We start from the raw sequence: 72,089 nt of genomic DNA, 5'->3' as shown, positions 1-72,089 counted from the left end.
ACAAAAGTTAACATGAACTAAGTTTTCAAATTAAGTTCCTGGAAATAACCAGGTCATAAAACATAGATGTTAACTTAAATCGATTGATCGTTGTTTTTCTTAAAGAGCACGAGATATTGAAAAAAGTTAACACGAAGTAAGTTTTCAAATTAAGTTTCTAGAAATAACCAGATCATAAAACTTAGAAGTTAACTTAAATCGATTGATTGTTGTTTTTCTTAAAGAGCACGACATATTGATAAAAGTTAACACGAACTAAGTTTTCAAATTAAGTCCCTGGAAATAACCAGGTCATAAAACTTAGAAGTTAACTTAAATCGATTGATCGTTGGTTTTCTTAAAGAGCACGAGATATTGATAAAAGTTAACACGAACTAAGTTTTCAAATTAAGTCCCTGGAAATAACCAGGTCATAAAACTTAGAAGTTGACTTAAATCGATTGATCGTTGTTTTTCTTAAAGTGCACGAGATATTGATAATAGTTAACACGAACTAAGTTTTCAAATTAAGTTCCTGGAAATAACCAGGTCATAAAACTTAGAGGTTAACTTTAATCGATTGATCGTTGTTTTTCTTAAAGAGCACGAGACATTGATAATAGTTAACACGAACTAAGTTTTGAAATTAAGTTCCTGGAAATAACCAGGTCATAATACTTAGAAGTTAACTTAAATCGAATGAACGTTGTTTTTCTTAAAGAGCACGAGATATTGATAAAAGTTAACACGAATTAAGTTTTCAAATTAAGTTCCTAGAAATACCCAGGTCATAAAACTTAGAAGTTAACTTAAATCGATTGATCGTTGTTTTTCTTAAAGAGCACGAGATACTACTTCCTCTTAGTTAGGTTCACCGCAAAATTTGAATTTCAATTCACCAAGGAGCAAAAGAATAGGATTCTCACAAACCTTCCTAGAGGGCATTTTGATGCTCATGATAATGATGACTATGAGGCTATAGATGATGATATGTTAGATGACGGATCAGATGTAGAAGATCCCGATTTTTAGATTAGTAGTTTTTACTTGTTTTATTTACTTTTATGTTATGATTGTAATAAGTGAAATTGTTTTCCAAATGAATAAACATGCTATTTGAATATCATGTGTGAGTTTGAATTTTTTTTCACAATCATAATAAATACTAAATAAAATGAATAATGACTGAGTTCGGTGAGGGTGGATACGAATCAATGAACCTGGTTTCCTTGTTGAGAGTTAGGGGGCCTTAGTAGTGGGAACGATTTTACTGATCCCAGCCCTCCCTCAATATGGTTAACTTTGGAACAAAGATAAGTTTCGAGCCTGAGAATTAAGTCATATAGGATGATTAGAAACACACTTAGAAAATAAATATGACTTGTTTTTCTAAGTATAGAAACCCACTCTAATAATAAATAAAGACCTATATAATTTTTCATAAAAAGTCATAATAAATAGGTCCGAGATATGTTTGTTTTAGAATAAGTTTTTGCCTTAGAGCCTATTAGGAAAAAGTTCTAACATGTTTCTTTTAACTGTTAGAACTCTGCTACGATGTCTCTCCGAAGATCTGCTCGCACCAACGGGAACGCTTCCAACGATGTTCCAGCGACCAATGCGGTCCCTACCGTTCGCCGAAGGAGAGTACGTGTTACTGCTCGCCGCAACGCACCGGCACAGCCAGCTGACAACACTGCAGAGATTTCCAGACTACGACAGCAAGTCGAGGAACTTCTGCAGCAACAACGCCAACAGGCTCAATCTCAGCCTCAGCCTCCGCCACAGCCGCAGCCGCAGCCACAGCCAATGGCCCCAGCACCCCAACAAGTTGGTCCGTATGGGGGATGGCCTATGACGAACTACGCTCCTTATCCTGTTCAGCACATGGAGCCAGTGTACGAGAGGTTCCGCAAGCAGCACGCTCCGAACTTCGAAGGGACTACGGACCCCTTTGAAGCAGAAGAATGGCTAAGGAATGTGGAGCCGATCCTAGCCCACATGAACCTTAGTAATGCAGACCGCATGTCCTGCGTCTCATCTTTGCTCAAGAAAGATGCCAGGATATGGTGGGACTTGGTCCAGCAATCCCACGATGCTGCCACCATGACGTGGACCCGATTTGTGGAGCTCTTCCACAAGAAGTACTACAATTCAGCAGTGCTTGCTACGAGAGTTGAGGAGTTCACCAATCTGAAGCAAGGGAATTTAACAGTGGCGGAATATGCTCGTCAGTTCGATCGCTTAGCGAAGTTCGCAGCAGAGTTGGTTCCAACCGACTATCTAAGGGTGAACAAGTTTGTTAGAGGACTTCGCCCGAAGATCGAGATGGGGGTTAAACTAGCAAACCCGGGAAACACTTCATATGCCGATGTTCTTGAGACGGCAATTGAAGTAGAAAGGTTGCAAGCCAACGTGAGCAAAGAAGAAGCCAGCAAGCCGGAACCTAGGCAGCAGAGCCAACCTCAGGCCAGTCGGAACAACAATCAGTCCAGCAACAGTCAGTCCAACAACAACGGTAACGGACAGAAGAGAAGGCATCCTGACAATAAGCAAGCCGACAACAATAAAAGGGCACGACCAAGTAATGGGGGAAATAGGTCGGGCTACGTGGAATACCCGCCATGTGCCAAATGTCAGAAGAAGCACCCCGGAGAATGCCGTGCCAACACCAAGGAGTGTTTCAACTGTGGTCAAGAAGGGCATCGTAAAAGAGACTGTCCTCAGCAAAAGCCGGAAGGAAAGAAGGACGAAAAGATGGTTCCTGCTCGGGTTTTTGCTTTAACCCAAGGAGAGGCGGATGTTAGCAACAAGGTGGTCACAGGTCAGGTTTCCATCCTCAATAAATTATGTCATGTATTATTTGATTCGGGAGCCACCCATTCGTATATTTTGTTAGGAATGATAGATAAACTAGACAAACCTAGTGAAAGATTTAGAACTAGGTTTGCAACCGAGTTGCCTTCGGGCAAAGTAGTTCTATCATCACGAATTGTACGAGGCGTACCAATCAAGATTGAGGACAAGGAACTAGAAGGAGACCTGATAGAGCTGGTGATCAAAGACTTCGACGTCATACTAGGCATGGATTGGCTAGCACGGCATGGCGCAACGATCGACTGCAGACGCAAGAAGGTGACATTCGATACTCCTGACGGCCAGAAACTGTGCTTCATGGGACAAGCTTCAGGACTACGCACACCGTTAGTATCATCTCTCAAAGCTCAGAGAATGATGGAGAAAGGATGTCAAGCATTCTTAGCCAACATCACGAATGTGGAGAAGGAGACATCACTCAAAGTTGGAGATGTTCGAGTCATACAAGAATTTCCAGAAGTTTTCCCCGATGACTTGCCAGGATTGCCGCCAACTAGAGAAATAGACTTCACGATAGAATTAGTACCGGGCACCGAGCCTATCTCTAAGGCACCATACCGGATGGCACCTACGGAACTCAAGGAGTTAAAGACGCAGCTACAAGAACTCCTAGACTTGGGTTTCATTAGGCCAAGCCATTCACCATGGGGAGCTCCGGTACTATTCGTGAAAAAGAAGGACGGAAGTATGCGCATGTGCATAGACTACCGTGAACTGAATAAAGTAACGATTAAGAACAAATACCCGCTACCTCGGATTGATGATTTGTTTGATCAACTCCGAGGCGCGACTGTATTCTCTAAGATCGATTTACGGTCCGGGTATCATCAGCTCAAGGTAAAGGGGGAAGATATTCCTAAGACAGCCTTTAGGACTCGTTATGGACATTACGAGTTCTTGGTTATGTCTTTTGGTCTTACTAACGCGCCAGCCGCGTTTATGGACTTAATGAATAGGGTCTTCAAGGACTACTTGGATAAATTCGTCGTTGTGTTCATCGACGACATTTTAATTTACTCCAAGGATGAAGTGGAGCACGAGGAACACTTGAGGATAATTTTGACGCGATTGAAGGAGCACCAACTCTACGCGAAGTTCAAGAAATGCGAGTTTTGGCTCTCACAAGTGGCGTTCCTCGGGCACATCATATCGAAAGACGGAGTTGCAGTAGATCCATCGAAGGTAGAGGCCGTGAAGGATTGGCCTAGACCAAAGAACGCGTCGGAAGTAAGAAGCTTCTTAGGGCTAGCAGGTTACTATAGAAAGTTTGTAGAGGGCTTTTCTAAGATAGCCACTCCACTCACCAACCTGACCCGGAAGCAACAAAAGTTTAACTGGAATGATAAGTGTGAGGAAAGCTTCCAGTTGCTTAAGGATAAGCTTTGCTCAACACCAGTACTTAGTGTCCCAACACCCAACGACAAGTTCGTTGTCTACTGTGATGCATCAAAGTTAGGATTGGGATGCGTACTGATGCAAAATGACAAGGTGATAGCCTACGCGTCACGTCAGTTAAAGGAGTATGAACAACGCTATCCAACTCACGATATGGAGTTGGCAGCGGTGGTCTTTGCGTTAAAAATCTGGCGCCATTATCTTTACGGAGAACGGTGCGAGATTTATACGGACCACAAAAGTTTAAAATACTTCTTTACTCAGAAGGAGCTTAACATGAGGCAGCGCCGGTGGTTGGAATTAGTAAAGGATTACGACTGCGAAATCCTATACCACCCGGGGAAGGCAAACGTAGTTGCCGATGCACTTAGCCGAAAAAGTTATGGGAACTTAGCAGCCTTATCCGGAATAGAAAAGCCACTACAGCAGGAGCTTATCAGTGCCGGAATAGAAGTGGTTGTAGGCAAGTTGGCTAACTTGTCTATCCAATCGAATATGCTAGAAGACATACGGAATGGTCAGAGACATGATGATTCACTAGCAACGCACATGGATGCAGTCAGAGAAGGCAAGACTACAGATTTCTCAATATCCAGTCAAGGTTTATTGAGATATAAGGATCGGGTATGCGTGCCAGACGATCAAAGTATTAAGAAGACGATCCTAGAAGAAGCGCACAACACCCCATACTCGGTTCATCCAGGGTCTACCAAGATGACTCATGACATCAAGGCAGTCTATTGGTGGCCAGGGATGAAGAAGGACATAGCAGAGTATGTATCTAAGTGTCTGGTATGCCAGCAAGTGAAGGCGGAGCATCAGCGACCTGCAGGATTATTGCAACCGCTTAGCATACCGGAGTGGAAGTGGGACGATATAGCCATGGACTTCGTGACGGGTCTGCCAAAGACAAATAAGCAGCATGATTCTGCTTGGATAGTCATAGATAGACTAACCAAGTCGGCTCATTTTCTGCCTGTTAAGACTTCTTATACGGCAGACCAATATGCAGACATCTACATCCAAGAGATTGTACGATTGCATGGAATCCCCAAGACGATAGTATCAGATAGAGGATCAGTGTTTACGTCAAGATTTTGGAGAAGCTTACAGCAAGCCATGGGTACTAAGTTAAGTCTTAGTACAGCTTTCCATCCTCAGACAGATGGGCAGTCAGAGCGTACGATTCAGATTTTAGAGGATATGCTACGCGCATGTGTACTTGACTTCGGAGGATCGTGGAACAAGTACTTACCGCTGATCGAGTTCTCGTACAACAATAGCTACCAGTCGATGATCGAGATGGCACCTTATGAGTTGCTATATGGAAGAAGGTGCCGATCACCGTTGCACTGGGACGAGGTAGGAGAAAGGCAGCTTCTAGGGCCCGAAGCTGTTAGACAAGCACAAGAAGCAGTAACGCTTATTAGACAGCGTATGCTTGCTGCTCAAAGCCGACAGAAAAGCTATGCAGATACCAAGAGACGCGATGTGGAGTTCCAAGTTGGAGATCAAGTCTTCCTGAAGATATCTCCTATGAAGGGTGTCAAGCGGTTCGGGAAGAAAGGCAAGCTCAGTCCCCGATTCTTAGGTCCTTTTGAGATATTGGACAAAGTGGGACCAGTTGCGTATAGACTAGCCCTACCGCCAGCACTAGCCGATAGTCACAACGTCTTCCACATCTCGATGTTACGCAAGTATGTGTCAGACCCATCTCACGTCCTCAAGTACGATACCATAGCACTCCAGAAAGACTTAAGTTACGAGGAACGACCGGTTAGCATCCTAGATAGGGGGATGAAGCAGTTACGGTCCAAGAGCTTTCCTATAGTTAAAGTCCTATGGAGCAATAGTTCTGAACGCGAGGCAATGTGGGAGTTGGAAGAGGACATGCAGAGCCGGTAACCGGAGTTATTTGGTAAGTAAATTTCGAGGACGAAATTCTTTTTAGTAGGGGAGAATTGTAGAGTCCAAGAACTTTACTTAGCTAATTGTTTAGTAGTATTATAGTATGTTTAGTGTTATCATTGTTACTTTGGATTTTTGGTTCAGACCGGGAGTTATTTGGACACTCATAGTAGTACTTATAGATTTTCTAAGTTTAACCTATAGTTTAAGAATATTAAGTATAACCTAAGGTTTGATTAATGTGTCTGATATTAAGGAATATATTATTATATTATAAGGTTTAGACATCAACCAATAGGATTTTAAGCACATGTTTTGAATGGTAATTAAGGATTTAGTATTTTTGAGGATTAAATTAAATAAGGGTAAAAGTTTGAATGTATAGGGTCAGACAGCAGCTTTGAGCACGTTGAGGGCTTAGTCAAGGCTGTTTACTCCATTCAAACTCAGCTAAAAATGTGTAAATTCGTGTTTAAATATTCAGCGTATGCCGATATATCGCAGCTATAGGGGGCGATATGTCGCAGCACGTAGATACGGAAAACACGAATCGATGCACGGTCGCCTCGGGAACAAAGGTCCAGGCGATATATCGCCTATAGGGGGCGATATATCGCCTCCACCAGCATGAATTCAAATACATTTGAATTCTTTTCCCTTCAGCCATTCAAACTCCTTCAATAGTCCAGCATCTTCTGAACGAGTCTTCAGCCTCTGCTGAACGATTATTCAAATGATTTTCACCTAAAAAGCCATTATTTTTATTAAAGTAAAATCAAGATATTTTCATTCCCAAACTCTATAAATAGGACCTAGTACCCAGCCATTATTCACCATTTGCTCTAAGTTCAGAGGCTGCTAGTGTTAAGTGAGTGAGAGAGTGTAAACACTTGGTTTGGGGAAAAACTATAAGCTTAAACATCATAAGCTTATCAAACACTTGGGAAGTAAGTGAGTGCTATAGTATTTCGGTGGATGTTAGATTGATCTTGCAATCTTTGAGGTAAACCCAAAACTCTAGTCCTTTCTGTATTCTATGTTATTTCTTTTCTCAAAACCTTCTACTCAGTCCCCTAACCTTATTCTTATTTTTGGTTAGGGAATCCAAGTTCTTAAGCACTTAAGTGGTGGTAAGCATATTTTCGTTTAATGGTTTAGTCTTCCTATTCTCTTTCATTTCATCTCCTTTCTTTAGACTCACCCTTGTTCATTGTGGTTTTAGGAGTGTTCCAAAAGTCCTAACTCAGTCCATTTTATCTCGGTAACTTTGGTAAGGAAAATAGGCTAGAATTAATATGTTATGTGCTTATGTTATCTATATGTTTATGTTATTAAAAGTGTTATGATATGTATATGTGTATGTAGGCTTGGGCATATGACCCATATGACTAACAAGACCCCAAATGGGTTATGGGCATATGACCTACTTAGCTAGTAGGACCCCATTAACCCCATGGGCATATGCTTGTTTAGTCTATGGGACCCCAAGTAATAATGGCCATTATAATAAGTGTATGTTATATGTATTATGTTAAGTCTTTATGTTTTCTTATGAAATTGTGTATATGACTATGTGTTAGGTTTTTCCTTGCTGGGCATTAGGCTCACTCCTTTCTGTTTATGTGCAGGAAAATAAGCTTAGAGGCGGTAAGATTCGTGATGCTTGGGAGGATGTGTATCGATGATGAATGGAGTCAAGGGGCCGAGCGTTACCGATTCGAGGATGTAGTCTCCTTTTATGTTTTTTATGGTTTTACATGTATTTTCCGCATTATTATGTAATGTCTTTTATTTTAAATCTTATTTTGTTTTAAAGACAATGGGATCCCAAAATCCTTCTTAGTATTCTGTTTCTTTGTAAATAACTCTTATTTTCAAGTTACTCAATAAATTATGGTATTTTCGTAAAATGTAAGTATTTATGTATAGTTTCGATAATGGTCCAATTAGTCTAGATTAGTGGGTCATTACATAAAACATAGAAGTTGACTTAAATCGATTGATCGTTGTTTTTCTTAAAGAGCACGAGATATTGATAAAAGTTAACACGAACTAAGTTTTCAAATTAAGTTCCTGGAAATAACCAGGTCATAAAACTTAGAAGTTAACTTAAATCGATTGATCGTTGTTTTTCTTAAAGAGCACGAGATATTGATAAAAGTTAACACGAATTAAGTTTTCAAATTAAGTTCCTAGAAATAACCAGGTCATAAAACTTAGAAGTTAACTTAAATCGATTGATCGTTGTTTTTCTTAAAGAGCACGAGATATTGATAAAAGTTAACACGAACTAATTTTTCAAATTAAGTCCCTGGAAATAACCAGGTCATAAAACTTAGAAGTTGACTTAAATCGATTGATCGTTGTTTTTCTTAAAGAGCACGAGATATTGATAAAAGTTAACACGAACTAAGTTTTCAAATTAAGTTCCTGGAAATAACCAGGTCATAAAACATAGATGTTAACTTAAATCGATTGATCGTTGTTTTTCTTAAAGAGCACGAGATATTGATAAAAGTTAACACGAACTAAGTTTTCAAATTAAGTTCCTAGAAATAACCAGGTCATAAAACATAGAAGTGAACTTAAATCGATTGATCGTTGTTTTTCTTAAAGAGCACGAGATATTGATAAAATTTAACACGAACTAAGTTTTCAAATTAAGTTCCTAGAAATAACTTGGTCATAAAACTTAGAAGTTAACTTAAATCCATTGATCGTTGTTTTTCTTAAAGTGCACGAGATATTGATAAAAGTTAACACGAACTAAGTTTTCAAATTAAGTTCCTGGAAATAACCAGGTCATAAAACTTAGAAGTTAACTTAAATCGATTGATCGTTGTTTTTCTTAAAGAGCACGAGATATTGATAAAAGTTAGCACGAAATAAGTTTTCAAATTAAGTTCCTGGAAATAACCAGGTCATAAAACTTAGAAGTTAACTTAAATCGATTGATCGTTGTTTTTCTTAAAGAGCACGAGATATTGACAAAAGTTAACATGAACTAAGTTTTCAAATTAAGTTCCTTGAAATAACCAGGTCATAAAACATAGATGTTAACTTAAATCGATTGATCGTTGTTTTTCTTAAAGAGCACGAGATATTGATAAAAGTTAACACGAAGTAAGTTTTCAAATTAAGTTCCTAGAAATAACCAGATCATAAAACTTAGAAGTTAACTTAAATCGATTGATTGTTGTTTTTCTTAAAGAGCACGACATATTGATAAAAGTTAACACGAACTAAGTTTTCAAATTAAGTCCCTGGAAATAACAAGGTCATAAAACTTAGAAGTTAACTTAAATCGATTGATCGTTGTTTTTCTTAAAGAGCACGAGATATTGATAAAAGTTAACACGAACTAAGTTTTCAAATCAAGTTCCTGGAAATAACCAGGTCATAAAACTTAGAAGTTAACTTAAATCGATTGATCGTTGTTTTTCTTAAAGAGCACGAGATATTGATAAAAGTTAACACGAACTAAGTTTTCAAATTAAGTTCCTAGAAATAACCAGGTCATAAAACATAGAAGTGAACTTAAATCGATTGATCGTTGTTTTTCTTAAAGAGCACGAGATATTGATAAAATTTAACACGAACTAAGTTTTCAAATTAAGTTCCTAGAAATAACCTGGTCATAAAACTTAGAAGTTAACTTAAATCCATTGATCGTTGTTTTTCTTAATGTGCACGAGATATTGATAAAAGTTAACACGAACTAAGTTTTCAAATTAAGTTCCTGGAAATAACCAGGTCATAAAACTTAGAAGTTAACTTAAATCGATTGATCGCTGTTTTTCTTAAAGAGCACGAGATATTGATAAAAGTTAACACGAACTAAGTTTTCAAATTAAGTTCCTGGAAATAACCAGGTCATAAAACATAGATGTTAACTTAAATCGATTGATCGTTGTTTTTCTTAAAGAGCACGAGATATTGATAAAAGTTAACACGAACTAAGTTTTCAAATTAAGTTCCTAGAAATAACCAGGTCATAAAACATAGAAGTGAACTTAAATCGATTGATCGTTGTTTTTCTTAAAGAGCACGAGATATTGATAAAATTTAACACGAACTAAGTTTTCAAATTAAGTTCCTAGAAATAACTTGGTCATAAAACTTAGAAGTTAACTTAAATCCATTGATCGTTGTTTTTCTTAAAGTGCACGAGATATTGATAAAAGTTAACACGAACTAAGTTTTCAAATTAAGTTCCTGGAAATAACCAGGTCATAAAACTTAGAAGTTAACTTAAATCGATTGATCGTTGTTTTTCTTAAAGAGCACGAGATATTGATAAAAGTTAGCACGAAATAAGTTTTCAAATTAAGTTCCTGGAAATAACCAGGTCATAAAACTTAGAAGTTAACTTAAATCGATTGATCGTTGTTTTTCTTAAAGAGCACGAGATATTGACAAAAGTTAACATGAACTAAGTTTTCAAATTAAGTTCCTTGAAATAACCAGGTCATAAAACATAGATGTTAACTTAAATCGATTGATCGTTGTTTTTCTTAAAGAGCACGAGATATTGATAAAAGTTAACACGAAGTAAGTTTTCAAATTAAGTTCCTAGAAATAACCAGATCATAAAACTTAGAAGTTAACTTAAATCGATTGATTGTTGTTTTTCTTAAAGAGCACGACATATTGATAAAAGTTAACACGAACTAAGTTTTCAAATTAAGTCCCTGGAAATAACAAGGTCATAAAACTTAGAAGTTAACTTAAATCGATTGATCGTTGTTTTTCTTAAAGAGCACGAGATATTGATAAAAGTTAACACGAACTAAGTTTTCAAATCAAGTTCCTGGAAATAACCAGGTCATAAAACTTAGAAGTTAACTTAAATCGATTGATCGTTGTTTTTCTTAAAGAGCACGAGATATTGATAAAAGTTAACACGAACTAAGTTTTCAAATTAAGTTCCTAGAAATAACCAGGTCATAAAACATAGAAGTGAACTTAAATCGATTGATCGTTGTTTTTCTTAAAGAGCACGAGATATTGATAAAATTTAACACGAACTAAGTTTTCAAATCAAGTTCCTAGAAATAACCTGGTCATAAAACTTAGAAGTTAACTTAAATCCATTGATCGTTGTTTTTCTTAATGTGCACGAGATATTGATAAAAGTTAACACGAACTAAGTTTTCAAATTAAGTTCCTGGAAATAACCAGGTCATAAAACTTAGAAGTTAACTTAAATCGATTGATCGCTGTTTTTCTTAAAGAGCACGAGATATTGATAATAGTTAACACGAACTAAGTTTTCAAATTAAGTTCCTGGAAAGAACCAAGTCATAAAACTTAGAAGTCAACTTAAATCGATTGATCGTTGTTTTTCTTAAAGAGCACGAGATATTGATAAAAGTTAACACGAACTAAGTTTTCAAATTAACTTCCTAGAAATAACCAAGGCATAAAACTTAGAAGTTAACTTAAATCGATTGATCGTTGTTTTTCTTAAAGAGCACGAGATATTGATAAAAGTTAACACGAACTAAGTTTTCAAATTAAGTTCCTGGAAATAACAAGGTCATAAAACTTAGAAGTTAACTTAAATCGATTCATCGTTGTTTTTCTTAAAGAGCACGAGATATTGATAAAAGTTAACACGAACTAAGTTTTCAAATTAAGTTCCTGGAAATAACCAGGTCATAAAACTTAGAAGTTAACTTAAATCGATTGATCGTTGTTTTTCTTAAAGAGCACGAGATATTGATAAAAGTTAACACGAACTAAGTTTTCAAATTAAGTTCCTAGAAATAACCAGGTCATAAAACATAGAAGTGAACTTAAATCGATTGATCGTTGTTTTTCTTAAAGAGCACGAGATATTGATAAAATTTAACACGAACTAAGTTTTCAAATTAAGTTCCTAGAAATAACCTGGTCATAAAACTTAGAAGTTAACTTAAATCCATTGATCGTTGTTTTTCTTAATGTGCACGAGATATTGATAAAAGTTAACACGAACTAAGTTTTCAAATTAAGTTCCTGGAAATAACCAGGTCATAAAACTTAGAAGTTAACTTAAATCGATTGATTGTTGTTTTTATTAAAGAGCACGATATATTGATAAAAGTTAACACGAACTAAGTTTTCAAATTAAGTTCCTGGAAATAACCAGGTCATAAAACATAGAAGTTAACTTAAATCGATTGATCGTTGTTTTTCTTAAAGAGCACGAGATATTGATAAAAGTTAACACGAACTAAGTTTTCAAATTAAGTTCCTGGAAATAACCAGGTCATAAAATATAGAAGTGAACTTAAATCAATTGATCGTTGTTTTTCTTAAAGAGCACGAGATATTGATAAAAGTTAACACGAACTAAGTTTTCAAATTAAGTTCCTGGAAATAACCAGGTCATAAAACTTAGAAGTTAACTTAAATCGATTGATCGTTGTTTTTCTTAAAGAGCACGAGATATTGATAAAAGTTAGCACGAAATAAGTTTTCAAATTAAGTTCCTGGAAATAACCAGGTCATAAAACTTAGAAGTTAACTTAAATCGATTGATCGTTGTTTTTCTTAAAGAGCACGAGATATTGACAAAAGTTAACATGAACTAAGTTTTCAAATTAAGTTCCTTGAAATAACCAGGTCATAAAACATAGATGTTAACTTAAATCGATTGATCGTTGTTTTTCTTAAAGAGCACGAGATATTGATAAAAGTTAACACGAAGTAAGTTTTCAAATTAAGTTCCTAGAAATAACCAGATCATAAAACTTAGAAGTTAACTTAAATCGATTGATTGTTGTTTTTCTTAAAGAGCACGACATATTGATAAAAGTTAACACGAACTAAGTTTTCAAATTAAGTCCCTGGAAATAACAAGGTCATAAAACTTAGAAGTTAACTTAAATCGATTGATCGTTGTTTTTCTTAAAGAGCACGAGATATTGATAAAAGTTAACACGAACTAAGTTTTCAAATCAAGTTCCTGGAAATAACCAGGTCATAAAACTTAGAAGTTAACTTAAATCGATTGATCGTTGTTTTTCTTAAAGAGCACGAGATATTGATAAAAGTTAACACGAAGTAAGTTTTCAAATTAAGTTCCTAGAAATAACCAGATCATAAAACTTAGAAGTTAACTTAAATCGATTGATTGTTGTTTTTCTTAAAGAGCACGACATATTGATAAAAGTTAACACGAACTAAGTTTTCAAATTAAGTCCCTGGAAATAACAAGGTCATAAAACTTAGAAGTTAACTTAAATCGATTGATCGTTGTTTTTCTTAAAGAGCACGAGATATTGATAAAAGTTAACACGAACTAAGTTTTCAAATCAAGTTCCTAGAAATAACCTGGTCATAAAACTTAGAAGTTAACTTAAATCCATTGATCGTTGTTTTTCTTAATGTGCACGAGATATTGATAAAAGTTAACACGAACTAAGTTTTCAAATTAAGTTCCTGGAAATAACCAGGTCATAAAACTTAGAAGTTAACTTAAATCGATTGATCGCTGTTTTTCTTAAAGAGCACGAGATATTGATAATAGTTAACACGAACTAAGTTTTCAAATTAAGTTCCTGGAAAGAACCAAGTCATAAAACTTAGAAGTCAACTTAAATCGATTGATCGTTGTTTTTCTTAAAGAGCACGAGATATTGATAAAAGTTAACACGAACTAAGTTTTCAAATTAACTTCCTAGAAATAACCAAGGCATAAAACTTAGAAGTTAACTTAAATCGATTGATCGTTGTTTTTCTTAAAGAGCACGAGATATTGATAAAAGTTAACACGAACTAAGTTTTCAAATTAAGTTCCTGGAAATAACAAGGTCATAAAACTTAGAAGTTAACTTAAATCGATTCATCGTTGTTTTTCATAAAGAGCACGAGATATTGATAAAAGTTAACACGAACTAAGTTTTCAAATTAAGTTCCTGGAAATAACGAGGTCATAAAACTTAGAAGTTAACTTAAATCGATTGATCGTTGTTTTTCTTAAAGAGCACGAGATATTGATAATAGTTAACACGAACTAAGTTTTCAAATTAAGTTCCTTGAAAGAACCAAGTCATAAAATTTAGAAGTTAACTTAAATCGATTGATCGTTGTTTTTCTTAAAGAGCACAAGATATTGATAAAAGTTAACACGAACTAAGTTTTCAAATTAAGTTCCTAGAAATAACCAAGGCATAAAACTTAGAAGTTAACTTAAATCGATTGATCGTTGTTTTTATTAAAGAGCACGATATATTGATAAAAGTTAACACGAACTAAGTTTTCAAATTAAGTTCCTGGAAATAACCAGGTCATAAAACATAGAAGTTAACTTAAATCGATTGATCGTTGTTTTTCTTAAAGAGCACGAGATATTGATAAAAGTTAACACGAACTAAGTTTTCAAATTAAGTTCCTGGAAATAACCAGGTCATAAAATATAGAAGTGAACTTAAATCAATTGATCGTTGTTTTTCTTAAAGAGCACGAGATATTGATAAAAGTTAACACGAACTAAGTTTTCAAATTAAGTTCCTGGAAATAACCAGGTCATAAAACTTAGAAGTTAACTTAAATCGATTGATCGTTGTTTTTCTTAAAGAGCACGAGATATTGATAAAAGTTAGCACGAAATAAGTTTTCAAATTAAGTTCCTGGAAATAACCAGGTCATAAAACTTAGAAGTTAACTTAAATCGATTGATCGTTGTTTTTCTTAAAGAGCACGAGATATTGACAAAAGTTAACATGAACTAAGTTTTCAAATTAAGTTCCTTGAAATAACCAGGTCATAAAACATAGATGTTAACTTAAATCGATTGATCGTTGTTTTTCTTAAAGAGCACGAGATATTGATAAAAGTTAACACGAAGTAAGTTTTCAAATTAAGTTCCTAGAAATAACCAGATCATAAAACTTAGAAGTTAACTTAAATCGATTGATTGTTGTTTTTCTTAAAGAGCACGACATATTGATAAAAGTTAACACGAACTAAGTTTTCAAATTAAGTCCCTGGAAATAACAAGGTCATAAAACTTAGAAGTTAACTTAAATCGATTGATCGTTGTTTTTCTTAAAGAGCACGAGATATTGATAAAAGTTAACACGAACTAAGTTTTCAAATCAAGTTCCTGGAAATAACCAGGTCATAAAACTTAGAAGTTAACTTAAATCGATTGATCGTTGTTTTTCTTAAAGAGCACGAGATATTGATAAAAGTTAACACGAAGTAAGTTTTCAAATTAAGTTCCTAGAAATAACCAGGTCATAAAACATAGAAGTGAACTTAAATCGATTGATCGTTGTTTTTCTTAAAGAGCACGAGATATTGATAAAATTTAACACGAACTAAGTTTTCAAATTAAGTTCCTAGAAATAACCTGGTCATAAAACTTAGAAGTTAACTTAAATCCATTGATCGTTGTTTTTCTTAATGTGCACGAGATATTGATAAAAGTTAACACGAACTAAGTTTTCAAATTAAGTTCCTGGAAATAACCAGGTCATAAAACTTAGAAGTTAACTTAAATCGATTGATCGCTGTTTTTCTTAAAGAGCACGAGATATTGATAATAGTTAACACGAACTAAGTTTTCAAATTAAGTTCCTGGAAAGAACCAAGTCATAAAACTTAGAAGTCAACTTAAATCGATTGATCGTTGTTTTTCTTAAAGAGCACGAGATATTGATAAAAGTTAACACGAACTAAGTTTTCAAATTAACTTCCTAGAAATAACCAAGGCATAAAACTTAGAAGTTAACTTAAATCGATTGATCGTTGTTTTTCTTAAAGAGCACGAGATATTGATAAAAGTTAACACGAACTAAGTTTTCAAATTAAGTTCCTGGAAATAACAAGGTCATAAAACTTAGAAGTTAACTTAAATCGATTCATCGTTGTTTTTCATAAAGAGCACGAGATATTGATAAAAGTTAACACGAACTAAGTTTTCAAATTAAGTTCCTGGAAATAACGAGGTCATAAAACTTAGAAGTTAACTTAAATCGATTGATCGTTGTTTTTCTTAAAGAGCACGAGATATTGATAATAGTTAACACGAACTAAGTTTTCAAATTAAGTTCCTTGAAAGAACCAAGTCATAAAATTTAGAAGTTAACTTAAATCGATTGATCGTTGTTTTTCTTAAAGAGCACAAGATATTGATAAAAGTTAACACGAACTAAGTTTTCAAATTAAGTTCCTAGAAATAACCAAGGCATAAAACTTAGAAGTTAACTTAAATCGATTGATCGTTGTTTTTATTAAAGAGCACGATATATTGATAAAAGTTAACACGAACTAAGTTTTCAAATTAAGTTCCTGGAAATAACCAGGTCATAAAACTTAGAAGTTAACTTAAATCGATTGATCGTTGTTTTTCTTAAAGAGCACGAGATATTGATAAAAGTTAACACGAACTAAGTTTTCAAATTAAGTTCCTGGAAATAACCAGGTCATAAAATATAGAAGTGAACTTAAATCAATTGATCGTTGTTTTTCTTAAAGAGCACGAGATATTGATAAAAGTTAACACGAACTAAGTTTTCAAATAAAGTTCCTGGAAATAACCAGGTCATAAAACTTAGAAGTTAACTTAAATCGATTGATCGTTGTTTTTCTTAAAGAGCACGAGATATTGATAAAAGTTAACACGAACTAAGTTTTCAAATTAAGTTCCTGGAAATAACCAGGTCATAAAACATAGATGTTAACTTAAATCGATTGATCGTTGTTTTTCTTAAAGGGCACGAGATATTGATAAAAGTTAACACGAACTAAGTTTTCAAATGATGTTCCTAGATATAACCAGGTCATAAAACTTAGAAGTTAACTTAAATCGATTGATCGTTGTTTTTCTTAAAGAGCACGAGATATTGATAAAAGTTAACACGAACTAAGTTTTCAAATAAAGTTCCTGGAAATAACCAGGTCATAAAACTTAGAAGTTAACTTAAATCGATTGATCGTTGTTTTTCTTAAAGAGCACGAGATATTGATAATAGTTAACACGAACTAAGTTTTCAAATTAAGTTCCTGGAAATAACCAGGTCATAAAACATAGAAGTTAACTTAAATCGATTGATCGTTGTTTTTCTTAAAGAGCACGAGATATTGATAAAAGTTAACACGAACTAAGTTTTCAAATTAAGATCCTGGAAATAACCAGGTCATAAAACATAGATGTTAACTTAAATCGATTGATCATTTTTTTTCTTAAAGAGCACGAGATATTGATAAAAGTTAACACGAAGTAAGTTTTCAAATTAAGTTCCTAGAAATAACCAGGTCATAAAACTTAGAAGTTAACTTAAATCGATTGATTGTTGTTTTTCTTAGAGAGCACGAGATATTGATAAAAGTTAACACGAACTAAGTTTTAAAATTAAGTTCCTGGAAATAACCAGGTCATAAAACTTAGAAGTTAACTTAAATCGATTGATCGTTGTTTTTCTTAAAGAGCACGATATATTGATAAAAGTTAACACGAACTAAGTTTTCAAATTAAGTTCCTGGAAATAACCAGGTCATAAAACTTAGAAGTTAACTTAAATCGATTGATCGTTGTTTTTCTTAAAGAGCACGAGATATTGATAAAAGTTAACACGAACTAAGTTTTCAAATTAAGTTCCTGGAAATAACCAGGTCATAAAATATAGAAGTGAACTTAAATCAATTGATCGTTGTTTTTCTTAAAGAGCACGAGATATTGATAAAAGTTAACACGAACTAAGTTTTCAAATAAAGTTCCTGGAAATAACCAGGTCATAAAACTTAGAAGTTAACTTAAATCGATTGATCGTTGTTTTTCTTAAAGAGCACGAGATATTGATAAAAGTTAACACGAACTAAGTTTTCAAATTAAGTTCCTGGAAATAACCAGGTCATAAAACATAGATGTTAACTTAAATCGATTGATCGTTGTTTTTTTTAAAGGGCACGAGATATTGATAAAAGTTAACACGAACTAAGTTTTCAAATGATGTTCCTAGATATAACCAGGTCATAAAACTTAGAAGTTAACTTAAATCGATTGATCGTTGTTTTTCTTAAAGAGCACGAGATATTGATAAAAGTTAACACGAACTAAGTTTTCAAATTAAGTTCCTGGAAATAACCAGGTCGTAAAACTTAGAAGTTAACTTAAATCGATTGATCGTTGTTTTTCTTAAAGAGCACGAGATATTGATAAAAGTTAACACGAACTAAGTTTTCAAATTAAGTTCCTGGAAATAACCAGGTCATAAAACTTAGAAGTTAACTTAAATCGATTGATCGTTGTTTTTCTTAAAGAGCACGAGATATTGATAAAAGTTAACACGAACTAAGTTTTCAAATTAAGTTCCTGGAAATAACCAGGTCATAAAATATAGAAGTGAACTTAAATCAATTGATCGTTGTTTTTCTTAAAGAGCACGAGATATTGATAAAAGTTAACACGAACTAAGTTTTCAAATAAAGTTCCTGGAAATAACCAGGTCATAAAACTTAGAAGTTAACTTAAATCGATTGATCGTTGTTTTTCTTAAAGAGCACGAGATATTGATAAAAGTTAACACGAACTAAGTTTTCAAATTAAGTTCCTGGAAATAACCAGGTCATAAAACATAGATGTTAACTTAAATCGATTGATCGTTGTTTTTCTTAAAGGGCACGAGATATTGATAAAAGTTAACACGAACTAAGTTTTCAAATGATGTTCCTAGATATAACCAGGTCATAAAACTTAGAAGTTAACTTAAATCGATTGATCGTTGTTTTTCTTAAAGAGCACGAGATATTGATAAAAGTTAACACGAACTAAGTTTTCAAATAAAGTTCCTGGAAATAACCAGGTCATAAAACTTAGAAGTTAACTTAAATCGATTGATCGTTGTTTTTCTTAAAGAGCACGAGATATTGATAATAGTTAACACGAACTAAGTTTTCAAATTAAGTTCCTGGAAATAACCAGGTCATAAAACATAGAAGTTAACTTAAATCGATTGATCGTTGTTTTTCTTAAAGAGCACGAGATATTGATAAAAGTTAACACGAACTAAGTTTTCAAATTAAGATCCTGGAAATAACCAGGTCATAAAACATAGATGTTAACTTAAATCGATTGATCATTTTTTTTCTTAAAGAGCACGAGATATTGATAAAAGTTAACACGAAGTAAGTTTTCAAATTAAGTTCCTAGAAATAACCAGGTCATAAAACTTAGAAGTTAACTTAAATCGATTGATTGTTGTTTTTCTTAGAGAGCACGAGATATTGATAAAAGTTAACACGAACTAAGTTTTCAAATTAAGTTCCTGGAAATAACCAGGTCATAAAACTTAGAAGTTAACTTAAATCGATTGATCGTTGTTTTTCTTAAAGAGCACGATATATTGATAAAAGTTAACACGAACTAAGTTTTCAAATTAAGTTCCTGGAAATAACCAGGTCATAAAACTTAGAAGTTAACTTAAATCGATTGATCGTTGTTTTTCTTAAAGAGCACGAGATATTGATAAAAGTTAACACGAACTAAGTTTTCAAATAAAGTTCCTGGAAATAACCAGGTCATAAAACTTAGAAGTTAACTTAAATCGATTGATCGTTGTTTTTCTTAAAGAGCACGAGATATTGATAAAAGTTAACACGAACTAAGTTTTCAAATTAAGTTCCTGGAAATAACCAGGTCATAAAACATAGATGTTAACTTAAATCGATTGATCGTTGTTTTTTTTAAAGGGCACGAGATATTGATAAAAGTTAACACGAACTAAGTTTTCAAATGATGTTCCTAGATATAACCAGGTCATAAAACTTAGAAGTTAACTTAAATCGATTGATCGTTGTTTTTCTTAAAGAGCACGAGATATTGATAAAAGTTAACACGAACTAAGTTTTCAAATTAAGTTCCTGGAAATAACCAGGTCATAAAACTTAGAAGTTAACTTAAATCGATTGATCGTTGTTTTTCTTAAAGAGCACGAGATATTGATAATAGTTAACACGAACTAAGTTTTCAAATTAAGTTCCTGGAAATAACCAGGTCATAAAACATAGAAGTTAACTTAAATCGATTGATCGTTGTTTTTCTTAAAGAGCACGAGATATTGATAAAAGTTAACACGAACTAAGTTTTCAAATTAAGTTCCTGGAAATAACCAGGTCATAAAACATAGATGTTAACTTAAATCGATTGATCATTTTTTTTCTTAAAGAGCACGAGATATTGATAAAAGTTAACACGAAGTAAGTTTTCAAATTAAGTTCCTAGAAATAACCAGGTCATAAAACTTAGAAGTTAACTTAAATCGATTGATTGTTGTTTTTCTTAGAGAGCACGAGATATTGATAAAAGTTAACACGAACTAAGTTTTCAAATTAAGTTCCTGGAAATAACCAGGTCATAAAACTTAGAAGTTAACTTAAATCGATTGATCGTTGTTTTTCTTAAAGAGCACGATATATTGATAAAAGTTAACACGAACTAAGTTTTCAAATTAAGTTCCTGGAAATAACCAGGTCATAAAACTTAGAAGTTAACTTAAATCGATTGATCTTTGTTTTTCTTAAAGAGCACGAGATATTGATAAAAGTTAACACGAACTAAGTTTTCAAATTAAGTTCCTGGAAATAACCAGGTCATAAAATATAGAAGTGAACTTAAATCAATTGATCGTTGTTTTTCTTAAAGAGCACGAGATATTGATAAAAGTTAACACGAACTAAGTTTTCAAATAAAGTTCCTGGAAATAACCAGGTCATAAAACTTAGAAGTTAACTTAAATCGATTGATCGTTGTTTTTCTTAAAGAGCACGAGATATTGATAAAAGTTAACACGAACTAAGTTTTCAAATTAAGTTCCTGGAAATAACCAGGTCATAAAACTTAGAAGTTAACTTAAATCGATTGATCGTTGTTTTTCTTAAAGAGCACGAGATATTGATAATAGTTAACACGAACTAAGTTTTCAAATTAAGTTCCTGGAAATAACCAGGTCATAAAACATAGAAGTTAACTTAAATCGATTGATCGTTGTTTTTCTTAAAGAGCACGAGATATTGATAAAAGTTAACACGAACTAAGTTTTCAAATTAAGTTCCTGGAAATAACCAGGTCATAAAACATAGATGTTAACTTAAATCGATTGTTCATTTTTTTTCTTAAAGAGCACGAGATATTGATAAAAGTTAACACGAAGTAAGTTTTCAAATTAAGTTCCTAGAAATAACCAGGTCATAAAACTTAGAAGTTAACTTAAATCGATTGATTGTTGTTTTTCTTAGAGAGCACGAGATATTGATAAAAGTTAACACGAACTAAGTTTTCAAATTAAGTTCCTGGAAATAACCAGGTCATAAAACTTAGAAGTTAACTTAAATCGATTGATCGTTGTTTTTCTTAAAGAGCACGAGATATTGATAATAGTTAACACGAACTAAGTTTTCAAATTAAGTTCCTTGAAAGAACCAAGTCATAAAATTTAGAAGTTAACTTAAATCGATTGATCGTTGTTTTTCTTAAAGAGCACAAGATATTGATAAAAGTTAACACGAACTAAGTTTTCAAATTAAGTTCCTAGAAATAACCAAGGCATAAAACTTAGATGTTAACTTAAATCGATTGATCGTTGTTTTTCTTAAAGAGCACGATATATTGATAAAAGTTAACACGAACTAAGTTTTCAAATTAAGTTCCTGGAAATAACCAGGTCATAAAACTTAGAAGTTAACTTAAATCGATTGATCGTTGTTTTTCTTAAAGAGCACGAGATATTGATAAAAGTTAACACGAACTAAGTTTTCAAATTAAGTTCCTGGAAATAACCAGGTCATAAAATATAGAAGTGAACTTAAATCAATTGATCGTTGTTTTTCTTAAAGAGCACGAGATATTGATAAAAGTTAACACGAACTAAGTTTTCAAATAAAGTTCCTGGAAATAACCAGGTCATAAAACTTAGAAGTTAACTTAAATCGATTGATCGTTGTTTTTCTTAAAGAGCACGAGATATTGATAAAAGTTAACACGAACTAAGTTTTCAAATTAAGTTCCTGGAAATAACCAGGTCATAAAACATAGATGTTAACTTAAATCGATTGATCGTTGTTTTTCTTAAAGGGCACGAGATATTGATAAAAGTTAACACGAACTAAGTTTTCAAATGATGTTCCTAGATATAACCAGGTCATAAAACTTAGAAGTTAACTTAAATCGATTGATCGTTGTTTTTCTTAAAGAGCACGAGATATTGATAAAAGTTAACACGAACTAAGTTTTCAAATTAAGTTCCTGGAAATAACCAGGTCATAAAACTTAGAAGTTAACTTAAATCGATTGATCGTTGTTTTTCTTATAGAGCACGAGATATTGATAATAGTTAACACGAACTAAGTTTTCAAATTAAGTTCCTGGAAATAACCAGGTCATAAAACATAGAAGTTAACTTAAATCGATTGATCGTTGTTTTTCTTAAAGAGCACGAGATATTGATAAAAGTTAACACGAACTAAGTTTTCAAATTAAGTTCCTGGAAATAACCAGGTCATAAAACATAGATGTTAACTTAAATCGATTGATCATTTTTTTTCTTAAAGAGCACGAGATATTGATAAAAGTTAACACGAAGTAAGTTTTCAAATTAAGTTCCTAGAAATAACCAGGTCATAAAACTTAGAAGTTAACTTAAATCGATTGATTGTTGTTTTTCTTAGAGAGCACGAGATATTGATAAAAGTTAACACGAACAAATTTTCAAATTAAGTTCCTGGAAATAACCAGGTCATAAAACTTAGAAGTTAACTTAAATCGATTGATCGTTGTTTTTCTTAAAGAGCACGATATATTGATAAAAGTTAACACGAACTAAGTTTTCAAATTAAGTTCCTGGAAATAACCAGGTCATAAAACTTAGAAGTTAACTTAAATCGATTGATCTTTGTTTTTCTTAAAGAGCACGAGATATTGATAAAAGTTAACACGAACTAAGTTTTCAAATTAAGTTCCTGGAAATAACCAGGTCATAAAATATAGAAGTGAACTTAAATCAATTGATCGTTGTTTTTCTTAAAGAGCACGAGATATTGATAAAAGTTAACACGAACTAAGTTTTCAAATAAAGTTCCTGGAAATAACCAGGTCATAAAACTTAGAAGTTAACTTAAATCGATTGATCGTTGTTTTTCTTAAAGAGCACGAGATATTGATAAAAGTTAACACGAACTAAGTTTTCAAATTAAGTTCCTGGAAATAACCAGGTCATAAAACTTAGAAGTTAACTTAAATCGATTGATCGTTGTTTTTCTTAAAGAGCACGAGATATTGATAATAGTTAACACGAACTAAGTTTTCAAATTAAGTTCCTGGAAATAACCAGGTCATAAAACATAGAAGTTAACTTAAATCGATTGATCGTTGTTTTTCTTAAAGAGCACGAGATATTGATAAAAGTTAACACGAACTAAGTTTTCAAATTAAGTTCCTGGAAATAACCAGGTCATAAAACATAGATGTTAACTTAAATCGATTGATCATTTTTTTTCTTAAAGAGCACGAGATATTGATAAAAGTTAACACGAAGTAAGTTTTCAAATTAAGTTCCTAGAAATAACCAGGTCATAAAGCTTAGAAGTTAACTTAAATCGATTGATTGTTGTTTTTCTTAGAGAGCACGAGATATTGATAAAAGTTAACACGAACTAAGTTTTCAAATTAAGTTCCTGGAAATAACCAGGTCATAAAACTTAGAAGTTAACTTAAATCGATTGATCGTTGTTTTTCTTAAAGAGCACGAGATATTGATAATAGTTAACACGAACTAAGTTTTCAAATTAAGTTCCTTGAAAGAACCAAGTCATAAAATTTAGAAGTTAACTTAAATCGATTGATCGTTGTTTTTCTTAAAGAGCACAAGATATTGATAAAAGTTAACACGAACTAAGTTTTCAAATTAAGTTCCTAGAAATAACCAAGGCATAAAACTTAGAAGTTAACTTAAATCGATTGATCGTTGTTTTTCTTAAAGAGCACGATATATTGATAAAAGTTAACACGAACTAAGTTTTCAAATTAAGTTCCTGGAAATAACCAGGTCATAAAACTTAGAAGTTAACTTAAATCGATTGATCGTTGTTTTTCTTAAAGAGCACGAGATATTGATAAAAGTTAACACGAACTAAGTTTTCAAATTAAGTTCCTGGAAATAACCAGGTCATAAAATATAGAAGTGAACTTAAATCAATTGATCGTTGTTTTTCTTAAAGAGCACGAGATATTGATAAAAGTTAACACGTACTAAGTTTTCAAATAAAGTTCCTGGAAATAACCAGGTCATAAAACTTAGAAGTTAACTTAAATCGATTGATCGTTGTTTTTCTTAAAGAGCACGAGATATTGATAAAAGTTAACACGAACTAAGTTTTCAAATTAAGTTCCTGGAAATAACCAGGTCATAAAACATAGATGTTAACTTAAATCGATTGATCGTTGTTTTTCATAAAGGGCACGAGATATTGATAAAAGTTAACACGAACTAAGTTTTCAAATGATGTTCCTAGATATAACCAGGTCATAAAACTTAGAAGTTAACTTAAATCGATTGATCGTTGTTTTTCTTAAAGAGCACGAGATATTGATAAAAGTTAACACGAACTAAGTTTTCAAATTAAGTTCCTGGAAATAACCAGGTCATAAAACTTAGAAATTAACTTAAATCGATTGATCATTGTTTTTCTTAAAGAGCACGAGATATTGATAATAGTTAACACGAACTAAGTTTTCAAATTAAGTTCCTGGAAATAACCAGGTCATAAAACATAGAAGTTAACTTAAATCGATTGATCGTTGTTTTTCTTAAAGAGCACGAGATATTGATAAAAGTTAACACGAACTAAGTTTTCAAATTAAGTTCCTGGAAATAACCAGGTCATAAAACATAGATGTTAACTTAAATCGATTGATCATTTTTTTTCTTAAAGAGCACGAGATATTGATAAAAGTTAACACGAAGTAAGTTTTCAAATTAAGTTCCTAGAAATAACCAGGTCATAAAACTTAGAAGTTAACTTAAATCGATTGATTGTTGTTTTTCTTAGAGAGCACGAGATATTGATAAAAGTTAACACGAACTAAGTTTTCAAATTAAGTTCCTGGAAATAACCAGGTCATAAAACTTAGAAGTTAACTTAAATCGATTGATCGTTGTTTTTCTTAAAGAGCACGATATATTGATAAAAGTTAACACGAACTAAGTTTTCAAATTAAGTTCCTGGAAATAACCAGGTCATAAAACTTAGAAGTTAACTTAAATCGATTGATCGTTGTTTTTGTTAAAGAGCACGAGATATTGATAAAAGTTAACACGAACTAAGTTTTCAAATTAAGTTCCTGGAAATAACCAGGTCATAAAATATAGAAGTGAACTTAAATCAATTGATCGTTGTTTTTCTTAAAGAGCACGAGATATTGATAAAAGTTAACACGAACTAAGTTTTCAAATAAAGTTCCTGGAAATAACCAGGTCATAAAAGTTAGAAGTTAACTTAAATCGATTGATCGTTGTTTTTCTTAAAGAGCACGAGATATTGATAAAAGTTAACACGAACTAAGTTTTCAAATTAAGTTCCTGGAAATAACCAGGTCATAAAACATAGATGTTAACTTAAATCGATTGATCGTTGTTTTTCTTAAAGGGCACGAGATATTGATAAAAGTTAACACGAACTAAGTTTTCAAATGATGTTCCTAGATATAACCAGGTCATAAAACTTAGAAGTTAACTTAAATCGATTGATCGTTGTTTTTCTTAAAGAGCACGAGATATTGATAAAAGTTAACACGAACTAAGTTTTCAAATTAAGTTCCTCGAAATAACCAGGTCATAAAACTTAGAAGTTAACTTAAATCGATTGATCGTTGTTTTTCTTAAAGAGCACGAGATATTGATAATAGTTAACACGAACTAAGTTTTCAAATTAAGTTCCTGGAAATAACCAGGTCATAAAACATAGAAGTTAACTTAAATCGATTGATCGTTGTTTTTCTTAAAGAGCACGAGATATTGATAAAAGTTAACACGAACTAAGTTTTCAAATTAAGTTCCTGGAAATAACCAGGTCATAAAACATAGATGTTAACTTAAATCGATTGATCATTTTTTTTCTTAAAGAGCACGAGATATTGATAAAAGTTAACACGAAGTAAGTTTTCAAATTAAGTTCCTAGAAATAACCAGGTCATAAAACTTAGAAGTTAACTTAAATCGATTGATTGTTGTTTTTCTTAGAGAGCACGAGATATTGATAAAAGTTAACACGAACTAAGTTTTCAAATTAAGTTCCTGGAAATAACCAGGTCATAAAACTTAGAAGTTAACTTAAATCGATTGATCGTTGTTTTTCTTAAAGAGCACGAGATATTGATAAAAGTTAACACGAACTAAGTTTTCAAATAAAGTTCCTGGAAATAACCAGGTCATAAAACTTAGAAGTTAACTTAAATCGATTGATCGTTGTTTTTCTTAAAGAGCACGAGATATTGATAAAAGTTAACACGAACTAAGTTTTCAAATTAAGTTCCTGGAAATAACCAGGTCATAAAACATAGATGTTAACTTAAATCGATTGATCGTTGTTTTTCTTAAAGGGCACGAGATATTGATAAAAGTTAACACGAACTAAGTTTTCAAATGATGTTCCTAGATATAACCAGGTCATAAAACTTAGAAGTTAACTTAAATCGATTGATCGTTGTTTTTCTTAAAGAGCACGAGATATTGATAAAAGTTAACACGAACTAAGTTTTCAAATTAAGTTCCTGGAAATAACCAGGTCATAAAACTTAGAAGTTAACTTAAATCGATTGATCGTTGTTTTTCTTAAAGAGCACGAGATATTGATAATAGTTAACACGAACTAAGTTTTCAAATTAAGTTCCTGGAAATAACCAGGTCATAAAACATAGAAGTTAACTTAAATCGATTGATCGTTGTTTTTCTTAAAGAGCACGAGATATTGATAAAAGTTAACACGAACTAAGTTTTCAAATTAAGTTCCTGGAAATAACCAGGTCATAAAACATAGATGTTAACTTAAATCGATTGATCATTTTTTTTCTTAAAGAGCACGAGATATTGATAAAAGTTAACACGAAGTAAGTTTTCAAATTAAGTTCCTAGAAATAACCAGGTCATAATACTTAGAAGTTAACTTAAATCGATTGACTGTTGTTTTTCTTAGAGAGCACGAGATATTGATAAAAGTTAACACGAACTAAGTTTTCAAATTAAGTTCCTGGAAATAACCAGGTCATAAAACTTAGAAGTTAACTTAAATCGATTGATCGTTGTTTTTCTTAAAGAGCACGATATATTGATAAAAGTTAACACGAACTAAGTTTTCAAATTAAGTTCCTGGAAATAACCAGGTCATAAAACTTAGAAGTTAACTTAAATCGATTGATCTTTGTTTTTCTTAAAGAGCACGAGATATTGATAAAAGTTAACACGAACTAAGTTTTCAAATTAAGTTCCTGGAAATAACCAGGTCATAAAATATAGAAGTGAACTTAAATCCATTGATCGTTGTTTTTCTTAAAGGACACGAGATATTGATAAAAGTTAACACGAACTAAGTTTTCAAATAAAGTTCCTGGAAATAACCAGGTCATAAAACTTAGAAGTTAACTTAAATCGATTGATCGTTGTTTTTCTTAAAGAGCACGAGATATTGATAAAAGTTAACACGAACTAAGTTTTCAAATTAAGTTCCTGGAAATAACCAGGTCATAAAACTTAGAAGTTAACTTAAATCGATTGATCGTTGTTTTTCTTATAGAGCACGAGATATTGATAATAGTTAACACGAACTAAGTTTTCAAATTAAGTTCCTGGAAATAACCAGGTCATAAAACATAGAAGTTAACTTAAATCGATTGATCGTTGTTTTTCTTAAAGAGCACGAGATATTGATAAAAGTTAACACGAACTAAGTTTTCAAATTAAGTTCCTGGAAATAACCAGGTCATAAAACATAGATGTTAACTTAAATCGATTGATCATTTTTTTTCTTAAACAGCACGAGATATTGATAAAAGTTAACACGAAGTAAGTTTTCAAATTAAGTTCCTAGAAATAACCAGGTCATAAAACTTAGAAGTTAACTTAAATCGATTGATTGTTGTTTTTCTTAGAGAGCACGAGATATTGATAAAAGTTAACACGAACAAATTTTCAAATTAAGTTCCTGGAAATAACCAGGTCATAAAACTTAGAAGTTAACTTAAATCGATTGATCGTTGTTTTTCTTAAAGAGCACGATATATTGATAAAAGTTAACACGAACTAAGTTTTCAAATTAAGTTCCTGGAAATAACCAGGTCATAAAACTTAGAAGTTAACTTAAATCGATTGATCTTTGTTTTTCTTAAAGAGCACGAGATATTGATAAAAGTTAACACGAACTAAGTTTTCAAATTAAGTTCCTGGAAATAACCAGGTCATAAAATATAGAAGTGAACTTAAATCAATTGATCGTTGTTTTTCTTAAAGAGCACGAGATATTGATAAAAGTTAACACGAACTAAGTTTTCAAATAAAGTTCCTGGAAATAACCAGGTCATAAAACTTAGAAGTTAACTTAAATCGATTGATCGTTGTTTTTCTTAAAGAGCACGAGATATTGATAAAAGTTAACACGAACTAAGTTTTCAAATTAAGTTCCTCGAAATAACCAGGTCATAAAACTTAGAAGTTAACTTAAATCGATTGATCGTTGTTTTTCTTAAAGAGCACGAGATATTGATAATAGTTAACACGAACTAAGTTTTCAAATTAAGTTCCTGGAAATAACCAGGTCATAAAACATAGAAGTTAACTTAAATCGATTGATCGTTGTTTTTCTTAAAGAGCACGAGATATTGATAAAAGTTAACACGAACTAAGTTTTCAAATTAAGTTCCTGGAAATAACCAGGTCATAAAACATAGATGTTAACTTAAATCGATTGATCATTTTTTTTCTTAAAGAGCACGAGATATTGATAAAAGTTAACACGAAGTAAGTTTTCAAATTAAGTTCCTAGAAATAACCAGGTCATAAAGCTTAGAAGTTAACTTAAATCGATTGATTGTTGTTTTTCTTAGAGAGCACGAGATATTGATAAAAGTTAACACGAACTAAGTTTTCAAATTAAGTTCCTGGAAATAACCAGGTCATAAAACTTAGAAGTTAACTTAAATCGATTGATCGTTGTTTTTCTTAAAGAGCACGAGATATTGATAATAGTTAACACGAACTAAGTTTTCAAATTAAGTTCCTTGAAAGAACCAAGTCATAAAATTTAGAAGTTAACTTAAATCGATTGATCGTTGTTTTTCTTAAAGAGCACAAGATATTGATAAAAGTTAACACGAACTAAGTTTTCAAATTAAGTTCCTAGAAATAACCAAGGCATAAAACTTAGAAGTTAACTTAAATCGATTGATCGTTGTTTTTCTTAAAGAGCACGATATATTGATAAAAGTTAACACGAACTAAGTTTTCAAATTAAGTTCCTGGAAATAACCAGGTCATAAAACTTAGAAGTTAACTTAAATCGATTGATCGTTGTTTTTCTTAAAGAGCACGAGATATTGATAAAAGTTAACACGAACTAAGTTTTCAAATTAAGTTCCTGGAAATAACCAGGTCATAAAATATAGAAGTGAACTTAAATCAATTGATCGTTGTTTTTCTTAAAGAGCACGAGATATTGATAAAAGTTAACACGAACTAAGTTTTCAAATAAAGTTCCTGGAAATAACCAGGTCATAAAACTTAGAAGTTAACTTAAATCGATTGATCGTTGTTTTTCTTAAAGAGCACGAGATATTGATAAAAGTTAACACGAACTAAGTTTTCAAATTAAGTTCCTGGAAATAACCAGGTCATAAAACATAGATGTTAACTTAAATCGATTGATCGTTGTTTTTCATAAAGGGCACGAGATATTGATAAAAGTTAACACGAACTAAGTTTTCAAATGATGTTCCTAGATATAACCAGGTCATAAAACTTAGAAGTTAACTTAAATCGATTGATCGTTGTTTTTCTTAAAGAGCACGAGATATTGATAAAAGTTAACACGAACTAAGTTTTCAAATTAAGTTCCTGGAAATAACCAGGTCATAAAACTTAGAAATTAACTTAAATCGATTGATCATTGTTTTTCTTAAAGAGCACGAGATATTGATAATAGTTAACACGAACTAAGTTTTCAAATTAAGTTCCTGGAAATAACCAGGTCATAAAACATAGAAGTTAACTTAAATCGATTGATCGTTGTTTTTCTTAAAGAGCACGAGATATTGATAAAAGTTAACACGAACTAAGTTTTCAAATTAAGTTCCTGGAAATAACCAGGTCATAAAACATAGATGTTAACTTAAATCGATTGATCATTTTTTTTCTTAAAGAGCACGAGATATTGATAAAAGTTAACACGAAGTAAGTTTTCAAATTAAGTTCCTAGAAATAACCAGGTCATAAAACTTAGAAGTTAACTTAAATCGATTGATTGTTGTTTTTCTTAGAGAGCACGAGATATTGATAAAAGTTAACACGAACTAAGTTTTCAAATTAAGTTCCTGGAAATAACCAGGTCATAAAACTTAGAAGTTAACTTAAATCGATTGATCGTTGTTTTTCTTAAAGAGCACGATATATTGATAAAAGTTAACACGAACTAAGTTTTCAAATTAAGTTCCTGGAAATAACCAGGTCATAAAACTTAGAAGTTAACTTAAATCGATTGATCGTTGTTTTTCTTAAAGAGCACGAGATATTGATAAAAGTTAACACGAACTAAGTTTTCAAATTAAGTTCCTGGAAATAACCAGGTCATAAAATATAGAAGTGAACTTAAATCAATTGATCGTTGTTTTTCTTAAAGAGCACGAGATATTGATAAAAGTTAACACGAACTAAGTTTTCAAATAAAGTTCCTGGAAATAACCAGGTCATAAAACTTAGAAGTTAACTTAAATCGATTGATCGTTGTTTTTCTTAAGGAGCACGAGATATTGATAAAAGTTAACACGAACTAAGTTTTCAAATTAAGTTCCTGGAAATAACCAGGTCATAAAACATAGATGTTAACTTAAATCGATTGATCGTTGTTTTTCTTAAAGGGCACGAGATATTGATAAAAGTTAACACGAACTAAGTTTTCAAATGATGTTCCTAGATATAACCAGGTCATAAAACTTAGAAGTTAACTTAAATCGATTGATCGTTGTTTTTCTTAAAGAGCACGAGATATTGATAAAAGTTAACACGAACTAAGTTTTCAAATTAAGTTCCTCGAAATAACCAGGTCATAAAACTTAGAAGTTAACTTAAATCGATTGATCGTTGTTTTTCTTAAAGAGCACGAGATATTGATAATAGTTAACACGAACTAAGTTTTCAAATTAAGTTCCTGGAAATAACCAGGTCATAAAACATAGAAGTTAACTTAAATCGATTGATCGTTGTTTTTCTTAAAGAGCACGAGATATTGATAAAAGTTAACACGAACTAAGTTTTCAAATTAAGTTCCTGGAAATAACCAGGTCATAAAACATAGATGTTAACTTAAATCGATTGATCATTTTTTTTCTTAAAGAGCACGAGATATTGATAAAAGTTAACACGAAGTAAGTTTTCAAATTAAGTTCCTAGAAATAACCAGGTCATAAAACTTAGAAGTTAACTTAAATCGATTGATTGTTGTTTTTCTTAGAGAGCACGAGATATTGATAAAAGTTAACACGAACTAAGTTTTCAAATTAAGTTCCTGGAAATAACCAGGTCATAAAACTTAGAAGTTAACTTAAATCGATTGATCGTTGTTTTTCTTAAAGAGCACGAGATATTGATAAAAGTTAACACGAACTAAGTTTTCAAATAAAGTTCCTGGAAATAACCAGGTCATAAAACTTAGAAGTTAACTTAAATCGATTGATCGTTGTTTTTCTTAAAGAGCAGGAGATATTGATAAAAGTTAACACGAACTAAATTTTCAAATTAAGTTCCTGGAAATAACCAGGTCATAAAATATAGAAGTTAACTTAAATCGATTGATTGTTGTTTTTCTTAAAGAGCACGAGATATTAATAAAAGTTAACACGAACTAAGTTTTCAAATTAAGTCCCTGGAAATAACCAGGTCATAAAACTTAGAAGTTAACTTAAATCGATTGATCGTTGTTTTTCTTAAAGAGCACGAGATATTGATAAAAGTTAACACGAACTAAGTTTTCAAATAAAGTTCCTTGAAATAACCAGGTCATAAAACTTAGAAGTTAACTTAAATCGATTGATCGTTGTTTTTCTTAAAGAGCACGAGATATTGATAAAAGTTAACACGAACTAAGTTTTCAAATAAAGTTCCTGGAAATAACCAGGTCATAAAACATAGATGTTAACTTAAATCGATTGATCGTTGTTTTTCTTAAAGGGCACGAGATATTGATAAAAGTTAACACGAACTAAGTTTTCAAATGATGTTCCTAGATATAACCAGGTCATAAAACTTAGAAGTTAACTTAAATCGATTGATCGTTGTTTTTCTTAAAGAGCACGAGATATTGATAAAAGTTAACACGAACTAAGTTTTCAAATTAAGTTACTGGAAATAACCAGGTCATAAAACTTAGAAGTTAACTTAAATCGATTGATCGTTGTTTTTCTTAAAGAGCACGAGATATTGATAATAGTTAACACGAACTAAGTTTTCAAATTAAGTTCCTGGAAATAACCAGGTCATAAAACATAGAAGTTAACTTAAATCGATTGATCGTTGTTTTTCTTAAAGAGCACGAGATATTGATAAAAGTTAACACGAACTAAGTTTTCAAATTAAGTTCCTGGAAATAACCAGGTCATAAAACATAGATGTTAACTTAAATCGATTGATCATTTTTTTTCTTAAAGAGCACGAGATATTGATAAAAGTTAACACGAAGTAAGTTTTCAAATTAAGTTCCTAGAAATAACCAGGTCATAAAACTTAGAAGTTAACTTAAATCGATTGATTGTTGTTTTTCTTAGAGAGCACGAGATATTGATAAAAGTTAACACGAACTAAGTTTTCAAATTAAGTTCCTGGAAATAACCAGGTCATAAAACTTAGAAGTTAACTTAAATCGATTGATCGTTGTTTTTCTTAAAGAGCACGAGATATTGATAAAAGTTAACACGAACTAAGTTTTCAAATTAAGTTCCTTGAAATAACCAGGTCATAAAACATAGAAGAGAACTTAAATCGATTGATTGTAGTTTTTCTTAAAGAGCACGAGATATTGATAAAATTTAACACGAACTATGTTTTCAAATTAAGTTCCTAGAAATAACCAGGTCATAAAACTTAGAAGTTAACTTAAATCGATTGATCGTTGTTTTTCTTAAAGAGCACGAGATATTGATAAAAGTTAACACGAACTAATTTTTCAAATTAAGTTCCTGGAAATAACCAGGTCATAAAACTTAGAAGTTAACTTAAATCGATTGATCGTTGTTTTTCTTAAAGAGCACGAGATATTGATAAAAGTTAACACGAACTAAGTTTTCAAATTAAGTTCCTTGAAATAACCAGGTCATAAAACATAGAAGTGAACTTAAATCGATTGATTGTAGTTTTTCTTAAAGAGCACGAGATATTGATAAAATTTAACACGAACTATGTTTTCAAATTAAGTTCCTAGAAATAACCAGGTCATAAAACTTAGAAGTTAACTTAAATCGATTGATCGTTGTTTTTCTTAAAGAGCACGAGATATTGATAAAAGTTAACACGAACTAATTTTTCAAATTAAGTTCCTGGAAATAACCAGGTCATAAAACTTAGAAGTTAACTTAAATCGATTGATCGTTGTTTTTCTTAAAGAGCACGAGATATTGATAAAAGTTAACACGAACTAAATTTTCAAATTAAGTTCCTGGAAATAACCAGGTCATAAAATATAGAAGTTAACTTAAATCGATTGATTGTTGTTTTTCTTAAAGAGCACGAGATATTAATAAAAGTTAACACGAACTAAGTTTTCAAATTAAGTCCCTGAAAATAATCAGGTCATAAAACTTAGAAGTTAACTTAAATCGATTGATCGTTGTTTTTCTTAAAGAGCACGAGATATTGATAAAAGTTAACACGAACTAAGTTTTCAAATAAAGTTCCTTGAAATAACCAGGTCATAAAACTTAGAAGTTAACTTAAATCGATTGATCGTTGTTTTTCTTAAAGAGCACGAGATATTGATAAAAGTTAACAAGAACTAAGTTTTCAAATTAAGTTCCTGGAAATAACCAGGTCATAAAACATAGATGTTAACTTAAATCGATTGATCGTTGTTTTTCTTAAAGGTCACGAGATATTGATAAAAGTTAACACGAACTAAGTTTTCAAATGATGTTCCTAGATATAACCAGGTCATAAAACATAGAAGTTAACTTAAATCGATTGATCGTTGTTTTTCTTAAAGAGCACGAGATATTGATAAAAGTTAACACGAACTAAGTTTTCAAATTAAGTTCCTGGAAATAACCAGGTCATAAAACTTAGAAGTTAACTTAAATCGATTGATCGTTGTTTTTCTTAAAGAGCACGAGATATTGATAAAAGTTAACACGAACTAAGTTTTCAAATTAAGTTCCTGGAAATAACCAGGTCATAAAACATAGATGTTAACTTAAATCGATTGATCATTTTTTTTCTTAAAGAGCACGAGATATTGATAAAAGTTAACACGAAGTAAGTTTTCAAATTAAGTTCCTAGAAATAACCAGGTCATAAAACTTAGAAGTTAACTTAAATCGATTGATTGTTGTTTTTCTTAGAGATCACGAGATATTGATAAAAGTTAACACGAACTAAGTTTTCAAATTAAGTTCCTGGAAATAACCAGGTCATAAAACTTAGAAGTTAACTTAAATCGATTGATCGTTGTTTTTCTTAAAGAGCACGAGATATTGATAAAAGTTAACACGAACTAAGTTTTCAAATTAAGTTCCTGGAAAAAACCAGGTCATAAAACTTAGAAGTTAACTTAAATCGATTGATCGTTGTTTTTCTTAAAGAGCACGAGATATTGATAAAAGTTAACACGAACTAAGTTTTCAAATTAAGTTCCTGGAAATAACCAGGTCATAAAACTTAGAAGTTAACTTAAATCGATTGATCGTTGTTTTTCTTAAAGAGCACGAGATATTGATAAAAGTTAACACAAACTAAATTTTCAAATTAAGTTCCTGGAAATAACCAGATCATAAAATATAGAAGTTAACTTAAATCGATTGATTGTTGTTTTTCTTAAAGAGCACGAGATATTGATAAAAGTTAACACGAACTAAGTTTTCAAATTAAGTCCCTGGAAATAACCAGGTCATAAAACTTAGAAGTTAACATAAATCAATTGATCGTTGTTTTTCTTAAAGAGCACGAGATATTGATAAAAGTTAACACGAATTAAGTTTTCAAATTAAGTTCCTAGAAATAACCAGGTCATAAAACTTAGAAGTTAACTTAAATCGATTGATCGTTGTTTTTCTTAAAGAGCACGAGATATTGATAAAAGTTAACACGAACTAAGTTTTCAAATTAAGTCCCTGGAAATAACCAGGTCATAAAACTTAGAAGTTGACTTAAATCGATTGATCGTTGTTTTTCTTAAAGAGCACGAGATATTGATAATAGTTAACACGAACTAAGTTTTCAAATTAAGTTCCTGGAAATAACCAGGTCATAAAACATAGAAGTTAACTTAAATCGATTGATCGTTGTTTTTCTTAAAGAGCACGAGATATTGATAAAAGTTAACACGAACTAAGTTTTCAAATTAAGTTCCTGGAAATAACCAGGTCATAAAACATAGATGTTAACTTAAATCGATTGATCATTTTTTTTCTTAAAGAGCACGAGATATTGATAAAAGTTAACACGAAGTAAGTTTTCAAATTAAGTTCCTAGAAATAACCAGGTCATAAAACTTAGAAGTTAACTTAAATGGATTGATTGTTGTTTTTCTTAGAGAGCACGAGATATTGATAAAAGTTAACACGAACTAAGTTTTCAAATTAAGTTCCTGGAAATAACCAGGTTATAAAACTTAGAAGTTAACTTAAATCGATTGATCGTTGTTTTTCTTAAAGAGCACGAGATATTGATAAAAGTTAACACGAACTAAGTTTTCAAATAAAGTTCCTGGAAATAACCAGGTCATAAAACTTAGAAGTTAACTTAAATCGATTGATCGTTGTTTTTCTTAAAGAGCACGAGATATTGATAAAAGTTAACACGAACTAAGTTTTCAAATTAAGTTCCTGGAAATAACCAGGTCATAAAACATAGAAGTGAACTTAAATCGATTGATCGTTGTTTTTCTTAAAGAGCACGAGATATTGATAAAATTTAACAAGAACTAAGTTTTCAAATTAAGTTCCTAGAAATAACCTGGTCATAAAACTTAGAAGTTAACTTAAATCCATTGATCGTTGTTTTTCTTAAAGTGCACGAGATATTGATAAAAGTTAACACGAACTAAGTTTTCAAATTAAGTTCCTGGAAATAACCAGGTCATAAAACTTAGAAGTTAACTTAAATCGATTGATCGCTGTTTTTCTTAAAGAGCACGAGATATTGATAAAAGTTAACACGAACTAAGTTTTCAAATTAACTTCCTAGAAATAACCAAGGCATAAAACTTAGAAGTTAACTTAAATCGATTGATCGTTGTTTTTCTTAAAGAGCACGAGATATTGATAAAAGTTAACACGAACTAAGTTTTCAAATTAAGTTCCTGGAAATAACCAGGTCTTAAAACTTAGAAGTTAACTTAAATCGATTCATCGTTGTTTTTCATAAAGAGCACGAGATATTGATAAAAGTTAACACGAACTAAGTTTTCAAATTAAGTTCCTGGAAATAACCAGGTCATAAAACTTAGAAGTTAACTTAAATCGATTGATTGTTGATTTTCTAAAAGAGCACGAGATATTAATAAAAGTTAACACGAACTAAGTTTTCAAATTAAGTCCCTGGAAATAACCAGGTCATAAAACTTAGAAGTTAACTTAAATCGATTGATCGTTATTTTTCTTAAAGAGCACGAGATATTGATAAAAGTTAACACGAACTAAGTTTTCAAATAAAGTTCCTGGAAATAACCAGGTCATAAAACTTAGAAGTTAACTTAAATCGATTGATCGTTGTTTTTCTTAAAGAGCACGAGATATTGATAAAAGTTAACACGAACTAAGTTTTCAAATTAAGTTCCTGGAAATAACCAGGTCATAAAACATAGAAGTGAACTTAAATCGATTGATCGTTGTTTTTCTTAAAGAGCACGAGATATTGATAAAATTTAACAAGAACTAAGTTTTCAAATTAAGTTCCTAGAAATAACCTGGTCATAAAACTTAGAAGTTAACTTAAATCCATTGATCGTTGTTTTTCTTAAAGTGCACGAGATATTGATAAAAGTTAACACGAACTAAGTTTTCAAATTAAGTTCCTGGAAATAACCAGGTCATAAAACTTAGAAGTTAACTTAAATCGATTGATCGCTGTTTTTCTTAAAGAGCACGAGATATTGATAAAAGTTAACACGAACTAAGTTTTCAAATTAACTTCCTAGAAATAACCAAGGCATAAAACTTAGAAGTTAACTTAAATCGATTGATCGTTGTTTTTCTTAAAGAGCACGAGATATTGATAAAAGTTAACACGAACTAAGTTTTCAAATTAAGTTCCTGGAAATAACCAGATCATAAAACTTAGAAGTTAACTTAAATCGATTCATCGTTGTTTTTCATAAAGAGCACGAGATATTGATAAAAGTTAACACGAACTAAGTTTTCAAATTAAGTTCCTGGAAATAACCAGGTCATAAAACTTAGAAGTTAACTTAAATCGATTGATCGTTGTTTTTCTTAAAGAGCACGAGATATTGATAATAGTTAACACGAACTAAGTTTTCAAATTAAGTTCCTGGAAAGAACCAAGTCATAAAATTTAGAAGTTAACTTAAATCGATTGATCGTTGTTTTTCTTAAAGAGCACGAGATATTGATAAAAGTTAACACGAACTAAATTTTCAAATTAAGTTCCTGGAAATAACCAGGTCATAAAACTTAGAAGTTAACTTAAATCGATTGATCGTTGTTTTTCTTAAAGAGCACGAGATATTGATAAAAGTTAACACGAACTAAGTTTTCAAATTAAGTTCCTTGAAATAACCAGGTCATAAAACATAGAAGTGAACTTAAATCGATTGATTGTAGTTTTTCTTAAAGAGCACGAGATATTGATAAAATTTAACACGAACTATGTTTTCAAATTAAGTTCCTAGAAATAACCAGGTCATAAAACTTAGAAGTTAACTTAAATCGATTGATCGTTGTTTTTCTTAAAGAGCACGAGATATTGATAAAAGTTAACACGAACTAATTTTTCAAATTAAGTTCCTGGAAATAACCAGGTCATAAAACTTAGAAGTTAACTTAAATCGATTGATCGTTGTTTTTCTTAAAGAGCACGAGATATTGATAAAAGTTAACACGAACTAAATTTTCAAATTAAGTTCCTGGAAATAACCAGGTCATAAAATATAGAAGTTAACTTAAATCGATTGATTGTTGTTTTTCTTAAAGAGCACGAGATATTAATAAAAGTTAACACGAACTAAGTTTTCAAATTAAGTCCCTGGAAATAACCAGGTCATAAAACTGAGAAGTTAACTTAAATTGATTGATCGTTGTTTTTCTTAAAGAGCACGAGATATTGATAAAAGTTAACACGAACTAAGTTTTCAAATAAAGTTCCTTGAAATAACCAGGTCATAAAACTTAGAAGTTAACTTAAATCGATTGATCGTTGTTTTTCTTAAAGAGCACGAGATATTGATAAAAGTTAACAAGAACTAAGTTTTCAAATTAAGTTCCTGGAAATAACCAGGTCATAAAACATAGATGTTAACTTAAATCGATTGATCGTTGTTTTTCTTAAAGGTCACGAGATATTGATAAAAGTTAACACGAACTAAGTTTTCAAATGATGTTCCTAGATATAACCAGGTCATAAAACTTAGAAGTTAACTTAAATCGATTGATCGTTGTTTTTCTTAAAGAGCACGAGATATTGATAAAAGTTAACACGAACTAAGTTTTCAAATTAAGTTCCTGGAAATAACCAGGTCATAAAACTTAGAAGTTAACTTAAATCGATTGATCGTTGTTTTTCTTAAAGAGCACGAGATATTGATAAAAGTTAACACGAACTAAGTTTTCAAATTAAGTTCCTGGAAATAACCAGGTCATAAAACATAGATGTTAACTTAAATCGATTGATCATTTTTTTTCTTAAAGAGCACGAGATATTGATAAAAGTTAACACGAAGTAAGTTTTCAAATTAAGTTCCTAGAAATAACCAGGTCATAAAACTTAGAAGTTAACTTAAATCGATTGATTGTTGTTTTTCTTAGAGAGCACGAGATATTGATAAAAGTTAACACGAACTAAGTTTTCAAATTAAGTTCCTGGAAATAACCAGGTCATAAAACTTAGAAGTTAACTTAAATCGATGGATCGTTGTTTTTCTTAAAGAGCACGAGATATTGATAAAAGTTAACACGAACTAAGTTTTCAAATTAAGTTCCTGGAAATAACCAGGTCATAAAACTTAGAAGTTAACTTAAATCGATTGATCGTTGTTTTTCTTAAAGAGCACGAGATATTGATAAAAGTTAACACGAACTAAGTTTTCAAATTAAGTTCCTGGAAATAACCAGGTCATAAAACTTAGAAGTTAACTTAAATCGATTGATCGTTGTTTTTCTTAAAGAGCACGAGATATTGATAAAAGTTAACACGAACTAAATTTTCAAATTAAGTTCCTGGAAATAACCAGATCATAAAATATAGAAGTTAACTTAAATCGATTGATTGTTGTTTTTCTTAAAGAGCACGAGATATTAATAAAAGTTAACACGAACTAAGTTTTCAAATTAAGTCCCTGGAAATAACCAGGTCATAAAACTTAGAAGTTAACTTAAATCGATTGATCGTTGTTTTTCTTAAAGAGCACGAGATATTGATAAAAGTTAACACGAATTAAGTTTTCAAATTAAGTTCCTAGAAATAACCAGGTCATAAAACTTAGAAGTTAACTTAAATCGATTGATCGTTGTTTTTCTTAAAGAGCACGAGATATTGATAAAAGTTAACACGAACTAAGTTTTCAAATTAAGTCCCTGGAAATAACCAGGTCATAAAACTTAGAAGTTGACTTAAATCGATTGATCGTTGTTTTTCTTAAAGAGCACGAGATATTGATAATAGTTAACACGAACTAAGTTTTCAAATTAAGTTCCTGGAAATAACCAGGTCATAAAACATAGAAGTAAACTTAAATCGATTGATCGTTGTTTTTCTTAAAGAGCACGAGATATTGATAAAAGTTAACACGAACTAAGTTTTCAAATTAAGTTCCTGGAAATAACCAGGTCATAAAACATAGATGTTAACTTAAATCGATTGATCATTTTTTTTCTTAAAGAGCACGAGATATTGATAAAAGTTAACACGAAGTAAGTTTTCAAATTAAGTTCCTAGAAATAACCAGGTCATAAAACTTAGAAGTTAACTTAAATCGATTGATTGTTGTTTTTCTTAGAGAGCACGAGATATTGATAAAAGTTAACACGAACTAAGTTTTCAAATTAAGTTCCTGGAAATAACCAGGTCATAAAACTTAGAAGTTAACTTAAATCGATTGATCGTTGTTTTTCTTAAAGAGCACGAGATATTGATAAAAGTTAACACGAACTAAGTTTTCAAATTAAGTTCCTGGAAATAACCAGGTCATAAAACTTAGAAGTTACCTTAAATCGATTGATCGTTGTTTTTCTTAAAGAGAACGAGATATTGATAAAAGTTAACACGAACTAAATTTTCAAATTAAGTTCCTGGAAATAACCAGGTCATAAAATATAGAAGTTAACTTAAATCGATTGATTGTTGTTTTTCTAAAAGAGCACGAGATATTAATAAAAGTTAACACGAACTAAGTTTTCAAATTAAGTCCCTGGAAATAACCAGGTCATAAAACTTAGAAGTTAACTTAAATCGATTGATCGTTGTTTTTCTTAAAGAGCACGAGATATTGATAAAAGTTAACACGAACTAAGTTTTCAAATAAAGTTCCTGGAAATAACCAGGTCATAAAACTTAGAAGTTAACTTAAATCGATTGATCGTTGTTTTTCTTAAAGAGCACGAGATATTGATAAAAGTTAACACGAACTAAGTTTTCAAATTAAGTTCCTGGAAATAACCAGGTCATAAAACATAGAAGTGAACTTAAATCGATTGATCGTTGTTTTTCTTAAACAGCACGAGATATTGATAAAATTTAACAAGAACTAAGTTTTCAAATTAAGTTCCTAGAAATAACCTGGTCATAAAACTTAGAAGTTAACTTAAATCCATTGATCGTTGTTTTTCTTAAAGTGCACGAGATATTGATAAAAGTTAACACGAACTAAGTTTTCAAATTAAGTTCCTAGAAATAACCAGGTCATAAAACTTAGAAGTTAACTTAAATCGATTGATTGTTGTTTTTCTTAGAGAGCACGAGATATTGATAAAAGTTAACACGAACTAAGTTTTCAAATTAAGTTCCTGGAAATAACCAGGTCATAAAACTTAGAAGTTAACTTAAATCGATTGATCGTTGTTTTTCTTAAAGAGCACGAGATATTGATAAAAGTTAACACGAACTAAGTTTTCAAATTAAGTTCCTGGAAATAACCAGGTCATAAAACTTAGAAGTTAACTTAAATCGATTGATCGTTGTTTTTCTTAAAGAGAACGAGATATTGATAAAAGTTAACACGAACTAAATTTTCAAATTAAGTTCCTGGAAATAACCAGGTCATAAAATATAGAAGTTAACTTAAATCGATTGATTGTTGTTTTTCTAAAAGAGCACGAGATATTAATAAAAGTTAACACGAACTAAGTTTTCAAATTAAGTCCCTGGAAATAACCAGGTCATAAAACTTAGAAGTTAACTTAAATCGATTGATCGTTGTTTTTCTTAAAGAGCACGAGATATTGATAAAAGTTAACACGAACTAAGTTTTCAAATAAAGTTCCTGGAAATAACCAGGTCATAAAACTTAGAAGTTAACTTAAATCGATTGATCGTTGTTTTTCTTAAAGAGCACGAGATATTGATAAAAGTTAACACGAACTAAGTTTTCAAATTAAGTTCCTGGAAATAACCAGGTCATAAAACATAGAAGTGAACTTAAATCGATTGATCGTTGTTTTTCTTAAACAGCACGAGATATTGATAAAATTTAACAAGAACTAAGTTTTCAAATTAAGTTCCTAGAAATAACCTGGTCATAAAACTTAGAAGTTAACTTAAATCCATTGATCGTTGTTTTTCTTAAAGTGCACGAGATATTGATAAAAGTTAACACGAACTAAGTTTTCAAATTAAGTTCCTGGAAATAACCAGGTCATAAAACTTAGAAGTTAACTTAAATCGATTGATCGCTGTTTTTCTTAAAGAGCACGAGATATTGATAAAAGTTAACACGAACTAAGTTTTCAAATTAAGTTCCTGGAAAGAACCAAGTCATAAAATTTAGAAGTTAACTTAAATCGATTGATCGTTGTTTTTCTTAAAGAGCACGAGATATTGATAAAAGTTAACACGAACTAAATTTTCAAATTAAGTTCCTGGAAATAACCAGGTCATAAAACTTAGAAGTTAACTTAAATCGATTGATCGTTGTTTTTCTTAAAGAGCACGAGATATTGATAAAAGTTAACACGAACTAAGTTTTCAAATTAAGTTCCTTGAAATAACCAGGTCATAAAACATAGAAGTGAACTTAAATCGATTGATTGTAGTTTTTCTTAAAGAGCACGAGATATTGATAAAATTTAACACGAACTATGTTTTCAAATTAAGTTCCTAGAAATAACCAGGTCATAAAACTTAGAAGTTAACTTAAATCGATTGATCGTTGTTTTTCTTAAAGAGCACGAGATATTGATAAAAGTTAACACGAACTAATTTTTCAAATTAAGTTCCTGGAAATAACCAGGTCATAAAACTTAGAAGTTAACTTAAATCGATTGATCGTTGTTTTTCTTAAAGAGCACGAGATATTGATAAAAGTTAACACGAACTAAATTTTCAAATTAAGTTCCTGGAAATAACCAGGTCATAAAATATAGAAGTTAACTTAAATCGATTGATTGTTGTTTTTCTTAAAGAGCACGAGATATTAATAAAAGTTAACACGAACTAAGTTTTCAAATTAAGTCCCTGGAAATAACCAGGTCATAAAACTGAGAAGTTAACTTAAATTGATTGATCGTTGTTTTTCTTAAAGAGCACGAGATATTGATAAAAGTTAACACGAACTAAATTTTCAAATTAAGTTCCTTGAAATAACCAGGTCATAAAACTTAGAAGTTAACTTAAATCGATTGATCGTTGTTTTTCTTAAAGAGCACGAGATATTGATAAAAGTTAACACGAACTAAGTTTTCAAATTAAGTTCCTTGAAATAACCAGGTCATAAAACATAGAAGTGAACTTAAATCGATTGATTGTAGTTTTTCTTAAAGAGCACGAGATATTGATAAAATTTAACACGAACTATGTTTTCAAATTAAGTTCCTAGAAATAACCAGGTCATAAAACTTAGAAGTTAACTTAAATCGATTGATCGTTGTTTTTCTTAAAGAGCACGAGATATTGATAAAAGTTAACACGAACTAATTTTTCAAATTAAGTTCCTGGAAATAACCAGGTCATAAAACTTAGAAGTTAACTTAAATCGATTGATCGTTGTTTTTCTTAAAGAGCACGAGATATTGATAAAAGTTAACACGAACTAAATTTTCAAATTAAGTTCCTGGAAATAACCAGGTCATAAAATATAGAAGTTAACTTAAATCGATTGATTGTTGTTTTTCTTAAAGAGCACGAGATATTAATAAAAGTTAACACGAACTAAGTTTTCAAATTAAGTCCCTGGAAATAACCAGGTCATAAAACTGAGAAGTTAACTTAAATTGATTGATCGTTGTTTTTCTTAAAGAGCACGAGATATTGATAAAAGTTAACACGAACTAAGTTTTCAAATAAAGTTCCTTGAAATAACCAGGTCATAAAACTTAGAAGTTAACTTAAATCGATTGATCGTTGTTTTTCTTAAAGAGCACGAGATATTGATAAAAGTTAACAAGAACTAAGTTTTCAAATTAAGTTCCTGGAAATAACCAGGTCATAAAACATAGATGTTAACTTAAATCGATTGATCGTTGTTTTTCTTAAAGGTCACGAGATATTGATAAAAGTTAACACAAACTAAGTTTTCAAATGATGTTCCTAGATATAACCAGGTCATAAAACTTAGAAGTTAACTTAAATCGATTGATCGTTGTTTTTCTTAAAGAGCACGAGATATTGATAAAAGTTAACACGAACTAAGTTTTCAAATTAAGTTCCTGGAAATAACCAGGTCATAAAACTTAGAAGTTAACTTAAATCGATTGATCGTTGTTTTTCTTAAAGAGCACGAGATATTGATAAAAGTTAACACGAACTAAGTTTTCAAATTAAGTTCCTGGAAATAACCAGGTCATAAAACATAGATGTTAACTTAAATCGATTGATCATTTTTTTTCTTAAAGAGCACAAGATATTGATAAAAGTTAACACGAAGTAAGTTTTCAAATTAAGTTCCTAGAAATAACCAGGTCATAAAACTTAGAAGTTAACTTAAATCGATTGATTGTTGTTTTTCTTAGAGAGCACGAGATATTGATAAAAGTTAACACGAACTAAGTTTTCAAATTAAGTTCCTGGAAATAACCAGGTCATAAAACTTAGAAGTTAACTTAAATCGATGGATCGTTGTTTTTCTTAAAGAGCACGAGATATTGATAAAAGTTAACACGAACTAAGTTTTCAAATTAAGTTCCTGGAAATAACCAGGTCATAAAACTTAGAAGTTAACTTAAATCGATTGATCGTTGTTTTTCTTAAAGAGCACGAGATATTGATAAAAGTTAACACGAACTAAGTTTTCAAATTAAGTTCCTGGAAATAACCAGGTCATAAAACTTAGAAGTTAACTTAAATCGATTGATCGTTGTTTTTCTTAAAGAGCACGAGATATTGATAAAAGTTAACACGAACTAAATTTTCAAATTAAGTTCCTGGAAATAACCAGATCATAAAATATAGAAGTTAACTTAAATCGATTGATTGTTGTTTTTCTTAAAGAGCACGAGATATTAATAAAAGTTAACACGAACTAAGTTTTCAAATTAAGTCCCTGGAAATAACCAGGTCATAAAACTTAGAAGTTAACTTAAATCGATTGATCGTTGTTTTTCTTAAAGAGCACGAGATATTGAAAAAAGTTAACACGAATTAAGCTTTCAAATTAAGTTCCTAGAAATTACCAGGTCATAAAACTTAGAAGTTAACTTAAATCGATTGATCGTTGTTTTTCTTAAAGAGCACGAGATATTGATAAAAGTTAACACGAACTAAGTTTTCAAATTAAGTCCCTGGAAATAACCAGGTCATAAAACTTAGAAGTTGACTTAAATCGATTGATCGTTGTTTTTCTTAAAGAGCACGAGATATTGATAATAGTTAACACGAACTAAGTTTTCAAATTAAGTTCCTGGAAATAACCAGGTCATAAAACATAGAAGTTAACTTAAATCGATTGATCGTTGTTTTTCTTAAAGAGCACGAGATATTGATAAAAGTTAACACGAACTAAGTTTTCAAATTAAGTTCCTGGAAATAACCAGGTCATAAAACATAGATGTTAACTTAAATCGATTGATCATTTTTTTTCTTAAAGAGCACGAGATATTGATAAAAGTTAACACGAAGTAAGTTTTCAAATTAAGTTCCTAGAAATAACCAGGTCATAAAACTTAGAAGTTAACTTAAATAGATTGATTGTTGTTTTTCTTAGAGAGCACGAGATATTGATAAAAGTTAACACGAACTAAGTTTTCAAATTAAGTTCCTGGAAATAACCAGGTCATAAAACTTAGAAGTTAACTTAAATCGATTGATCGTTGTTTTTCTTAAAGAGCACGAGATATTGATAAAAGTTAACACGAACTAAGTTTTCAAATTATGTTCCTGGAAATAACCAGGTCATAAAACTTAGAAGTTAACTTAAATCGATTGATCGTTGTTTTTCTTAAAGAGAACGAGATATTGATAAAAGTTAACACGAACTAAATTTTCAAATTAAGTTCCTGGAAATAACCAGGTCATAAAATATAGAAGTTAACTTAAATCGATTGATTGTTGTTTTTCTAAAAGAGCACGAGATATTAATAAAAGTTAACACGAACTAAGTTTTCAAATTAAGTCCCTGGAAATAACCAGGTCATAAAACTTAGAAGTTAACTTAAATCGATTGATCGTTGTTTTTCTTAAAGAGCACGAGATATTGATAAAAGTTAACACGAACTAAGTTTTCAAATAAAGTTCCTGGAAATAACCAGGTCATAAAACTTAGAAGTTAACTTAAATCGATTGATCGTTGTTTTTCTTAAAGAGCACGAGATATGGATAAAAGTTAACACGAACTAAGTTTTCAAATTAAGTTCCTGGAAATAACCAGGTCATAAAACATAGAAGTGAACTTAAATCGATTGATCGTTGTTTTTCTTAAACAGCACGAGATATTGATAAAATTTAACAAGAACTAAGTTTTCAAATTAAGTTCCTAGAAATAACCTGGTCATAAAACTTAGAAGTTAACTTAAATCCATTGATCGTTGTTTTTCTTAAAGTGCACGAGATATTGATAAAAGTTAACACGAACTAAGTTTTCAAATTAAGTTCCTGGAAATAACCAGGTCATAAAACTTAGAAGTTAACTTAAATCGATTGATCGCTGTTTTTCTTAAAGAGCACGAGATATTGATAAAAGTTAACACGAACTAAGTTTTCAAATTAACTTCCTAGAAATAACCAAGGCATAAAACTTAGAAGTTAACTTAAATCGATTGATCGTTGTTTTTCTTAAAGAGCACGAGATATTGATAAAAGTTAACACGAACTAAGTTTTCAAATTAAGTTCCTGGAAATAACCAGGTCATAAAACTTAGAAGTTAACTTAAATCGATTCATCGTTGTTTTTCATAAAGAGCACGAGATATTGATAAAAGTTAACACGAACTAAGTTTTCAAATTAAGTTCCTGGAAATAACCAGGTCATAAAACTTAGAAGTTAACTTAAATCGATTGATCGTTGTTTTTCTTAAAGAGCACGAGATATTGATAATAGTTAACACGAACTAAGTTTTCAAATTAAGTTCCTGGAAAGAACCAAGTCATAAAATTTAGAAGTTAACTTAAATCGATTGATCGTTGTTTTTCTTAAAGAGCACGAGATATTGATAAAAGTTAACACGAACTAAATTTTCAAATTAAGTTCCTGGAAATAACCAGGTCATAAAATATAGAAGTTAACTTAAATCGATTGATTGTTGTTTTTCTTAAAGAGCACGAGATATTGATAAAAGTTAACACGAACTAAGTTTTCAAATTAAGTTCCTGGAAATAACCAGGTCATAAAACTTAGAAGTTAACTTAAATCGATTGATCGTTGTTTTTCTTAAAGAGCACGAGATATTGATAAAAGTTAACACGAACTAAGTTTTCAAATTAAGTTCCTGGAAATAACCAGGTCATAAAATATAGAAGTGAACTTAAATCGATTGATCGTTGTTTTTCTTAAAGAGCACGAGATATTGATAAAAGTTAACACGAACTAAGTTTTCAAATAAAGTTCCTGGAAATAACCAGGTCATAAAACTTAGAAGTTAACTTAAATCGATTGATCGTTGTTTTTCTTAAAGAGCACGAGATATTGATAAAAGTTAACATGAACTAAGTTTTCAAATTAAGTTCCTGGAAATAACCAGGTCATAAAACATAGATGTTAACTTAAATCGATTGATCGTTGTTTTTCTTAAAGGGCACGAGATATTGATAAAAGTTAACACGAACTAAGTTTTCAAATGATGTTCCTAGATATAACCAGGTCATAAAACTTAGAAGTTAACTTAAATCGATTGATCGTTGTTTTTCTTAAAGAGCACGAGATATTGATAATAGTTAACACGAACTAAGTTTTCAAATTAATTTCCTGGAAATAACCAGGTCATAAAACATAGAAGTTAACTTAAATCGATTGATCGTTGTTTTTCTTAAAGAGCACGAGATATTGATAAAAGTTAACACGAACTAAGTTTTCAAATTAAGTTCCTGGAAATAACCAGGTCATAAAACTTAGAAGTTAACTTAAATCGATTGATCGTTGTTTTTCTTAAAGAGCACGAGATATTGATAAAAGTTAACACGAACTAAGTTTTCAAATTAAGTTCCTGGAAATAACCAGGTCATAAAACATAGAAGTGAACTTAAATCGATTGATCGTTGTTTTTCTTAAAGAGCACGAGATATTGATAAAATTTAACAAGAACTAAGTTTTCAAATTAAGTTCCTAGAAATAACCTGGTCATAAAACTTAGAAGTTAACTTAAATCCATTGATCGTTGTTTTTCTTAAAGTGCACGAGATATTGATAAAAGTTAACACGAACTAAGTTTTCAAATTAAGTTCCTGGAAATAACCAGGTCATAAAACATAGAAGTTAACTTAAATCGATTGATCGCTGTTTTTCTTAAAGAGCACGAGATATTGATAAAAGTTAACACGAACTATGTTTTCAAATTAACTTCCTAGAAATAACCAAGGCATAAAACTTAGAAGTTAACTTAAATCGATTGATCGTTGTTTTTCTTAAAGAGCACGAGATATTGATAAAAGTTAACACGAACTAAGTTTTCAAATTAAGTTCCTGGAAATAACCAGGTCATAAAACTTAGAAGTTAACTTAAATCGATTCATCGTTGTTTTTCATAAAGAGCACGAGATATTGATAAAAGTTAACACGAACTAAGTTTTCAAATTAAGTTCCTGGAAATAACGAGGTCATAAAACTTAGAAGTTAACTTAAATCGATTGATCGTTGTTTTTCTTAAAGAGCACGAGATATTGATAATAGTTAACACGAACTAAGTTTTCAAATTAAGTTCCTGGAAAGAACCAAGTCATAAAATTTAGAAGTTAACTTAAATCGATTGATCGTTGTTTTTCTTAAAGAGCACGAGATATTGATAAAAGTTAACACGAACTAAATTTTCAAATTAAGTTCCTGGAAATAACCAGGTCATAAAATATAGAAGTTAACTTAAATCGATTGATTGTTGTTTTTCTTAAAGAGCACGAGATATTGATAAAAGTTAACACGAACTAAGTTTTCAAATTAAGTTCCTTGAAATAACCAGGTCATAAAACTTAGAAGTTAACTTAAATCGATTGATCGTTGTTTTTCTTAAAGAGCACGAGATATTGATAAAAGTTAACACGAACTAAGTTTTCAAATTAAGTTCCTGGAAATAACCAGGTCATAAAATATAGAAGTGAACTTAAATCGATTGATCGTTGTTTTTCTTAAAGAGCACGAGATATTGATAAAAGTTAACACGAACTAAGTTTTCAAATAAAGTTCCTGGAAATAACCAGGTCATAAAACTTAGAAGTTAACTTAAATCGATTGATCGTTGTTTTTCTTAAAGAGCACGAGATATTGATAAAAGTTAACACGAACTAAGTTTTCAAATTAAGTTCCTGGAAATAACCAGGTCATAAAACATAGATGTTAACTTAAATCGATTGATCGTTGTTTTTCTTAAAGGGCACGAGATATTGATAAAAGTTAACACGAACTAAGTTTTCAAATGATGTTCCTAGATATAACCAGGTCATAAAACTTAGAAGTTAACTTAAATCGATTGATCGTTGTTTTTCTTAAAGAGCACGAGATATTGATAAAAGTTAACACGAACTAAGTTTTCAAATTAAGTTCCTGGAAATAACCAGGTCATAAAACTTAGAAGTTAACTTAAATCGATTGATCGTTGTTTTTCTTAAAGAGCACGAGATATTGATAATAGTTAACACGAACTAAGTTTTCAAATTAAGTTCCTGGAAATAACCAGGTCATAAAACATAGAAGTTAACTTAAATCGATTGATCGTTGTTTTTCTTAAAGAGCACGAGATATTGATAAAAGTTAACACGAACTAAGTTTTCAAATTAAGTTCCTGGAAATAACCAGGTCATAAAACCTTGAAGTTAACTTAAATCGATTGATCGTTGTTTTTCTTAAAGAGCACGAGATATTGATAAAAGTTAACACGAACTAAGTTTTCAAATTAAGTTCCTGGAAATAACCAGGTCATAAAACATAGAAGTGAACTTAAATCGATTGATCGTTGTTTTTCTTAAAGAGCACGAGATATTGATAAAATTTAACAAGAACTAAGTTTTCAAATTAAGTTCCTAGAAATAACCTGGTCATAAAACTTAGAAGTTAACTTAAATCCATTGATCGTTGTTTTTCTTAAAGTGCACGAGATATTGATAAAAGTTAACACGAACTAAGTTTTCAAATTAAGTTCCTGGAAATAACCAGGTCATAAAACTTAGAAGTTAACTTAAATCGATTGATCGCTGTTTTTCTTAAAGAGCACGAGATATTGATAAAAGTTAACACGAACTAAGTTTTCAAATTAACTTCCTAGAAATAACCAAGGCATAAAACTTAGAAGTTAACTTAAATCGATTGATCGTTGTTTTTCTTAAAGAGCACGAGATATTGATAAAAGTTAACACGAACTAAGTTTTCAAATTAAGTTCCTGGAAATAACCAGGTCATAAAACTTAGAAGTTAACTTAAATCGATTCATCGTTGTTTTTCATAAAGAGCACGAGATATTGATAAAAGTTAACACGAACTAAGTTTTCAAATTAAGTTCCTGGAAATAACCAGGTCATAAAACTTAGAAGTTAACTTAAATCGATTGATCGTTGTTTTTCTTAAAGAGCACGAGATATTGATAAAAGTTAACACGAACTAAGTTTTCAAATTAAGTCCCTGGAAATAACCAGGTCATAAAACTTAGAAGTTGACTTAAATCGATTGATCGTTGTTTTTCTTAAAGAGCACGAGATATTGATAATAGTTAACACGAACTAAGTTTTCAAATTAAGTTCCTGGAAATAACCAGGTCATAAAACATAGAAGTTAACTTAAATCGATTGATCGTTGTTTTTCTTAAAGAGCACGAGATATTGATAAAAGTTAACACGAACTAAGTTTTCAAATTAAGTTCCTGGAAATAACCAGGTCATAAAACATAGATGTTAACTTAAATCGATTGATCATTTTTTTTCTTAAAGAGCACGAGATATTGATAAAAGTTAACACGAAGTAAGTTTTCAAATTAAGTTCCTAGAAATAACCAGGTCATAAAACTTAGAAGTTAACTTAAATCGATTGATTGTTGTTTTTCTTAGAGAGCACGAGATATTGATAAAAGTTAACACGAACTAAGTTTTCAAATTAAGTTCCTGGAAATAACCAGGTCATAAAACTTAGAAGTTAACTTAAATCGATTGATCGTTGTTTTTCTTAAAGAGCACGAGATATTGATAAAAGTTAACACGAACTAAGTTTTCAAATTAAGTTCCTGGAAATAACCAGGTCATAAAACTTAGAAGTTAACTTAAATCGATTGATCGTTGTTTTTCTTAAAGAGCACGAGATATTGATAAAAGTTAACACGAACTAAATTTTCAAATTAAGTTCCTGGAAATAACCAGGTCATAAAATATAGAAGTTAACTTAAATCGATTGATTGTTGTTTTTCTAAAAGAGCACGAGATATTAATAAAAGTTAACACGAACTAAGTTTTCAAATTAAGTCCCTGGAAATAACCAGGTCATAAAACTTAGAAGTTAACTTAAATCGATTGATCGTTGTTTTTCTTAAAGAGCACGAGATATTGATAAAAGTTAACACGAACTAAGTTTTCAAATAAAGTTCCTGGAAATAACCAGGTCATAAAACTTAGAAGTTAACTTAAATCGATTGATCGTTGTTTTTCTTAAAGAGCACGAGATATTGATAAAAGTTAACACGAACTAAGTTTTCAAATTAAGTTCCTGGAAATAACCAGGTCATAAAACATAGAAGTGAACTTAAATCGATTGATCGTTGTTTTTCTTAAAGAGCACGAGATATTGATAAAATTTAACAAGAACTAAGTTTTCAAATTAAGTTCCTAGAAATAACCTGGTCATAAAACTTAGAAGTTAACTTAAATCCATTGATCGTTGTTTTTCTTAAAGTGCACGAGATATTGATAAAAGTTAACACGAACTAAGTTTTCAAATTAAGTTCCTGGAAATAACCAGGTCATAAAACTTAGAAGTTAACTTAAATCGATTGATCGCTGTTTTTCTTAAAGAGCACGAGATATTGATAAAAGTTAACACGAACTAAGTTTTCAAATTAACTTCCTAGAAATAACCAAGGCATAAAACTTAGAAGTTAACTTAAATCGATTGATCGTTGTTTTTCTTAAAGAGCACGAGATATTGATAAAAGTTAACACGAACTAAGTTTTCAAATTAAGTTCCTGGAAATAACCAGGTCATAAAACTTAGAAGTTAACTTAAATCGATTCATCGTTGTTTTTCATAAAGAGCACGAGATATTGATAAAAGTTAACACGAACTAAGTTTTCAAATTAAGTTCCTGGAAATAACCAGGTCATAAAACTTAGAAGTTAACTTAAATCGATTGATCGTTGTTTTTCTTAAAGAGCACGAGATATTGATAAAAGTTAACACGAACTAAGTTTTCAAATTAAGTCCCTGGAAATAACCAGGTCATAAAACTTAGAAGTTGACTTAAATCGATTGATCGTTGTTTTTCTTAAAGAGCACGAGATATTGATAATAGTTAACACGAACTAAGTTTTCAAATTAAGTTCCTGGAAATAACCAGGTCATAAAACATAGAAGTTAACTTAAATCGATTGATCGTTGTTTTTCTTAAAGAGCACGAGATATTGATAAAAGTTAACACGAACTAAGTTTTCAAATTAAGTTCCTGGAAATAACCAGGTCATAAAACATAGATGTTAACATAAATCGATTGATCATTTTTTTTCTTAAAGAGCACGAGATATTGATAAAAGTTAACACGAAGTAAGTTTTCAAATTAAGTTCCTAGAAATAACCAGGTCATAAAACTTAGAAGTTAACTTAAATCGATTGATTGTTGTTTTTCTTAGAGAGCACGAGATATTGATAAAAGTTAACACGAACTAAGTTTTCAAATTAAGTTCCTGGAAATAACCAGGTCATAAAACTTAGAAGTTAACTTAAATCGATTGATCGTTGTTTTTCTTAAAGAGCACGAGATATTGATAAAAGTTAACACGAACTAAGTTTTCAAATTAAGTTCCTGGAAATAACCAGGTCATAAAACTTAGAAGTTAACTTAAATCGATTGATCGTTGTTTTTCTTAAAGAGCACGAGATATTGATAAAAGTTAACACGAACTAAATTTTCAAATTAAGTTCCTGGAAATAACCAGGTCATAAAATATAGAAGTTAACTTAAATCGATTGATTGTTGTTTTTCTAAAAGAGCACGAGATATTAATAAAAGTTAACACGAACTAAGTTTTCAAATTAAGTCCCTGGAAATAACCAGGTCATAAAACTTAGAAGTTAACTTAAATCGATTGATCGTTGTTTTTCTTAAAGAGCACGAGATATTGATAAAAGTTAACACGAACTAAGTTTTCAAATAAAGTTCCTGGAAATAACCAGGTCATAAAACTTAGAAGTTAACTTAAATCGATTGATCGTTGTTTTTCTTAAAGAGCACGAGATATTGATAAAAGTTAACACGAACTAAGTTTTCTAATTAAGTTCCTGGAAATAACCAGGTCATAAAACATAGAAGTGAACTTAAATCGATTGATCGTTGTTTTTCTTAAAGAGCACGAGATATTGATAAAATTTAACAAGAACTAAGTTTTCAAATTAAGTTCCTAGAAATAACCTGGTCATAAAACTTAGAAGTTAACTTAAATCCATTGATCGTTGTTTTTCTTAAAGTGCACGAGATATTGATAAAAGTTAACACGAACTAAGTTTTCAAATTAAGTTCCTGGAAATAACCAGGTCATAAAACTTAGAAGTTAACTTAAATCGATTGATCGCTGTTTTTCTTAAAGAGCACGAGATATTGATAAAAGTTAACACGAACTAAGTTTTCAAATTAACTTCCTAGAAATAACCAAGGCATAAAACTTAGAAGTTAACTTAAATCGATTGATCGTTGTTTTTCTTAAAGAGCACGAGATATTGAGAAAAGTTAACACGAACTAAGTTTTCAAATTAAGTTCCTGGAAATAACCAGGTCATAAAACTTAGAAGTTAACTTAAATCGATTCATCGTTGTTTTTCATAAAGAGCACGAGATATTGATAAAAGTTAACACGAACTAAGTTTTCAAATTAAGTTCCTGGAAATAACCAGGTCATAAAACTTAGAAGTTAACTTAAATCGATTGATCGTTGTTTTTCTTAAAGAGCACGAGATATTGATAATAGTTAACACGAACTAAGTTTTCAAATTAAGTTCCTGGAAAGAACCAAGTCATAAAATTTAGAAGTTAACTTAAATCGATTGATCGTTGTTTTTCTTAAAGAGCACGAGATATTGATAAAAGTTAACACGAACTAAATTTTCAAATTAAGTTCCTGGAAATAACCAGGTCATAAAATATAGAAGTTAACTTAAATCGATTAATTGTTGTTTTTCTTAAAGAGCACGAGATATTGATAAAAGTTAACACGAACTAAGTTTTCAAATTAAGTTCCTGGAAATAACCAGGTCATAAAACTTAGAAGTTAACTTAAATCGATTGATCGTTGTTTTTCTTAAAGAGCACGAGATATTGATAAAAGTTAACACGAACTAAGTTTTCAAATTAAGTTCCTGGAAATAACCAGGTCATAAAATATAGAAGTGAACTTAAATCGATTGATCGTTGTTTTTCTTAAAGAGCACGAGATATTGATAAAAGTTAACACGAACTAAGTTTTCAAATAAAGTTCCTGGAAATAACCAGGTCATAAAACTTAGAAGTTAACTTAAATCGATTGATCGTTGTTTTTCTTAAAGAGCACGAGATATTGATAAAAGTTAACACGAACTAAGTTTTCAAATAAAGTTCCTGGAAAGAACCAGGTCATAAAACTTAGAAGTTAACTTAAATCGATTGATCGTTGTTTTTCTTAAAGAGCACGAGATATTGATAAAAGTTAACACGAACTAAGTTTTCAAATTAAGTTCCTGGAAATAACCAGGTCATAAAACATAGAAGTGAACTTAAATCGATTGATCGTTGTTTTTCTTAAAGAGCACGAGATATTGATAAAATTTAACAAGAACTAAGTTTTCAAATTAAGTTCCTAGAAATAACCTGGTCATAAAACTTAGAAGTTAACTTAAATCCATTGATCGTTGTTTTTCTTAAAGTGCACGAGATATTGATAAAAGTTAACACGAACTAAGTTTTCAAATTAAGTTCCTGGAAATAACCAGGTCATAAAACTTAGAAGTTAACTTAAATCGATTGATCGCTGTTTTTCTTAAAGAGCACGAGATATTGATAAAAGTTAACACGAACTAAGTTTTCAAATTAACTTCCTAGAAATAACCAAGGCATAAAACTTAGAAGTTAACTTAAATCGATTGATCGTTGTTTTTCTTAAAGAGCACGAGATATTGATAAAAGTTAACACGAACTAAGTTTTCAAATTAAGTTCCTGGAAATAACCAGGTCATAAAACTTAGAAGTTAACTTAAATCGATTCATCGTTGTTTTTCATAAAGAGCACGAGATATTGATAAAAGTTAACACGAACTAAGTTTTCAAATTAAGTTCCTGGAAATAACCAGGTCATAAAACTTAGAAGTTAACTTAAATCGATTGATCGTTGTTTTTCTTAAAGAGCACGAGATATTGATAATAGTTAACACGAACTAAGTTTTCAAATTAAGTTCCTGGAAAGAACCAAGTCATAAAATTTAGAAGTTAACTTAAATCGATTGATCGTTGTTTTTCTTAAAGAGCACGAGATATTGATAAAAGTTAACACGAACTAAATTTTCAAATTAAGTTCCTGGAAATAACCAGGTCATAAAATATAGAAGTTAACTTAAATCGATTGATTGTTGTTTTTCTTAAAGAGCACGAGATATTGATAAAAGTTAACACGAACTAAGTTTTCAAATTAAGTTCCTGGAAATAACCAGGTCATAAAACTTAGAAGTTAACTTAAATCGATTGATCGTTGTTTTTCTTAAAGAGCACGAGATATTGATAAAAGTTAACACGAACTAAGTTTTCAAATTAAGTTCCTGGAAATAACCAGGTCATAAAATATAGAAGTGAACTTAAATCGATTGATCGTTGTTTTTCTTAAAGAGCACGAGATATTGATAAAAGTTAACACGAACTAAGTTTTCAAATAAAGTTCCTGGAAATAACCAGGTCATAAAACTTAGAAGTTAACTTAAATCGATTGATCGTTGTTTTTCTTAAAGAGCACGAGAAATTGATAAAAGTTAACACGAACTAAGTTTTCAAATTAAGTTCCTGGAAATAACCAGGTCATAAAACATAGATGTTAACTTAAATCGATTGATCGTTGTTTTTCTTAAAGGGCACGAGATATTGATAAAAGTTAACACGAACTAAGTTTTCAAATGATGTTCCTAGATATAACCAGGTCATAAAACTTAGAAGTTAACTTAAATCGATTGATCGTTGTTTTTCTTAAAGAGCACGAGATATTGATAATAGTTAACACGAACTAAGTTTTCAAATTAAGTTCCTGGAAATAACCAGGTCATAAAACATAGAAGTTAACTTAAATCGATTGATCGTTGTTTTTCTTAAAGAGCACGAGATATTGATAAAAGTTAACACGAACTAAGTTTTCAAATTAAGTTCCTGGAAATAACCAGGTCATAAAACTTAGAAGTTAACTTAAATCGATTGATCGTTGTTTTTCTTAAAGAGCACGAGATATTGATAAAAGTTAACACGAACTAAGTTTTCAAATTAAGTTCCTGGAAATAACCAGGTCATAAAACATAGAAGTGAACTTAAATCGATTGATCGTTGTTTTTCTTAAAGAGCACGAGATATTGATAAAATTTAACAAGAACTAAGTTTTCAAATTAAGTTCCTAGAAATAACCTGGTCATAAAACTTAGAAGTTAACTTAAATCCATTGATCGTTGTTTTTCTTAAAGTGCACGAGATATTGATAAAAGTTAACACGAACTAAGTTTTCAAATTAAGTTCCTGGAAATAACCAGGTCATAAAACTTAGAAGTTAACTTAAATCGATTGATCGCTGTTTTTCTTAAAGAGCACGAGATATTGATAAAAGTTAACACGAACTATGTTTTCAAATTAACTTCCTAGAAATAACCAAGGCATAAAACTTAGAAGTTAACTTAAATCGATTGATCGTTGTTTTTCTTAAAGAGCACGAGATATTGATAAAAGTTAACACGAACTAAGTTTTCAAATTAAGTTCCTGGAAATAACCAGGTCATAAAACTTAGAAGTTAACTTAAATCGATTCATCGTTGTTTTTCATAAAGAGCACGAGATATTGATAAAAGTTAACACGAACTAAGTTTTCAAATTAAGTTCCTGGAAATAACGAGGTCATAAAACTTAGAAGTTAACTTAAATCGATTGATCGTTGTTTTTCTTAAAGAGCACGAGATATTGATAATAGTTAACACGAACTAAGTTTTCAAATTAAGTTCCTGGAAAGAACCAAGTCATAAAATTTAGAAGTTAACTTAAATCGATTGATCGTTGTTTTTCTTAAAGAGCACGAGATATTGATAAAAGTTAACACGAACTAAATTTTCAAATTAAGTTCCTGGAAATAACCAGGTCATAAAATATAGAAGTTAACTTAAATCGATTGATTGTTGTTTTTCTTAAAGAGCACGAGATATTGATAAAAGTTAACACGAACTAAGTTTTCAAATTAAGTTCCTGGAAATAACCAGGTCATAAAACTTAGAAGTTAACTTAAATCGATTGATCGTTGTTTTTCTTAAAGGGCACGAGATATTGATAAAAGTTAACACGAACTAAGTTTTCAAATTAAGTTCCTGGAAATAACCAGGTCATAAAATATAGAAGTGAACTTAAATCGATTGATCATTGTTTTTCTTAAAGAGCACGAGATATTGATAAAAGTTAACACGAACTAAGTTTTCAAATAAAGTTCCTGGAAATAACCAGGTCATAAAACTTAGAAGTTAACTTAAATCGATTGATCGTTGTTTTTCTTAAAGAGCACGAGATATTGATAAAAGTTAACACGAACTAAGTTTTCAAATTAAGTTCCTGGAAATAACCAGGTCATAAAACATAGATGTTAACTTAAATCGATTGATCGTTGTTTTTCTTAAAGGGCACGAGATATTGATAAAAGTTAACACGAACTAAGTTTTCAAATGATGTTCCTAGATATAACCAGGTCATAAAACTTAGAAGTTAACTTAAATCGATTGATCGTTGTTTTTCTTAAAGAGCACGAGATATTGATAAAAGTTAACACGAACTAAGTTTTCAAATTAAGTTCCTGGAAATAACCAGGTCATAAAACTTAGAAGTTAACTTAAATCGATTGATCGTTGTTTTTCTTAAAGAGCACGAGATATTGATAATAGTTAACACGAACTAAGTTTTCAAATTAAGTTCCTGGAAATAACCAGGTCATAAAACATAGAAGTTAACTTAAATCGATTGATCGTTGTTTTTCTTAAAGAGCACGAGATATTGATAAAAGTTAACACGAACTAAGTTTTCAAATTAAGTTCCTGGAAATAACCAGGTCATAAAACCTAGAAGTTAACTTAAATCGATTGATCGTTGATTTTCTTAAAGAGCACGAGATATTGATAAAAGTTAACACGAACTAAGTTTTCAAATTAAGTTCCTGGAAATAACCAGGTCATAAAACATAGAAGTGAACTTAAATCGATTGATCGTTGTTTTTCTTAAAGAGCACGAGATATTGATAAAATTTAACAAGAACTAAGTTTTCAAATTAAGTTCCTAGAAATAACCTGGTCATAAAACTTAGAAGTTAACTTAAATCCATTGATCGTTGTTTTTCTTAAAGAGCACGAGATATTGATAAAAGTTAACACGAACTAAGTTTTCAAATTAAGTTCCTGGAAATAACCAGGTCATAAAACTTAGAAGTTAACTTAAATCGATTCATCGTTGTTTTTCATAAAGAGCACGAGATATTGATAAAAGTTAACACGAACTAGGTTTTCAAATTAAGTTCCTGGAAATAACGAGGTCATAAAACTTAGAAGTTAACTTAAATCGATTGATCGTTGTATTTCTTAAAGAGCACGAGATATTGATAATAGTTAACACGAACTAAGTTTTCAAATTAAGTTCCTGGAAAGAACCAAGTCATAAAATTTAGAAGTTAACTTAAATCGATTGATCGTTGTTTTTCTTAAAGAGCACGAGATATTGATAAAAGTTAACACGAACTAAATTTTCAAATTAAGTTCCTGGAAATAACCAGGTCATAAAATATAGAAGTTAACTTAAATCGATTGATTGTTGTTTTTCTTAAAGAGCACGAGATATTGATAAAAGTTAACACGAACTAAGTTTTCAAATTAAGTTCCTGGAAATAACCAGGTCATAAAACTTAGAAGTTAACTTAAATCGATTGATCGTTGTTTTTCTTAAAGAGCACGAGATATTGATAAAAGTTAACACGAACTAAGTTTTCAAATTAAGTTCCTGGAAATAACCAGGTCATAAAATATAGAAGTGAACTTAAATCGATTGATCGTTGTTTTTCTTAAAGAGCACGAGATATTGATAAAAGTTAACACGAACTAAGTTTTCAAATAAAGTTCCTGGAAATAACCAGGTCATAAAACTTAGAAGTTAACTTAAATCAATTGATCGTTGTTTTTCTTAAAGAGCACGAGATATTGATAAAAGTTAACACGAACTAAGTTTTCAAATTAAGTTCCTGGAAATAACCAGGTCATAAAACATAGATGTTAACTTAAATCGATTGATCGTTGTTTTTCTTAAAGGGCACGAGATATTGATAAAAGTTAACACGAACTAAGTTTTCAAATGATGTTCCTAGATATAACCAGGTCATAAAACTTAGAAGTTAACTTAAATCGATTGATCGTTGTTTTTCTTAAAGAGCACGAGATATTGATAAAAGTTAACACGAACTAAGTTTTCAAATTAAGTTCCTGGAAATAACCAGGTCATAAAACTTAGAAGTTAACTTAAATCGATTGATCGTTGTTTTTCTTAAAGAGCACGAGATATTGATAAAAGTTAACACGAACTAAGTTTTCAAATTAAGTTCCTGGAAATAACCAGGTCATAAAACCTAGAAGTTAACTTAAATCGATTGATCGTTGTTTTTCTTAAAGAGCACGAGATATTGATAAAAGTTAACACGAACTAAGTTTTCAAATTAAGTTCCTGGAAATAACCAGGTCATAAAACATAGAAGTGAACATAAATCGATTGATCGTTGTTTTTCTTAAAGAGCACGAGATATTGATAAAATTTAACAAGAACTAAGTTTTCAAATTAAGTTCCTAGAAATAACCTGGTCATAAAACTTAGAAGTTAACTTAAATCCATTGATCGTTGTTTTTCTTAAAGAGCACGAGATATTGATAAAAGTTAACACGAACTAAGTTTTCAAATTAAGTTCCTGGAAATAACCAGGTCATAAAACTTAGAAGTTAACTTAAATCGATTCATCGTTGTTTTTCATAAAGAGCACGAGATATTGATAAAAGTTAACACGAACTAGGTTTTCAAATTAAGTTCCTGGAAATAACGAGGTCATAAAACTTAGAAGTTAACTTAAATCGATTGATCGTTGTATTTCTTAAAGAGCACGAGATATTGATAATAGTTAACACGAACTAAGTTTTCAAATTAAGTTCCTGGAAAGAACCAAGTCATAAAATTTAGAAGTTAACTTAAATCGATTGATCGTTGTTTTTCTTAAAGAGCACGAGATATTGATAAAAGTTAACACGAACTAAATTTTCAAATTAAGTTCCTGGAAATAACCAGGTCATAAAATATAGAAGTTAACTTAAATCGATTGATCGTTGTTTTTCTTAAAGAGCACGAGATATTGATAAAAGTTAACACGAACTAAGTTTTCAAATTAAGTTCCTGGAAATAACCAGGTCATAAAACTTAGAAGTTAACTTAAATCGATTGATCGTTGTTTTTCTTAAAGAGCACGAGATATTGATAATAGTTAACACGAACTAAGTTTTCAAATTAAGTTCCTGGAAATAACCAGGTCATAAAACATAGAAGTTAACTTAAATCGATTGATCGTTGTTTTTCTTAAAGAGCACGAGATATTGATAAAAGTTAACACGAACTAAGTTTTCAAATTAAGTTCCTGGAAATAACCAGGTCATAAAACCTAGAAGTTAACTTAAATCGATTGATCGTTGATTTTCTTAAAGAGCACGAGATATTGATAAAAGTTAACACGAACTAAGTTTTCAAATTAAGTTTCTGGAAATAACCAGGTCATAAAACATAGAAGTGAACTTAAATCGATTGATCGTTGTTTTTCTTAAAGAGCACGAGATATTGATAAAATTTAACAAGAACTAAGTTTTCAAATTAAGTTCCTAGAAATAACCTGGTCATAAAACTTAGAAGTTAACTTAAATCCATTGATCGTTGTTTTTCTTAAAGAGCACGAGATATTGATAAAAGTTAACACGAACTAAGTTTTCAAATTAAGTTCCTGGAAATAACCAGGTCATAAAACTTAGAAGTTAACTTAAATCGATTCATCGTTGTTTTTCATAAAGAGCACGAGATATTGATAAAAGTTAACACGAACTAGGTTTTCAAATTAAGTTCCTGGAAATAACGAGGTCATAAAACTTAGAGGTTAACTTAAATCGATTGATCGTTGTATTTCTTAAAGAGCACGAGATATTGATAATAGTTAACACGAACTAAGTTTTCAAATTAAGTTCCTGGAAAGAACCAAGTCATAAAATTTAGAAGTTAACTTAAATCGATTGATCGTTGTTTTTCTTAAAGAGCACGAGATATTGATAAAAGTTAACACGAACTAAATTTTCAAATTAAGTTCCTGGAAATAACCAGGTCATAAAATATAGAAGTTAACTTAAATCGATTGATTGTTGTTTTTCTTAAAGAGCACGAGATATTGATAAAAGTTAACACGAACTAAGTTTTCAAATTAAGTTCCTGGAAATAACCAGGTCATAAAACTTAGAAGTTAACTTAAATCGATTGATCGTTGTTTTTCTTAAAGAGCACGAGATATTGATAAAAGTTAACACGAACTAAGTTTTCAAATTAAGTTCCTGGAAATAACCAGGTCATAAAATATAGAAGTGAACTTAAATCGATTGATCGTTGTTTTTCTTAAAGAGCACGAGATATTGATAAAAGTTAACACGAACTAAGTTTTCAAATAAAGTTCCTGGAAATAACCAGGTCATAAAACTTAGAAGTTAACTTAAATCGATTGATCGTTGTTTTTCTTAAAGAGCACGAGATATTGATAAAAGTTAACACGAACTAAGTTTTCAAATTAAGTTCCTGGAAATAACCAGGTCATAAAACATAGATGTTAACTTAAATCGATTGATCGTGGTTTTTCTTAAAGGGCACGAGATATTGATAAAAGTTAACACGAACTAAGTTTTCAAATGATGTTCCTAGATATAACCAGGTCATAAAACTTAGAAGTTAACTTAAATCGATTGATCGTTGTTTTTCTTAAAGAGCACGAGATATTGATAAAAGTTAACACGAACTAAGTTTTCAAATTAAGTTCCTGGAAATAACCAGGTCATAAAACTTAGAAGTTAACTTAAATCGATTGATCGTTGTTTTTCTTAAAGAGCACGAGATATTGATAAAAGTTAACACGAACTAAGTTTTCAAATTAAGTTCCTGGAAATAACCAGGTCATAAAACCTAGAAGTTAACTTAAATCGATTGATCGTTGTTTTTCTTAAAGAGCACGAGATATTGATAAAAGTTAACACGAACTAAGTTTTCAAATTAAGTTCCTGGAAATAACCAGGTCATAAAACATAGAAGTGAACATAAATCGATTGATCGTTGTTTTTCTTAAAGAGCACGAGATATTGATAAAATTTAACAAGAACTAAGTTTTCAAATTAAGTTCCTAGAAATAACCTGGTCATAAAACTTAGAAGTTAACTTAAATCCATTGATCGTTGTTTTTCTTAAAGAGCACGAGATATTGATAAAAGTTAACACGAACTAAGTTTTCAAATTAAGTTCCTGGAAATAACCAGGTCATAAAACTTAGAAGTTAACTTAAATCGATTCATCGTTGTTTTTCATAAAGAGCACGAGATATTGATAAAAGTTAACACGAACTAGGTTTTCAAATTAAGTTCCTGGAAATAACGAGGTCATAAAACTTAGAAGTTAACTTAAATCGATTGATCGTTGTATTTCTTAAAGAGCACGAGATATTGATAATAGTTAACACGAACTAAGTTTTCAAATTAAGTTCCTGGAAAGAACCAAGTCATAAAATTTAGAAGTTAACTTAAATCGATTGATCGTTGTTTTTCTTAAAGAGCACGAGATATTGATAAAAGTTAACACGAACTAAATTTCCAAATTAAGTTCCTGGAAATAACCAGGTCATAAAACTTAGAAGTTAACTTAAATCGATTGATCGTTGTTTTTCTTAAAGAGCACGAGATATTGATAATAGTTAACACGAACTAAGTTTTCAAATTAAGTTCCTGGAAAGAACCAAGTCATAAAATTTAGAAGTTAACTTAAATCGATTGATCGTTGTTTTTCTTAAAGAGCACGAGATATTGATAAAAGTTAACACGAACTAAATTTTCAAATTAAGTTCCTGGAAATAACCAGGTCATAAAATATAGAAGTTAACTTAAATCGATTGATTGTTGTTTTTCTTAAAGAGCACGAGATATTGATAAAAGTTAACACGAACTAAGTATTCAAATTAAGTTCCTGGAAATAACCAGGTCATAAAACTTAGAAGTTAACTTAAATCGATTGATCGTTGTTTTTCTTAAAGAGCACGAGATATTGATAAAAGTTAACACGAACTAAGTTTTCAAATTAAGTTCCTGGAAATAACCAGGTCATAAAACCTAGAAGTTAACTTAAATCGATTGATCGTTGTTTTTCTTAAAGAGCACGAGATATTGATAAAAGTTAACACGAACTAAGTTTTCAAATTAAGTTCCTGGAAATAACCAGGTCATAAAACATAGAAGTGAACATAAATCGATTGATCGTTGTTTTTCTTAAAGAGCACGAGATATTGATAAAATTTAACAAGAACTAAGTTTTCAAATTAAGTTCCTAGAAATAACCTGGTCATAAAACTTAGAAGTTAACTTAAATCCATTGATCGTTGTTTTTCTTAAAGAGCACGAGATATTGATAAAAGTTAACACGAACTAAGTTTTCAAATTAAGTTCCTGGAAATAACCAGGTCATAAAACTTAGAAGTTAACTTAAATCGATTCATCGTTGTTTTTCATAAAGAGCACGAGATATTGATAAAAGTTAACACGAACTAGGTTTTCAAATTAAGTTCCTGGAAATAACGAGGTCATAAAACTTAGAAGTTAACTTAAATCGATTGATCGTTGTATTTCTTAAAGAGCACGAGATATTGATAATAGTTAACACGAACTAAGTTTTCAAATTAAGTTCCTGGAAAGAACCAAGTCATAAAATTTAGAAGTTAACTTAAATCGATTGATCGTTGTTTTTCTTAAAGAGCACGAGATATTGATAAAAGTTAACACGAACTAAATTTCCAAATTAAGTTCCTGGAAATAACCAGGTCATAAAATATAGAAGTTAACTTAAATCGATTGATTGTTGTTTTTCTTAAAGAGCACGAGATATTGATAAAAGTTAACACGAACTAAGTTTTCAAATTAAGTTCCTGGAAATAACCAGGTCATAAAACTTAGAAGTTAACTTAAATCGATTGATCGTTGTTTTTCTTAAAGAGCACGAGATATTGATAAAAGTTAACACGAACTAAGTTTTCAAATTAAGTTCCTGGAAATAACCAGGTCATAAAATATAGAAGTGAACTTAAATCGATTGATCGTTGTTTTTCTTAAAGAGCACGAGATATTGATAAAAGTTAACACGAACTAAGTTTTCAAATAAAGTTCCTGGAAATAACCAGGTCATAAAACTTAGAAGTTAACTTAAATCGATTGATCGTTGTTTTTCTTAAAGAGCACGAGATATTGATAAAAGTTAACACGAACTAAGTTTTCAAATTAAGTTCCTGGAAATAACCAGGTCATAAAACATAGATGTTAACTTAAATCGATTGATCGTTGTTTTTCTTAAAGGGCACGAGATATTGATAAAAGTTAACACGAACTAAGTTTTCAAATGATGTTCCTAGATATAACCAGGTCATAAAACTTAGAAGTTAACTTAAATCGATTGATCGTTGTTTTTCTTAAAGAGCACGAGATATTGATAAAAGTTAACACGAACTAAGTTTTCAAATTAAGTTCCTGGAAATAACCAGGTCATAAAACTTAGAAGTTAACTTAAATCGATTGATCATTGTTTTTCTTAAAGAGCACGAGATATTGATAATAGTTAACACGAACTAAGTTTTCAAATTAAGTTCCTGGAAATAACCAGGTCATAAAACATAGAAGTTAACTTAAATCGATTGATCGTTGTTTTTCTTAAAGAGCACGAGATATTGATAAAAGTTAACACGAACTAAGTTTTCAAATTAAGTTCCTGGAAATAACCAGGTCATAAAACCTTGAAGTTAACTTAAATCGATTGATCGTTGTTTTTCTTAAAGAGCACGAGATATTGATAAAAGTTAACACGAACTAAGTTTTCAAATTAAGTTCCTGGAAATAACCAGGTCATAAAACATAGAAGTGAACTTAAATCGATTGATCGTTGTTTTTCTTAAAGAGCACGAGATATTGATAAAATTTAACAAGAACTAAGTTTTCAAATTAAGTTCCTAGAAATAACCTGGTCATAAAACTTAGAAGTTAACTTAAATCCATTGATCGTTGTTTTTCTTAAAGTGCACGAGATATTGATAAAAGTTAACACGAACTAAGTTTTCAAATTAAGTTCCTGGAAATAACCAGGTCATAAAACTTAGAAGTTAACTTAAATCGATTGATCGTTGTTTTTCTTAAAGAGCACGAGATATTGATAAAAGTTAACACGAACTAAGTTTTCAAATTAAGTTCCTGGAAATAACCAGGTCATAAAACTTAGAAGTTAACTTAAATCGATTCATCGTTGTTTTTCATAAAGAGCACGAGATATTGATAAAAGTTAACACGAACTAAGTTTTCAAATTAAGTTCCTGGAAATAACCAGGTCATAAAACTTAGAAGTTAACTTAAATCGATTGATCGTTGTTTTTCTTAAAGAGCACGAGATATTGATAATAGTTAACACGAACTAAGTTTTCAAATTAAGTTCCTGGAAAGAACCAAGTCATAAAATTTAGAAGTTAACTTAAATCGATTGATCGTTGTTTTTCTTAAAGAGCACGAGATATTGATAAAAGTTAACACGAACTAAATTTTCAAATTAAGTTCCTGGAAATAACCAGGTCATAAAATATAGAAGTTAACTTAAATCGATTGATTGTTGTTTTTCTTAAAGAGCACGAGATATTGATAAAAGTTAACACGAACTAAGTATTCAAATTAAGTTCCTGGAAATAACCAGGTCATAAAACTTAGAAGTTAACTTAAATCGATTGATCGTTGTTTTTCTTAAAGAGCACGAGATATTGATAAAAGTTAACACGAACTAAGTTTTCAAATTAAGTTCCTGGAAATAACCAGGTCATAAAATATAGAAGTGAACTTAAATCGATTGATCGTTGTTTTTCTTAAAGAGCATGAGATATTGATAAAAGTTAACACGAACTAAGTTTTCAAATAAAGTTCCTGGAAATAACCAGGTCATAAAACTTAGAAGTTAACTTAAATCGATTGATCGTTGTTTTTCTTAAAGAGCACGAGATATTGATAAAAGTTAACACGAACTAAGTTTTCAAATTAAGTTCCTGGAAATAACCAGGTCATAAAACATAGATGTTAACTTAAATCGATTGATCGTTGTTTTTCTTAAAGGGCACGAGATATTGATAAAAGTTAACACGAACTAAGTTTTCAAATGATGTTCCTAGATATAACCAGGTCATAAAACTTAGAAGTTAACTTAAATCGATTGATCGTTGTTTTTCTTAAAGAGCACGAGATATTGATAAAAGTTAACACGAACTAAGTTTTCAAATTAAGTTCCTGGAAATAACCAGGTCATAAAACTTAGAAGTTAACTTAAATCGATTGATCGTTGTTTTTCTTAAAGAGCACGAGATATTGATAATAGTTAACACGAACTAAGTTTTCAAATTAAGTTCCTGGAAATAACCAGGTCATAAAACATAGAAGTTAACTTAAATCGATTGATCGTTGTTTTTCTTAAAGAGCACGAGATATTGATAAAAGTTAACACGAACTAAGTTTTCAAATTAAGTTCCTGGAAATAACCAGGTCATAAAACATAGATGTTAACTTAAATCGATTGATCATTTTTTTTCTTAAAGAGCACGAGATATTGATAAAAGTTAACACGAAGTAAGTTTTCAAATTAAGTTCCTAGAAATAACCAGGTCATAAAACTTAGAAGTTAACTTAAATCGATTGATTGTTGTTTTTCTTAGAGAGCACGAGATATTGATAAAATTTAACAAGAACTAAGTTTTCAAATTAAGTTCCTGGAAATAACCAGGTCATAAAACTTAGAAGTTAACTTAAATCGATTCATCGTTGTTTTTCATAAAGAGCACGAGATATTGATAAAAGTTAACACGAACTAAGTTTTCAAATTAAGTTCCTGGAAATAACCAGGTCATAAAACTTAGAAGTTAACTTAAATCGATTCATCGTTGTTTTTCATAAAGAGCACGAGATATTGATAAAAGTTAACACGAACTAGGTTTTCAAATTAAGTTCCTGGAAATAACGAGGTCATAAAACTTAGAAGTTAACTTAAATCGATTGATCGTTGTATTTCTTAAAGAGCACGAGATATTGATAATAGTTAACACGAACTAAGTTTTCAAATTAAGTTCCTGGAAAGAACCAAGTCATAAAATTTAGAAGTTAACTTAAATCGATTGATCGTTGTTTTTCTTAAAGAGCACGAGATATTGATAAAAGTTAACACGAACTAAATTTCCAAATTAAGTTCCTGGAAATAACCAGGTCATAAAATATAGAAGTTAACTTAAATCGATTGATTGTTGTTTTTCTTAAAGAGCACGAGATATTGATAAAAGTTAACACGAACTAAGTTTTCAAATTAAGTTCCTGGAAATAACCAGGTCATAAAACTTAGAAGTTAACTTAAATCGATTGATCGTTGTTTTTCTTAAAGAGCACGAGATATTGATAAAAGTTAACACGAACTAAGTTTTCAAATTAAGTTCCTGGAAATAACCAGGTCATAAAATATAGAAGTGAACTTAAATCGATTGATCGTTGTTTTTCTTAAAGAGCACGAGATATTGATAAAAGTTAACACGAACTAAGTTTTCAAATAAAGTTCCTGGAAATAACCAGGTCATAAAACTTAGAAGTTAACTTAAATCGATTGATCGTTGTTTTTCTTAAAGAGCACGAGATATTGATAAAAGTTAACACGAACTAAGTTTTCAAATTAAGTTCCTGGAAATAACCAGGTCATAAAACATAGATGTTAACTTAAATCGATTGATCGTTGTTTTTCTTAAAGGGCACGAGATATTGATAAAAGTTAACACGAACTAAGTTTTCAAATGATGTTCCTAGATATAACCAGGTCATAAAACTTAGAAGTTAACTTAAATCGATTGATCGTTGTTTTTCTTAAAGAGCACGAGATATTGATAAAAGTTAACACGAACTAAGTTTTCAAATTAAGTTCCTGGAAATAACCAGGTCATAAAACTTAGAAGTTAACTTAAATCGATTGATCATTGTTTTTCTTAAAGAGCACGAGATATTGATAATAGTTAACACGAACTAAGTTTTCAAATTAAGTTCCTGGAAATAACCAGGTCATAAAACATAGAAGTTAACTTAAATCGATTGATCGTTGTTTTTCTTAAAGAGCACGAGATATTGATAAAAGTTAACACGAACTAAGTTTTCAAATTAAGTTCCTGGAAATAACCAGGTCATAAAACCTTGAAGTTAACTTAAATCGATTGATCGTTGTTTTTCTTAAAGAGCACGAGATATTGATAAAAGTTAACACGAACTAAGTTTTCAAATTAAGTTCCTGGAAATAACCAGGTCATAAAACATAGAAGTGAACTTAAATCGATTGATCGTTGTTTTTCTTAAAGAGCACGAGATATTGATAAAATTTAACAAGAACTAAGTTTTCAAATTAAGTTCCTAGAAATAACCTGGTCATAAAACTTAGAAGTTAACTTAAATCCATTGATCGTTGTTTTTCTTAAAGTGCACGAGATATTGATAAAAGTTAACACGAACTAAGTTTTCAAATTAAGTTCCTGGAAATAACCAGGTCATAAAACTTAGAAGTTAACTTAAATCGATTGATCGTTGTTTTTCTTAAAGAGCACGAGATATTGATAAAAGTTAACACGAACTAAGTTTTCAAATTAAGTTCCTGGAAATAACCAGGTCATAAAACTTAGAAGTTAACTTAAATCGATTCATCGTTGTTTTTCATAAAGAGCACGAGATATTGATAAAAGTTAACACGAACTAAGTTTTCAAATTAAGTTCCTGGAAATAACCAGGTCATAAAACTTAGAAGTTAACTTAAATCGATTGATCGTTGTTTTTCTTAAAGAGCACGAGATATTGATAATAGTTAACACGAACTAAGTTTTCAAATTAAGTTCCTGGAAAGAACCAAGTCATAAAATTTAGAAGTTAACTTAAATCGATTGATCGTTGTTTTTCTTAAAGAGCACGAGATATTGATAAAAGTTAACACGAACTAAATTTTCAAATTAAGTTCCTGGAAATAACCAGGTCATAAAATATAGAAGTTAACTTAAATCGATTGATTGTTGTTTTTCTTAAAGAGCACGAGATATTGATAAAAGTTAACACGAACTAAGTATTCAAATTAAGTTCCTGGAAATAACCAGGTCATAAAACTTAGAAGTTAACTTAAATCGATTGATCGTTGTTTTTCTTAAAGAGCACGAGATATTGATAAAAGTTAACACGAACTAAGTTTTCAAATTAAGTTCCTGGAAATAACCAGGTCATAAAATATAGAAGTGAACTTAAATCGATTGATCGTTGTTTTTCTTAAAGAGCATGAGATATTGATAAAAGTTAACACGAACTAAGTTTTCAAATAAAGTTCCTGGAAATAACCAGGTCATAAAACTTAGAAGTTAACTTAAATCGATTGATCGTTGTTTTTCTTAAAGAGCACGAGATATTGATAAAAGTTAACACGAACTAAGTTTTCAAATTAAGTTCCTGGAAATAACCAGGTCATAAAACATAGATGTTAACTTAAATCGATTGATCGTTGTTTTTCTTAAAGGGCACGAGATATTGATAAAAGTTAACACGAACTAAGTTTTCAAATGATGTTCCTAGATATAACCAGGTCATAAAACTTAGAAGTTAACTTAAATCGATTGATCGTTGTTTTTCTTAAAGAGCACGAGATATTGATAAAAGTTAACACGAACTAAGTTTTCAAATTAAGTTCCTGGAAATAACCAGGTCATAAAACTTAGAAGTTAACTTAAATCGATTGATCGTTGTTTTTCTTAAAGAGCACGAGATATTGATAATAGTTAACACGAACTAAGTTTTCAAATTAAGTTCCTGGAAATAACCAGGTCATAAAACATAGAAGTTAACTTAAATCGATTGATCGTTGTTTTTCTTAAAGAGCACGAGATATTGATAAAAGTTAACACGAACTAAGTTTTCAAATTAAGTTCCTGGAAATAACCAGGTCATAAAACATAGATGTTAACTTAAATCGATTGATCATTTTTTTTCTTAAAGAGCACGAGATATTGATAAAAGTTAACACGAAGTAAGTTTTCAAATTAAGTTCCTAGAAATAACCAGGTCATAAAACTTAGAAGTTAACTTAAATCGATTGATTGTTGTTTTTCTTAGAGAGCACGAGATATTGATAAAAGTTAACACGAACTAAGTTTTCAAATTAAGTTCCTGGAAATAACCAGGTCATAAAACTTAGAAGTTAACTTAAATCGATTGATCGTTGTTTTTCTTAAAGAGCACGAGATATTGATAAAAGTTAACACGAACTAAGTTTTCAAATTAAGTTCCTGGAAATTACCAGGTCATAAAACTTAGAAGTTAACTTAAATCGATTGATCGTTGTTTTTCTTAAAGAGCACGAGATATTGATAAAAGTTAACACGAACTAAATTTTCAAATTAAGTTCCTGGAAATAACCAGGTCATAAAATATAGAAGTTAACTTAAATCGATTGATTGTTGTTTTTCTTAAAGAGCACGATATATTGATAAAAGTTAACACGAACTAAGTTTTCAAATTAAGTCCCTGGAAATAACCAGGTCATAAAACTTAGAAGTTAACTTAAATCGATTGATCGTTGTTTTTCTTAAAGAGAACGAGATATTTATAAAAGTTAATGTAACGACCCGGATTTTCAAGACTCGATAATGCGGAAATATAAATGTTTTCATTTAACAAAATGTCTCAAAAACCCATAGAAAAAAAAAACTTTTTAAAAA

Source organism: Humulus lupulus, chromosome 3, assembly GCF_963169125.1.
Source record: "Humulus lupulus chromosome 3, drHumLupu1.1, whole genome shotgun sequence".
NCBI lineage: Eukaryota > Viridiplantae > Streptophyta > Magnoliopsida > Rosales > Cannabaceae > Humulus > Humulus lupulus.
This window is presented reverse-complemented; position numbering follows the sequence as displayed.